The 72,089-nt window shown below is 38.6% G+C and overlaps 6 protein-coding genes across 7 annotated transcripts in view; 2 read left to right on the forward strand and 4 right to left on the reverse strand.

The window, feature by feature from the left end:
- Positions 1–1,323, forward strand: part of LOC137737243 (phospholipase A2-alpha) — a 4,683-nt gene extending 3,360 nt beyond the window's left edge. For both annotated transcript variants that reach the window (XM_068476671.2, XM_068476672.2), the window contains exon 4: positions 904–1,323. In XM_068476671.2, the coding sequence (XP_068332772.1) occupies positions 904–1,079 (176 nt within the window). In that variant the 3' untranslated portion in view covers positions 1,080–1,323. The remainder of the gene's footprint in view (positions 1–903) is intronic.
- A 34-nt stretch (positions 1,324–1,357) lies between these two features.
- Positions 1,358–4,385, reverse strand: LOC137737242 (F-box protein At5g07610-like). The gene is made up of 2 exons (XM_088683347.1): positions 3,416–4,385; positions 1,358–1,694 (listed from the first exon to the last, which is right to left on the reverse strand). The coding sequence occupies exons 1-2, from the start codon at positions 4,325–4,327 to the stop codon at positions 1,689–1,691; spliced, it is 918 nt and encodes a 305-aa protein (XP_088539473.1). The 5' UTR covers positions 4,328–4,385; the 3' UTR covers positions 1,358–1,688.
- An 11,039-nt stretch (positions 4,386–15,424) lies between these two features.
- On the forward strand, positions 15,425–16,937 carry LOC137736673 (F-box family protein). The gene has a single exon (XM_068475909.2). The coding sequence runs from the start codon at positions 15,680–15,682 to the stop codon at positions 16,835–16,837; it is 1,158 nt and encodes a 385-aa protein (XP_068332010.2). The 5' UTR covers positions 15,425–15,679; the 3' UTR covers positions 16,838–16,937.
- A 6,869-nt stretch (positions 16,938–23,806) lies between these two features.
- On the reverse strand, positions 23,807–24,605 carry LOC148691818 (F-box protein At5g07610-like). Its single transcript, XM_088683423.1, has 2 exons — positions 24,159–24,605; positions 23,807–24,067 (listed from the first exon to the last, which is right to left on the reverse strand). The coding sequence occupies exons 1-2, from the start codon at positions 24,603–24,605 to the stop codon at positions 23,807–23,809; spliced, it is 708 nt and encodes a 235-aa protein (XP_088539549.1).
- Positions 24,606–60,251: 35,646 nt separating this feature from the next.
- Positions 60,252–61,801, reverse strand: LOC137737701 (F-box protein At5g07610). Its single transcript, XM_068477246.2, has one exon. The coding sequence runs from the start codon at positions 61,686–61,688 to the stop codon at positions 60,477–60,479; it is 1,212 nt and encodes a 403-aa protein (XP_068333347.2). The 5' UTR covers positions 61,689–61,801; the 3' UTR covers positions 60,252–60,476.
- An 8,254-nt stretch (positions 61,802–70,055) lies between these two features.
- On the reverse strand, positions 70,056–71,894 carry LOC137737539 (uncharacterized). Its single transcript, XM_068477054.2, has 2 exons — positions 71,617–71,894; positions 70,056–70,314 (listed from the first exon to the last, which is right to left on the reverse strand). The coding sequence occupies exons 1-2, from the start codon at positions 71,782–71,784 to the stop codon at positions 70,267–70,269; spliced, it is 216 nt and encodes a 71-aa protein (XP_068333155.1). The 5' UTR covers positions 71,785–71,894; the 3' UTR covers positions 70,056–70,266.
- Positions 71,895–72,089: the final 195 nt, after the last annotated feature.

The raw sequence follows: 72,089 nt of genomic DNA on the forward strand, positions 1-72,089 counted from the left end.
GTTTTATTGTTCTTCACTCTCAATTTTAGACTCTTGACTACAAACGTTTAGTATATTTGTGTCTAAAGAAGTGAATCGTGTAATGTTTAAATAATGTTTGTATATTTATCTTCTTTTGATATTAATTTTTAATGACATTTGATGTGAAAATAAAACTTTTTATGTATTTAGCGAATTCTTTTTTATATAAATCAATATACAAAGAACTGGAGATAAGAGAATTTTAGAGCCCCACTTCGAAGGCTCGCCTAGGGCCCCCAAATTCTCAAGGCCGGCCCTGGTCATATAGATTATAAATTGGGGAAAGAGACAGTTTGATGAGCTTTTTCAAGTGTCGGGGGTGTAAGCGTAATATTTAAATATTTTTTGTCAAACGATAGATTTATTAGACTAGGAAGCAAACGAGATTTGAACTCACAACGTCATACAAGAGTAACACTCCTCTACACCACTGTAATGAAAGACCACTTGTTAAGCCTAATATTTTATTAGGTGTTTCATGTTTGACAGAACCTAAATGGGGTGTTTGTGCACGTGATCTATACTGAAATCTAGCTTATGTCTTTTAGTACTAAAGCCAGGAATCCGAACACGTGACCTCATATGCACTAAATTATTTGAGTTACAAATTCATTACTCCTATGTATATTCATTTTCATCGGGTTGTCTATGAGAACAACTTGAATGCAACAAGTTCACAGTCACGTGGTATCTCGGTCGAATTAATAATGCAATATTGTATGATGAAAAAATTTTACATGGTATAATATTATTGAACTGAGACGCTATGTTACCGATAAACCCTTTCCGTGTAAGTCTGTCTTTCTCCGAGAGATTAGATTTGCAAGTGCAAATAGAAGGAAAAGTAAATAATGGTGGCATGTTGTTATGTTTGTGGTGCAGATGACTATCTAAGCTCAGAGTGCAGCCAAACGTTCCTAAATTGCATGGCAGAGTTCAAAAACAAAAGAGGGAAAACGTTTAAGGGGAACAAATGCCATGTCGAGGATGTTGTCGAAGTTATAACCCTTGTCATGGAGGCTGCTTTAGTTGCTGGAAGATATCTCCATAAGCCCTAACACCACAGCAGCTAGCCTCTATCCTCTAGTCATTTCTAATTGTTTCACAATTTCGTTTTCCTTTTTCTTTCTTTTTCTCGTGTTATTTCTTCTCGCGTTTAATAAAAAGAAAAAACAAATTTCATTCAGAATTCTGTCTTCGTCACGGACGAGGAAAAATAGAAAGAAGTGAAAATTGTAAATTACATATTTATACTTTAAATTAAATTTTGTAGATGTCCATGTTGACATGGTGTTTTATCAATTTCTCTAAAATTCCACACCATGAAAGACACTGATTCCAACAAATAATCAAGTCCCATAATTATAACTCAAAAGTGCGTACTGCATATATATGTATTACCAAATAAGGAATAAAAGTATATTTAGGAAAACCTCTCTAATTACCTGAGCTACTAGGCTTAGATCCGCTCTTCGCCTTTGCAGCTCTTCCTGAAGAAGCATCTGGGCCATCTCTATTAGCTAGTGAACTAGCCGCTCTTGCCGCAACTAATTCAAGCATCTGGGCCATCTCTATCAGCTAGTGAACTAGCCGCTCTTGCCGCAACTAATTCATCTAGGGCAGCTCTCTCAGTTGGTTAGCTAGTGTCAATGGCCATCTGCTATCTTTTAAGTCTACGAATGACATAATTGAAACACTGAACTCACGATCTCATCTTTATTTTGGACATCAAATTCAATAAATAAAATGGAAACAACCAACAAGATAAACAGGTTGTGTAGGGGAGACAAAAATGGTGTGTGGTTGCCATAACCCCGGCACAAATTTTTTAAGGCAGCATACAATTCAAAATACTAGACATTAAGCAACTGTAAATTCATAAGTAGCACGATATAAAGTCAGTAATAAGTTGCGTCAACTGTTTATGATACACAATCTCTGAATAAGAAGATTTCAGTTCTTAGACACCATATAGATCTTGAAACTTTTCAGGAATGCTATTAATTCACACGAAGTTCGTACAGATCCCCACACAAGTAGAGTACACAGACCACATACAACATAACTCAAGTTCCTCTAGAAATAGTATCTACAAAATTTAATGATAACTGTTATAGGGACTCCAGTGCAATTTCTCCCTTGTACGTTAAAAACCAAGAGTGCACAATGACATTTTTGGAGTGCTAGTGACAGCTCCTATTTGGAATATGGAGTTACCTAGATGACCAAGCAAACCTTGACCACGAATGAAAGACGTTGTAACTTTCATGCCCAATATAATCCCAAAGTGGATCATTATACCTCAATTCAAACCAGAACAATACCTACAGCACTAATAAGACCGTGTATTAGTAGCAAAAATCTATCAAATTTTTAATACTCAAATCAACAACTAAGATCAAAACATCAGCAAACATTAAATGTATAAAAAAGAATCTAGCAGTTCCAAATTGTAACGAACACTGTATCTCAGTGCCATATGACGACAAATCAGACCAGGAGATCTGGAAAGTGTATACCTACGATGTAAGGTATGACATTGCCAGTTATTTTTAATAACATGACTTCATTTTCCCTTCGTGGTACGCAAATGAATAAATGAAGTGAACTGGGCAAACTAGCCAGGGTTGATATCCAATCAGAAGCAGGCATATTGGAGGCAGGAGATTTAAGCAAAATGGAGCATAATCTCTAGTGGATTGTGAGCAGCTCACGTGCAAGGTAACACATCGAGAACATGAAGGATTATTAAAGATACTGGAATTTCCCTAACAAGAGGAAGTAGATATAGTGACGAATGTACATTGACTTACACGAGCAAAGTTTACGCTTTACGACAAACATTCATGCAAAACACGAAGTGCATTCATTCAAAGTAACCACAGCCAGAATCTCAACTTGGACCGCTGATTATAAATGGAAATCTGAACAAACTAAAGCTAAAGGTATCTAATCGCCAGTAACCAGGCAAAACCTGAGTGAGTCTATGATTGTAATAACCACAAGTAACAGATCCATTAATAGTTCTTACATCCATAAGTTCAAGGCAGTAATGAAACAGAAGTATCACTAGAATGCTATAAAGTACATAGTTACACAGAATTTGGTAATACAAAACATTCTTGATTCTACAACCAAAACCAAAAAACAGAACAACAGCAGGATAGAAATACCATCAGACACAAGCCAAAGTGTCCATATGTGCATAAGCAGATTGCCATCGAACTATTAGAGACCTCTTGGTGTAAATGTTTTTGGGAGTTAAGTCACAAACTTTCTTTTCCCTAAGATTATAAGAGATGACCTTACAAGGAATGTGCAGCAAAATAGACGAATCATGCTCATCAACGAAAACAACAACAAATGAGTAGTAGGGTTCAAGAGGGTTGCAAACCATCTCCGGAAATGCAGAGCTTATGGCATTAAGGTCGACATTGTACTTGACAAACCAACCAGAGTAGTCCTTCTCCATCTCGAGCACCTCAAATTGCGAAAGTTGCGGCCTAGAAATTTCGATAAGATGCAAATGGCCACAAGACTCCCCAAAATATCTATGCCATCGGTAGCCGCCGTGACCCGGCGGACTTGGCACAGTCCTGAAACGATGTTCATCTGTGTCATAGAGCAAAACTTTACTTGCATCGCCAATCCAACTAATTAGTCCATTGCAGTGCACTCCACGGCTGAAGTTCATGTCGAATTTCGCAGGGAAATTAGCCCGAAAAACCTTCCAACTTCGGGTCTCAGACAAAAAGACCTTAAATTGGTAACCTCCAACTGACTCAGAAATGGTACTAACGACGACAACCTTGTAATGAATCGATTTCGCAGGATCGAAAGCCAAAGCGACACCCGAAACGGTTGTCGATTTAGTAGCAGCTGGAAAAAAGAACGTTGAGAACTTACTGGTTGTGGGATTGACAACGTAGTACCTGCCGGTCGTGCTGAGGGAGGAGCAACACAGGAGCAAGCCGTTGCAGGACTGCAGAATCTCGACGCCCCGTGGGTCGCCGACGAAATTGAGAGGTTTGGAGCGAAACCCAGATGCATTTTCGTCGTTGCCGAGAGAGGTGAAGAAGATTTCTTGAGATATTATGGTCCGGGCGAAGAAGGCAGAGACCTTGGAATTTGGGTTTTGGAGGGCATGGCGGTTGCAGAAGTTGGGGCAGGAGATAAGAGCGAGCCAGTGCTTGGAGACGGATTTGAAGCGGAGCAGAGATTTAGGGGGCATGCAAAGAAGGATATGTGCAAGGAGGTCTTCGTTGCTGGCTATGGTTTCAGCTGCTTCGGGACAAAGACTCTCCATTTTCCTAAGGTCTTTTTCTTGTTCTATGGGTGAAACGAGGAGAGTCTGGGGTCTACATCCGACCGTAAGCGATGCGTTGCGGTTTAGTTTTGATTTTCATGCGATATGGATTAAAGGATTGTAAAGTTAAAAAAACAGACTGCTTATCTGTAAGTAAAAAAATATATATAACGAAATATCATTAAATTTGGTACATCTTACTTACAAATAAATAAAGAGAGTATATGATGGCCCATTAACATAATAATGTATTTCTATGTAATTATTATATTTTTAAAATAAAAATTAAAGTTTGTAGTTATATTTGTTTATATTAATAAGATTTTGAATAAAATTCATAATTTATGAAATTAAAAATATTAAAGGAAAATTATAATAGTTAATATATTATATAGTAGTAATGGTATCGAATACCACTACCACAACAACAACAACAACAACAAAGCATTTTTCCACTAAGTAATGTCGGCTATATGAATCCTAGAACGTCATTGCGCTCAATTCTGTGTCACGTATTCCGTTAGATTCAAGTACTCTAGGTCTTTTCTTAGAGTCTCTTCTAAAGTCTTTCTAGGTCTTCATTTACCCCTTCGGCCCTAAACATCTATCCCGTAATCGGATATTCTAACTGGAGCGACAATAGGCCTTCGTTTCACATGTCCAAACCACTGTAACCGTTTTCCTCTCATCTTTCCTTCAATTTCGGCTACTCCTACTTTACCTCAGATATCCTCATTCCTAATCTTATCCTTTCTCGTGTGCCCATACATCTAACAAAGCATTCTCTTCTCCGCTACACCCATTTATGTACGTGTTGATGCTTCACCACCCAACTTTCTGTGCCATAAAGCATTGTCGTCTTATAAAAGTTTCCCTTGAGCTTCAGTGGCATACGATAGTCACGCAACAAGTCGGATGCACTCTACCATTTCATCCATCCAGCTTGTATTATATGGTTGAGGTCTCCATCCAACACTCCATTCTTTTGCAAGATAGATCCTAGGTAGGGAAAACGGTCGCTCTTTGGTACTTTCTGATCTCCAATCCTCATCCCTAACTCATTTGAGCCTCTGTTTGCACTGAACTTGCATTCCATATACTCTGTCTTTGACTGACTTAGGCGAAGACCTTTAGATTCCAACACTTCTCCGACTTAGGCGAAGACCTTTAGATTCCAACACTTCTCTCCAAAGTTTAAGCTTTGCATTTACTCCTTCCTGAATTTCATCTATCAACACTATATTGTCTAGGAAAAGCATACACCAAGGAATATCATCTTGAATATGTCATGTTAACTCATCCATTACCAATGCAAAAAAGTAAGGAGTTAAGGATAAGCCTTGATGTAACTCTACAGTTATGGGGCAGCTTTCGGTTTGTCCTTTATGAGTTCTTACGGTAGTCCTTACTCCATCATACATATCCTTTATAGCTTGGATATATGCAACTCGTACTCTTTACTTCTCTAAAATCCTCCAAAGAATGTCTCTTGGGACCCTATCATACACTTTTTCTAAATCTATAAAGACCATGTGCAAATCCTTTTTCATATCTTTATATCTTTCCATCGATCTTTGTATGAGATAGATTGCCTCCATGGTTGAGCGCTCTGGCATGAACTCGAATTGGTTGTCTGAGAGCCGTGTCTCTTGCCTCAGTCTATGCTCAATTACTCTCTCCCAGAGCTTCATTGTATGACTCATTAACTTAATACCCCTATAATTCATGCAATTTTGCACGTTGCCCTTATTCTTGTAGATATGCACCAAAGTGCTCTTTCGCCACTCATTTGGCATCTTCTTTGTTTTCAAAATCCTATTGAAAAGGTTTGTGAGCCATGTTATACCCGTCTCTCTCAAGACTTTCCACACCATAGCAGAAAATTTTGATTTTGTACATTACCATGTCATTACTGACTTGCACAAAATCCATATTGCACGGTTGGCACGGTAATTTGGCAAAAAGTTACACCCCTTGTAACATATGCAGTCTATTTATGAAACTAGGATTTTCAATTTGATTGAGGAAGAGCCTAGTGACGGTATATTGTGACACAACATTGGTGCAGGCTTTGCTCGGAGTTCAGGTGAGTTGATTTTAATATTATGTGACAAATATTTTGCATATGAAATTCCTTTGTTATATACTTTGTGTGTGTAACATGAAGATACAAATGGTTATTATTCCTTTGTTATATACTTTGTGTGTAACATAAATTTACAAATGGTTATTACCAGTTAATAATATGCTTTATGAAATGTATGTGTATGTATGAATATTTGAAATGATTGCGAACTGAGAGGGCTAGTAGACAACTGTTGTTGTTCTGTACTTTCTTTCTGGTTCCATGAGAGTGTTTGGAACCCTAGATGTCTATCTTTCTTTATGGTTTCATGAGTTGGTCTCACGTGAATGCCTTCATTCTAGGTATGCCATGACAAAGTCTAGGGCAGAAATTCCACTCGGAGTGACTGTGAGACATTCCAAAATCCAATGTTTGTATCTTTCTGTTATCGGATTGCAATGAGAAATTTCGAAATCCAGTGTTTGTATATGATTCCATGAGTGTGTTTGGAAGGGTATTTATCAAATATAGCCAAATATAAGCCCCTAATTTCAAAAGTGTCATTTTTTATAAAAACTTTCAAATATATCCAAAATATCACTTAAATACACACAGACACCCTTAAGCTTTAAACCAAATAAATTAAAAAACCAAAACCCTATTAGATGAAGAGTTCTCACGGCTAAACCTAAAAAATGGTGAAGACCCAGTGAAGGCATCGACTATTGGTGGAGACTTGTGCTTCCCTAAACGAAGGTGAGTGTAGATGGTTTAATGTTTTGCATTTTTCCTCGTCTACGTTTTCTCTTTGCGTTTGTAGTTTCTTCCTTTGATTGAATATTTATGGAATAATGAACTATCAATTTTTGCACACCTTTGCATTATTAAGGGTGTCGTTTGTGTCTAGATTCTGTTTGAAGGTTATCACTGACAGTGGTAATGAATCGAGAGATCTGTTATGTCCTTAGAAAGTGCAAAAAACATATTTTGAAGGTTTAGAGAATAGAAATTCTTATGGTGCATATTAGAAAAATTAGGTTTCTTTTGTCAATAGAAGATTGACAAACCTAATACCATTTGTCGATCTATTTGAGGAAAGCTAATTGAAATTCATTTAGTTCATATTAGAAAAATTAGGGTTTACGATATAGAAAATTTTTTTCTTTGTGTTTTTGTTCTTCTTATTTTGGTCTACAAATTGTCAATTAATTGTACTAATAAAAAAATGAGAAAAATATTAGGGAAAGTACAACTTGATTAGCGCACAAGAATCTTTTAATCAACAATTAGTTATTTGTATGAATTAAGGGTATTTGTGTCTATTTAAATGAAATTTTGAATATATTTGAAAGTTTTTATAAAAACTAACATTTTTCAAATTAAGGGCTAATATTTGGCTATATTTGATAAAACTCTCTTTGGAATGCATAATGTCATGATTGTTAACCTACCAGCCATATGATTTTATTATCTATGGAACAAGGGGTAGGCAAACAAGTCTTGAATCTACAAGTCGGGGTGGGTTCATGTGGTTCGGGGCATCTAAAGACAAAATGGGATAGGTTGACAAAATTAGCTGGGTGGGCAGGTCCAAAAATATGTGGAAACGGGGGCTCGCCCCAGACCGTCTCTGTCACTTCCAAGTCAGAAAGCTGAGCTCCTTTCAATGTTGCAAGGCCATGGTCCATGAAAAACAAGTATCACGGTAGCAAAAGCCTAACTATAGTCACCAACAGAATTGCCGAACTAAATTAGCAGCTAATCGATTTCAAGGAGGAATGGGATTAGACCTGATAATTTCTTACACGACCTGTTAACACGACACGTAAACGACACGAAAATAACGAGTGGTCACACGATAAGAACCTGTTAATAACGGGTCCTTAACAGGTTTACATGAGAGTGACACGCGGATAATCTATTTCGACACGATAAAAAAAGAAGGTTATTTTTTATTATTTTGATTATTTTAATTTTTTAAACTACTAGAAAAACTTACCATAAAATACAATATATAGTGGATATGTATTTATTGTTTATTAATTATTATTGTATTATTTTTCTATATAAATTTCAAAAATTTAAGTGTTATTTATTTATTTATTTTTATAGTATACTATAGGCAAAGAGTGAGATTTAAAAATTTATAAAACACATTAAAAATAAAAATAAGTAATTTAAAAATATCAAACACATTAAAAAAATTATAATAATTAATTTACAAGTGTGAAAAATGTGAAAAAAAATATGCAAATGCTCATAATCGCATCCTCTACACTTTGAGGATAGGTATATCGTCGTTTGAATTTTTTAAAATCATGCAAACCCTCATGAATAATACTTTTTCGGGAGTTCAAAATGAATAAAATTCATAACATTAATGTAAGTCTAAAAAATGTGAGAAATGTTCATGATTGCATCTTCTACGCTTAAGCGATGGTTATATGGTAGTTTAGATTTTTAAAACCCTCCAAATCTCATGAATAATGTTTTTTATTTGAGTGCAAAATTAATAATAATTAGTGTAGAAGTGTGAAAAATGTAAAAAAAAAAAAATATATATACAATCACTCTTAATGACAAGTTTTACAACTTTCGTGAAGGGGTCAACTCCGAAATCTGACACCATAATCCATAAACCTTAGATTTGAATTTAACCATCCATTGTTGTTTACACTTTATTCTACTCACCGAATTTCATTTTTTAGATTTTCTTGTTGTAAAGTGATCTTTTAGCAGATGTAGAAAAATGAACGGTTTGGATCGTTGATATAATATTCCGATATTTACAGTTAACTAAAATATGAGTTGATGTTACATAGTTTCTAGAGACTTTATAAACTTCGAGCTATATTTTCACTAATGGTAAAACTCTGAACATAATATCAACGATCCGAACCGTTCATCTTCCTGCATCCTTTAAGAGATCATGTTTTCAAAAGAGAAAAAAAAAAAAAAATTGGTGAGAAAAATGAAGCGTAAATATAAATGACAATCAACAGGTAAATTTAGATCTATAGTTTATGGATTATGGAAAACCTTAGTGAAAACATTGTCAATATAACTCTTGAAGACAATGTATCAAGCCAAAATTCCAATACCATTTCCCTTGGTGATGAATGAAAATTGAAAGGTTTTATTTTTATTGTAAAAAGCAAGCAAGGTTCCATAACTTTGAAACACAACTCTCTTCATTTTGCATATCTTTTGAACATTTGTATTTTGTAGTATGCACTAGACCTGTAAAGAGGTCAAGTTTATTGGGTTTAGGTCGGGTTCAACCTGATCTATTAATTTAATAGGTCATCCGAACTCAACCCGTTAAGCTAACAGGTCACCCGAACTCAACCAGTTAAACTAATGGGTTACCCGTTAACAATTTTCTTTGTTCTTTTTTTTTCACATTTCATCTAATCTGCAGAAAGACTCCACTGCCTACTCCGAGACAACGCACATATAGCATTTTAATCACCATAACCATCTCTCTCTCCCCTCATTATATCTCTACCCACTTGCCCAATTTGCCCACATTTGCTAACTACACTCATTTCTCTCTCTCCCTCTCTAGCTTTTCTCTCTTACCCAATTTCAGTTCTAAAATCCACCGTTCTTCCCAAGACTAATCAAATTACTGGGTTTTTGCTTAATTTAACTCTAACACTTTGTCTGAGTTGAAAATTTTGGGAATTTGCCACAAAATTGAGCTTTGTTTCAGTTCAATTTGTCGCCTAATTCAATGGAACCAACTAGAGCAACCGTACTCGAATCCACTTTATCAGGACTCGAGCTCGAGTCCCTCCAATTCCGAGAAGAAATCCATCGACTCATGACAGTGTCGGAGAATGCCAGCTCCTTCACCATGCTTCTAGAACTCGCGTCGACCCAAGCCATGGAGCTCCTCCACCTTTCAACAGAACCCGACTCTGCTTCACCGCCGACCGCTATCTTAATGGGTGTTAACAAGTAGTTAACGGGTTTCACGGGTTCACCCTAAATGACCCATTATTTAACGGGTTGACCCGTTAACCACCCGACCAATTTATCACTCACCCGAATACCAATTTTAACGGGTCAGGTCGAGTCGGGTTAAAAATGCCAAGTCTAGTATGCACTAATGTTTTTTTCATTAGGCTCTTATCTTGGGGTATGTAAACTTGAAAGACAAATATATATACAAATATATATATATATATATATTTGTTTTTTTATTTTTTAATATTTATTGATTTAAATATATTTTTCTTAATGGGTAACTGGTTAGGTCATATTACCCATTTATTTTAATAGGTGTTACATGACATGACCTGTTAAGCTATCAAGTATGACACGAAAACGACATGAACACGAGAAACACGACACGAATGCCAAGTCTAACCGGGATCCCTAGTCAAGCGGCCTCGCGTGGTTAACACTATTATCCAAAAGTTATAGAGATGCATGAGCAACACAACCCGCGCAGTCATGAGCCTCAACGACGAAAAAGACGATGTAGTGGTAACTACTGGCGGAGGCATACTAGGACTAGAGTAGTCCTGGGCCTACCCTCACTTGTAAAAATAAGATTAGTATTTTTTTTTTGTTGAACAATCGATATTAGCTACACTAAGGGGGAAGAGGGGGATTTAGCCTCATAATGGGTTAGCAATAATGTGGTTCAAATTCACCTTTGACGAGAGTTGAACCTAAGACCTCTCACTTATAAGTAAAAAGGAATACTACTAGACCGTAGTACCAAGTGACAAAAATAAGATTAATATTACACTTTGCTTTGCAACCCTTCTCAACACTTTAAACAAATCCAATCATTGTCTAATTTTAATCCAACAAATTCCATCCTAAAATTAAGTATAATATTTTAAACCGTCATTTATCACAAATCAATAGCATTTAAATTAAGCCCATCATTCACTTTTAAATAATAAAAAAAAATTGTCTTTCACTTATGCATTAGCAGAGTTATTCCCCTATTCTTCTTGAATTTCATATATTAACCTTTCCAAATCTCAAATTTATTGAATAAAGAACAATAAGGTTTGTAATTGTGACAGCCCGTCCCAGACTTTTCGTACCGTAGGGGTGAAATGATGATTTTGCCCCTAATGGATAATTGTTGTTTGTGTGGTTGTTTTGGGTTATTGGTTGGTTGCATCCTAGTCATACATCCATCATCATCCTCATCCCCCTCCTCTGTTCACCCTACTTGTCCCGAGACCTCTCTCTCTCTCCCATTCCTATCTTCTTGTACGGACAACACCATAACCCTTGAAATCGTCACGGATCGAGGAAACAAACTACATATTTGTGCTCATGAGGTCCTTAGGAGTTCAACCATACCCATTTCAGGTAAGGATACCTTCGTTTTCACGTCAAACTCGGGATCCCTCGATTTGGTCTCTGTTCATGCACATGTTAATTCTTGTGTTTTTGGGAATTTCAAGCTTGTAGGAAGCTTGCTGAGGTCCTTAGGAGGCTCGGGGTGGTTCGTTTGAAGGTTTTGGACGTCGGGATCGTGAGTTGTAGGTTTGGCCGGAGTTTGTGGTGTTTTCCTGACGATATTCTGATGGTTTTAGTGCTTGAAAGTGGTATGGATTTGTTCCTCTTGTTGTAAGCTTCATTTTGGTACCAATTTTGTGAAATTTGGTTGAAAAATGAAGGAGATATCAAGTTTTGAATTTTTTCCGGTTTTCCGTTGCCGGCGATGACGCCGGAGGTTGGCCAGAGAAGACGACGGAATATTTTGTCAGTTTGGACGGAATATTCCTAACGGCGTTAATGGAATCCATCAGAGTTAACGGAATATTCCTGACGGCGTTAATTGACGCCGTCAGTCTGCCAGGCATGTGCTTGCGCGTGGGCGGTGCGTGTGGCCGTGCCTTGGCGGCCGCGTGGGGGCGTGTGCGGTGTCGGAATTTTTTTAAAAAAATATGGGGATGTTCGTGAGGTTGAGTAGATCACGTTGGTGTATTCATACACCCCATTTGAGCATTGTATGAGAAGTTATTTCGTAATGTTGGTTATGTGCTTTAAAATTAATGTATTTATAGTTGTTTCGCATATAGGTGAGACCTATCCCGAGGATGAGCGCGGTCACTCAAGGCAAGGGGGTTACGACCCTTCTACATACCAGTGAGTGGGCTTTTGGTTTTCCGTATATACCTATATACTTATATTTTTCCCAGAAAGTGAAATGAAACGTTTATACGTTTATATGCCATGCATTATGTTTGCCGATTCATTACGTTTTATTAGTTGCACATATATATATGTTTGGTGCTGCGGACGTATAGGTAAGTGCCAGGTAAGTTATGGTTTATGTTTATGTTCACTAGTGATTTGGGATGCATAGAGAGCTCATAACCTACACCCCCGGTGTTAGTGCTCCTGCCCAGAGTTGGGCACAGTCCTTCACGTGATGTTCACCTCCCGCACCACACGCTTATCTTAGATCCAAGTTAGGTGCACAGTCCTGTCGTACAGACCACTTTAGGCGGTTCCGACTGGTAGGTGACTCGCGATTATTCGCCCAGTCTTCACGCGATCGTAGCACTTGAGCGAACTTATTATATACCCAGTCCTATCGTACAAACCACTTTAGGTGGTTCCGACTTGTGTGCAGGTATAGTTAGTAAGTTGGAGATTTGAGCTCTAAATTTAGCCGTACAGGTCTCGTTAGGTGACTCCGGCTGACATATTACATGACATTGTTTGACATTACCTGAGTACTTGCATTTTATTTCGAGGCATTTGGCATGGCATACTTCTGAGCATGATTTATATATATATTTGTATATATTCTATTTTTCTGGGAAGTATATAGGTTTACGGTGAGGGGTTAGAACTTTGTTTATGAAATGGTTTTTGAAAAGCTTTGTTTTTGTCCACTCACGCTTTCTGTTTTGCGCCCCTCCGGGTTCTAGTTTGGCTAGCGCTTTTGGTGGCTCCCCAGAGGATTTTCCCGGCTTATCTGACAGATTATCACCAGTGTAGGACCATCTTTGGGTGTGTTTATTTAGTGTTGTTTCTCCTGGACTGCATTAGGTCTTCCATGCTCTGAATTTTGTTTTTTCACACTTACGCTTGCACATGTATGTTATTTACTTTGTGTATAGGTGGGTTTTTATTCATTCGTACTTTTATTATTATTTTTTAGCTTCCGCACTGTGCACATGGTTACGTCACTTCCACGTGACGACCAGCATGCCCTGATCTCGATCGGAGTGTGTCAGTAAAACTCTATTATCCTCTATAAAACATTTGTTTATATTCTATCCTACCTCTTACTTGAGTTTTAGGGTTCACAAATTTTTAATAATTCTCTCTATTGAGTTTAATAATTCTTTTAATAGTATTGATGACATCATGCGGTCTCAAAATATGAAATTTGTCGTGCATAAGTATGATTGCTATGAATAGATAAAATTATCTATGAATATGTTAATTTGACTATTTCATTATTTGAATGTAATATTATGATATTTTGCATTTGTAATTTTATAACCACTATTCATTTTTTCTTCTTTTATACTTGTGTGAGACCCCTCCTCACAAGAAATCCCAACTCCACCACTGGTGGTAACTTTATCGGGGACTGAAGCCATTGGTGAGCATAAGATTGAGTACCTGGTGTACGGATCCCAGTGTTAAAGAAAGATGTAATCACTGAGTATCAGGTGAGAATGCATGGTGAGTTTTGATCATGTGGCTGAAAAGAAAGATGGAATCGTTGACGGTGGATATTAAGGCGTAGGATTGGAGGAGGGCGTTGTGGACGCGGAGGTCGAGTTTTGTTGCGGAGACGATGGAGGTGAAGATCCTCTTGGCGCCGGAGATATGCGGGTAGGTGAAGGGATTGCGGAAGGCGGTGGGTTCTGGGTTTTCACGGAACCACTCAGTCTCAGTCTTCAACCCCATAATCTATTAAAAAAAAAACCAAACCGTGGACCCGTCAGAACCGGCCGTTTGAAACTGACCCGATTAGGTCTGGTTTCATTTCTAAAATAACAAGAATCGCCCTTCTCGTCCTATTTTATTTACAAACAGTCCAGTCCGGTCCTTTAAATTACATATGTTGTAAGCGAGGCGTTTGATTTTTCTCAAATAAATTTGAATCACATTATTGTTAGCTCATTATGAGACTTAGCTCATTTAGGATTCCTAATATCTTTGTTAAAAAAAAAAAAATTACATATGATTTATTATTGTTACCCACACAAGCTTCGCAACTTATCTAGGTTTGCTTTGGTCAGTGCGCCATTCCTGTGGCGCAGGGTTGTTTTGCAAATTTACAAGTAGCTGTTAGAGAAGATGCTTTGATGGGGTGTAGCGGTGCACTTGAAAGTAGGTTTGTTCTCCTTTTCCTTGTAATTTTATTTTTGTCGATCATCTGATGTATTATCTAAGAGTTTGAGTTGATTCCATGTATTATTATATCGTTATTTTCAGCCGCCACATGTTAATTCTTGACGTATTTCGAGAACGAAGCGTTACAGCTTTCATATACATTAGGTTGTGAGTTGTGACATTATTGGTGATGAATAATGCGGTTAGAGAAACAACAAAAACAAATGATTATAAAAGCAAAATGAAAATAAAAGATAGCTAATAATGTAATCACATGTAGTTTGGGATCCAAGTAGGGATTGCCATTTTGCAATAATTTGATTTAAATATTAAAAGAGAAAAGGAAAATTTACACTTAACATATTTCTCAATCTTCGTAACATGTTTCATGTGGTTGCCTAGTGGTCTTTGCTTCTGTTTATTTTAGGCAAATTTTTATATTCATACACTATTCTTTATATTTTTGTCATCGAATTAAATAAATTAAACGAAAACAATGATTAGAATTTAATAAGAATATGTGAGACTAAAAAATGTACATGTTTATCATTTTCTTTTTTTATTCACTCCACCATCCTTCTACTCTAATTAAAAAATATAGTCAATGTCAGTTACAAGTTGGAATAATTTATGCACAAAATAATTGAAATTCCATTAAAACTAAAGTTTTCCCAGATCACAAATTGAAGAGGAGGAAGACAATTCTTCAAGGGAGAGACAGTAAGATGGAAGGTATCACGCACATGTCAGTAAAGAATTCTGAATTTTTAGTGAGTTTGAATAAAAAACTTGCATCTTAAGCCAATTCTTGCGCAACTGGCCATTGTCAAGTGCAAATACTTTTTCAACGATGGTTATTATGCTTATCTGTTGCATATATAATTATATCCCTATGCCAATTAATGGTCTCTTCACAACTGCTGATGTGATCTGAAAGCACTGAAAAAATGGTGGCTGCAGCTGAGGTAGTAGCTAGCAACGAAGACCTCATCACATTGATCCTCCTACGCTTGCCGGTGAAATCGCTTCTCCGGTTCAAATGTGTCTCCAAGAAGTGGCTCTGTCTGATCTCCACCCCAAATTTCTCTAGCCGCCACCGCAGACTTGCCTCTGCATCCATCCTCTTGTCTCAAATTCCCGGCCTCATCAGCCACCTATCTCTCAATTGCAGCAGTTCAGAGAAACCCTTTTCGTCTCTTGACTTCATTGATGATTCAGCTGGTGTTAAGTTATTGCAGTCCATCAATGGCCTGGCCTTGGGGTGTAGCTTTCACAAGTTGGGAAAACCTCGTAGCTATTATGTCTGCAACCCTTCAACAAGGCAATTCTTGACGCTTCCTCCACCTAATGCTGAGGGTCATGATTCGCTCGCAACTGTTTTAGGTGTTTATTTAGCTTTTGATCCGTCCAAATCACCTCACTACCAAGTCGTCTGCGTTCGAAATTGCTCTTTATCAGCAGCACACGATCGGTACCAAATTCAGATATACCCGTCCGAGACTCGAACTTGGAGGCTTTGTGGTTCTCCTTTTGCGTCCCCATCCGACATCATGTTTGAAACTGGGGTGCTTTGGAATGGTGCAATACATTGGATTAGCCCAACGGGAGCTACATTATGTTTTAATATCAATCAAGAGCACCTTGGATCAATGCCTAGTCCTCCATCAGACGAGCACTGGAGCAAAAGAAGGTTCAGATATTTTGGTGAATCCGGTGGCCATTTGCACCTTGTTGAAATTTATGGTCCAAGCACCACTCAATTCCAAGTCTTTGAATTGGAGAGGGATTACTCAAGGTGGATTTGCAAGTACCAAATCGATATTTCTCCTATCGTCGATGCATTTCCGGAGATGGTTAGAGACTACCTTCACCCCCATCACCATGATTCTCTGTTTTACGCGTTTGTTTTACTTTTTGTCCAAGAAACTGAAGAGGGCTCATCGCTGTTGCTGCACATTCCTGGCAAGCTTATATCTTATAATCTTAGAAATAAGAGCTTCAAGGAGATTTGTGATTCCGGTCCAAAATCCACCAAAACAAATACAGCATTACATATTGGATGCTTTCATGCTCATCAGTTTATAGAGACTCTTGCTAGTGTTTAAACATTAAAAGATGTCAATTTGCCTCCACTTATTGTTTGTATCGTTGAGATTAATACCATTGGAATGTTCAATAATTGTTATGCCATTTGAGTAATGGAAATTCAGAATGTAATGATTTGCCTATTAGTTTGAGATTCATAAGTAAATTTCCACCCCTTAAATCACCTTACATTGGATAGTTGCAAATTTGAGACATAAAATACTACCTTTATGCCCTATTTGGGAAATATATACTTTAGATTGTAAGTTTGTATATTTTGAATTCTATTTGAGATATGATGGGAGTTCCGCTTAATTGGGAAACCCACTGCGACAATAAAAAATGCTTCAAGAATTTTGTTCTAAGAATACAAAGAAAACTGTGTTTCTCTAATCTCTACAAGGGTGTCATGATATGTAAGAAAATAGGACTTAGAAAAACAGTGCCTAAAGGTATACGAGATTAAAACTGTGTTCTTGAATCATAGAGAAAAATGTCCTTAAAGGTGAAATATGACCACCATAGTACCAACGCCATGAATGCATTACAATCCAATACTTAGAATGTCAATACTATCTTAGCTAATATATAGTCAAGAAGTACGTAATTGGTGCACCAATAATCTTCGCCCATTCTATACCCGCAATGCTAGATTGTTTTGGTGAAGCCACCAACTTGTCCCCATTAAAAAAGAAAAAGAAAAAGAGAGAAGTTAACATTGGTCCAAGTTGAATAAGTTCAATTAAAAGAAGTGGAATAAGTACTTTGTTGTATCATAGATTGTGTCTCAATATTTGAAGAGAGAGAAACCTTGTTCCATGAAAATGATCGTTCACCCTCGCTTTAAGAGGATGGTAACCTCTAACCTCTCTAGTAACGTTATTTGAATATTCTTACGATTGTGTTGACAAAAAACATCACTCTTTAAGCATGCCACACATGAATCGGCATTTACATGTATTTTATAGTCACATATTATGTTTTTAGTATGGCACATATCACATCTTCATGCTTTAATTTCTGTTTTCATATCCGAATTGAAACTATGTTTCGTCGTTATATTTATCTATATGACCTGTGGACGCACTGCACAAGCTACCACACATGCATATATGTACAGTCGCACACTTATTCATGTTATTATGGATAGAACGTGTATATAATCTTGTTGATGTACATTAGAAATTGATGGACATTGGGTTCACACTGCTTTGAACTCTTTGGTTGCTTTGGCTTTGAAAGCCAAATACTTTCCTAACTCGTCATTCCTTGAGGCCTCTGTCAAGAACACTGCTTCTTTTTGTTGGAAGAGTATCTGTGCTGCGAGACCTGTTTTGATCCGTGGCTCCCGATGGCAAATGGGTTCTGGGGCCCGAATCAAGATTAGGGAGGATCGCTAGATTCCCCAACCCCTCTCCTTCCGTGTGTTTTCTCCGAAATCCCTATAACGCGATCTTCTATTTGTTCAGGAATTACTTATGGCACTCCCTGTCATTGGAACATCCATCCTCTTCAATCCTTGTTCACTGAGGTGGAAGTGAAACTAATTCGTTCCTTGCCGATTAGCATCCGTTTGCTGGAGGACTGTTTGATTTGGCACTTCGGGAAGAGGGGAAGGTTCTCCGTCAAAAGTGGTTACCACGTCGCTCTGGAGTGGATTGATGTGTAGATTTTATATTATATATTTATCCATATTCTTAGTATTTTGATTAATATTTTGAAAGAATTTTAATACTTTGAATTATATTTTCAATATAAAAATTTTAACTTCCTCTAAAGCAAAACACGATCAAATGAACGAATTTTGGAGTAATTCCATTTGAAGGATGTTTGTGAGTCACTTGGCTTGATTGTATCACAATTTGCAATTTTTCTATCTAGCGATGATTTTCTGGCAATAAAATAAAGGAGCGATGTGCAATGCTGGAATAGTGATGTTTTAGGCTTGAATTGCATTTTTGGAGCCCAAGATGACATCGGATGGGTTTATGGCCTTCTGGAAATGTGTTCAGAACGTCATGATCTTCAAAACAAGCTCTCATGGGCCAGATTTGAAGGATATTTGAGGCTAAAACGTGGCTGGACAGTTTCTGTGCAGGTTCTCCTAGCTTAATTAAGACTCTATTTTCTAAATTATTTTATTGTTATTTAGTTTCCTAGTTGGAACAAAAGACTACACTTTAGGGTTTGTGGATGGTATAGCAGGATATATTGCTTTGCCGTTCTTAGTCTTTTCTATGTTTTCTTTTATGAAATTTTGGAGACGAAGAGTAATTGCTAGGGTTCTTGGAGATTTTCTACTTTAAGGTGTTTTCAATCTTTTTCTTCATAATAACATTTTCTATTATTTTAATCACGAATATGCGTAACTAATTCGTTTTGCTAGGGGCGAAGCCTTGAGCCTTAGCATGAATATGTAATTTTTATTTAATTATGCATACTTTTGAATTATTGATTATTGTTTTAAACTATCCAATTGTCTTAATGCTTGATCATCATTAGGATCTTTAGAAAAGTAATTTGATGCAATTTTGGTCGGAAGGTTTCTTGAAATTGGCGATGGCTTCTTGTGATTAATAATTGTAATTTCACTTAAGATGAAAACCACGTCTTAGGGATTGCATGGTTTTTCAAAGGGTTTTCATAAAACATAATGAGTCTTTCATGTTCAGATTTGATCCGAACGTCCAGACGGGTTACATGTTAGATATACGTTCTATGTTAGAGGTTCCAAGTAGAATATATATTAAGAAAACATGACCTTCAAACTGGCATGTGTAGATCATAAGTAATTGGTAAGAATTCATAGGATTGCTAGGTGATGGTGGAACCCTACTGTTTTTATAAATTGGTATTTAAAACTTTTTTTTTTAATCATATTAGTTGTGGGCAAATTTATTATTTGTTTTTAATTAAAATTCGTTTTTAATATTACCCAAAATCAAAATCTCTTTTTTCAATTTTTAATTTTAAGTAGTTGATTAGGAATTGTTTTTACATAAATTAGTAAAATAGTCCTTGAGAAGATAGCATCTATACTATAATATCCTGTATTCTTGCAAGTATTTCATATGATTTTGACCCGATTTGCATAGACGGTAAAAATCCTATCATGGATCCCGGATCAGATTGGTGCTACGTCTTTTTCATTTGGAACTAATCATCTGAGTAAGCTTTGGTCTAAGCTCTGGGCTGCTCGGGTCCCTCCCAAGGTAAAAATCTACGTGTGGCGAATTGTTCATAACATTCTTCCCACTCAACTCAACCTCGCTCATCGCCATCTGGAGGTTGAGGTTGATTGTTTCCTTTGTGGTGCCTTGTGCGAATCTAATCTCCATCTGCTCAGGGACTGCCCTTTCGCCATCTGTGTGTGGTTGGCCCCGGTTTCTTCGTCCCTTCGGTGGACCTTGCCTCCGCCGCGGTTCATCAAGGTTGAAGTGGATGGTGCTTGGCTTGACGGGCTGAAGTTGGGTGGTGTTGGAATCATTGCTCGGAATGATAACGGAGAATTTTTGGCAGCTCGTGTGACTCGCTTTGATGATGTTTTCTCTCTGCAACAGGTTGAAGCTTTGGCGGCTCGGGAGGGCCTGGCGATGTTGGTTGAAAAGGGCTTTCAAAATGTCATTTTTGAAACTGATTCTCTCCACGGCAGATTTGCTGGAGCGTCCGGTCAATAGGTCCCTCATTGGGCCGTCGAAGATGCAAAGGCGTTTCTGTCAAGAGTCACAGGAGTTGTGCCTGCCCATGTTCGTCGTCAGGGCAACGAAATGGCTCATCGTCTTGCTAAGTTTGCCCTACGTCAAGTGGGTTTCCGTTCATGGCTGGAGGAAGCCCCTGACTTCCTGGCTGACTTATTTGTGGTGGAATGTAATGCGTAAGTGTTAGTTTTTATTGGTTGATTTCATTTCGGGAGGGCTCTTTGTCTCTCTCTCAGTGTTTTCATTGTACCACAGATTGTGCCTCAATATTTGGGCCTCACAGATTGTGCCTCAATATTTGGACCTCACTACTTAACTCATAATGTATATAATTAGGGAGGGAAATCCTTGTTCTATAAGAGGGATGCTTCACCCTCACCCAAGGACTCATTTTACAAAGTGGAAGCCAAATTTGTACCAATGTAGACGTAGTCCCAACTTGAGATAAACCACGATATATTGCGTTCTTACTTCATTTAGGTAATTATAGAACTTGACAGTTTTGTTACATATAGAATTCAAGTACTAAATATTCATGATGTACGTATGCTGATATATGTAGTATACCTACATAGTCTATATAGTAGGCACCGCCTTTTTGATGGAAATTCAGATTATGCCGTAGGGTAAGAGGCTTCCATGGTAATGCCAAAAAGACAATTTGCCTCAATGTCTCTTTGCGTTCTTATGTTCCTTGGTCACCCCATTCTGTCCCCACTAGTTCTTCACCAACAAATATTTGGTATCATCATCACTGGTACAAAACTGTAGTTTTGGTTGCAATTAAACTGTGGTGAGATTAGTAGACAAATATGTTCTCAATAATGAAATGATAGCAGTTAGATTCGTTCAACAATTTGATTAATTTGAACTGATATGTAAATAAAAATTAATTACCACATTGGCTTTGATCTTTGATAGGTGTTACAGCTCCTTTCGTTCTCCAATCTACAATAGGTGGTGCTGTAACATTCTCATATTCTTTTCTTTTTTAACAAAAAATTTGTTAGATTAGCCACCGATAAGATTTAAATATGCGCCGTCATGCAAAGGTTTAACTCATTTCCATCACTACGGGAAAATGCTGTTTACAACATATTTACTTTAGTGGGTTTCAGTATTGGGCCTAGTCTGAGCCCAATGACATTTTTTTAGTGTAAACAGGTCTATGCTTCCAGTTCAATTTCCTTTCAAATCATTAAGACAACGCGCACACAAAATTAATTACTATTGATTAGTAACTTAGTAATTTAGAGGTTAAAATAGCGCATATATATAAGACCAATGAACTCATCCTCAAATCCTGTTCAGGAGTAGGGATGTAAATCAAGTCGAACCATTTCAAACTCGACTCATGTTGGACTAGTTTGATCCCGGTTTTGTAAAATAATGAACTGAAAACAAACAAATTGGTTTGTAAGAAAAATGAGTTGAGCTTGAGCTTTGATATCTTCAACTCATAAAGCTCAGAATCAACCTGTTATAGGACTTGTTTGGAAGTACTTTCAAAATAGCTGAAAGCGCTTTTAGTGAAAATATTTTTGAAATTAATTATTAGTTAAAATGCAAGTAAATTCTAAAAAAGAACTTAAATTATTTCCTACAAGAAGTACATAACTAGGGTTTCTCGTAGGAAGCACTTCAAGTGCATTGGAATCCAAAAATATTATTATTATTATTATTATTTCCTAAAAACACTTTCAGTCATGTTTAAAACACTTCCAAACAAGCCCATATTTTCATGAGATAACAAGAGTTTAGTTCAAGTTCGCCTCATTCATCAAAGCTTAGTTTGAAAGGGTTACACATTTTCATCCAATATGACAAAAAATCAACTTATTATTATAATAAATACAATAAAATTAATTAATAATCCATATAAATTTTTAGGGTTGTTTTATTAACAAATCAATATACAAATTTAATATTAAATGACCCATATGTCCTACTATAAAATGACTATTGTGGCCTAAATGGTTTTTAGTTTTATTTAAAAAAAAATAAAAAAATAAAAATAAAAAAAACAATTTCTAAATGCACTCTAAGTCATTTTTAACTTTAGATACTTTATATCCTAAGATTCTTTTTCTTAAAGCTCTCAAACCATTCTCACCCTCCATTGTTGAACAAAATCTAACCGCAGAAAGTACAAATATGTTGATGAAACAAATTATTTTTAACAAATGGAACATGCATGAAATCATCTATTTTGAGGCTCCACACACACGCCACCCTAATAAAACAAGATAGAAAAGGATAATACTTGCATCCCCATGGGTGGAATGTACATCTCATCCTTGTGAATATTGTATCTTCATTGTATAATTAGAACTGTTCAATTTCTTAATTTTTATTTGAAGATCATCCTTACAAAAAAATCATTCAAATCGAAGATTGTTTTGGCATCCAAATGTGTACAACAAATCAACAGGGTGAGTGTGTACAACAAATCAATAGGGTAAGTACCAAGTACTATATTCATGATGAACAATCCAATTATTTGCCTGATCTTCAATCAAATTATTTTAGAATGATTGTCAAATAAAGATTAATAAATTGAACAATTATGATTATGAAATTTATAGGTACAAATAATTATTCGCAAGAAATGAGATGTACATTTCTTTTGTATGGGGATGGAATTATCATCCAAAATAAATACTCAGACAGACATTGTGAGGCTATGCAGCCTATTCTAGTTCTCATAAATCTATATAATCTAAGGAAGATTTAAACTTAAATGCATATATAACAGAAGTATAATAATTTAGCTAATTTTGTTACGTCAAGGTTTGCATTTTATGGTAATTACATGTGTGAATAACCATTTACAGTAACTACATAAATGCATATTAAACGCTTATAATAAATGTATACGTTAACTATGGTTAGCGCAAAGCATGATACATCCATCTTGTAGATAAGAACAAACCGGAGGCCTCAGGGACATTGAGCGCTTCACTCAGTATCACATGTTGCGTGTTCCTCGGCATCAATTTTGATAGGAAAAAAAAAAAAAGGGTGGATCGGCGTTTGTGTGTACAGCTTCAAGTTAACTCGTAATTGACAAGAATGAGTTACTGTGTTGTGTTAATTAGGAAGAATTTGTAGCAGTCTCAGACCCAAAAAAAGAATAATGACAGAAAGACTTAAAAAAAAAAAAAAAAAAAAAAAAAAAAAAAAAAAAAAAAAAAAAAGAGAGAGAGAGAGAACTGCTATTTGTAGATTTGATAATCATACAAAAAGTCAGAAAGTAAAATTAAATATTTGATAAAAAAAAAACCACATCTTTCAAATGGAGGCTTTAGCCCTCATGTAACCCCATGTCCAAAAATTGCAAGGGCAACCTTGTGGCAGATCCCGGAGCTTCCTTGAGGTCTTCTTCTTAACATTATACAGGATCACACTCCTTGGTACTTTCAGCACAATACTGAAGTCCTCTTCCCTTTCGCCATCAACAACCTTCACAACAGAAAACTGACAAACCCTTGTCCTCCCAATCAGAGTACTGAAATTACTCTCGTACTTCAAAAACCACCCGGACCTGTCTTGCTGCAGTTCAAAGACCTTGAAGGGAGTGTTTAACTGCCTGCAGACTCCTACAAAAAGCAAGCTTCCCACCGGACTGTCCAAAATAATCAACCTGCGTTCGAGCCCTACCGGTTGCAAGCTGGGGCATTTCTAATCTTTCAAGTGTAGTACCAACCTCGATATCAAAATAGGACGATGAGTTCCTTTGCTGATTGTACCAATAAATAGCACCATCCCAATAAACCCCATTTTTAAAGCCTGCATTGCTAGACACAGAGACCAGCACTTGTCTCCGAGATTGAGTCTCGGAAGAGTAGATGTCGATCCTGATCATCTTCTGCGACCCTAAGGACCGTGATTCTTCAGTAACAAAAATCAGATTGTAAAAGGCTGATTTCAGTGGATCAAAAGCCAAGTTCACAGCTATTAATTTCGAGTTGGCTTGAGGTTCTAAAATTCGAGCTGTTCTGGTTTGGCCAGAAGCAGGATTACAAACAAAATAAGTAGGCCCAGAGCCATCCTTGTGAGGCTCAGCATAGCACAACAACCCATTACACATATTTTGAATTTTGATTTCGCGGTTTCAAAGCAAGGTTTGATAACTAGGAGGCCTGATTTCACCTTGAAGGGGAACAAAGAAAAATTCAGGGTGTGGGTCTGTGCGACCATTCATGATCAAACCCAACGGAGGGTTCGAGTTTCTTTTGCATATTCTACAACGAAAAGAGGATCACAGATTAAAGAGTACCAATGTTTGGAAGCTGTCTTGCATTGGAGAATGCGCTTTGCCGGAAGCCGCATTAGCATATCTTTCACGAAGTCCACGGAGTCGATCAGTGCGGTTGCGCTGGCTTCGCACCTTCTTTTCTTTCCTGAGCCTCTCGTCAATGACGCCATTCTCGCACAAACACCGCCGAGTTGATCAGACTCGCAAGTGCTTTTTGTTGCCTTGAGAATTGGCTGTTGATACTCACCAACTCTCACACTGGCGGAACTTTCATGAAAAATTCACTTACCTGCATAGTCTACTGGTGGAAGAATAGTGACTTAAACCCACTACTTACAGTATTTATACTCATGTTAACCATGGTTAATCCATTATGGTAGTTCCTATGAACTACGGTTAAGCATCTATGGTAAACACAATGCATAATTATTGTTTATGATAATTACAGATGCATGCATCAAGCATAATTAATGTACGTTACAGCATGACACGTCTTACAAATAAGAATAAACTGGAGATTTCAAAGACCAAAATGATAGGCTGATAGCACCAAGGAAAAAGCAATAATAATTTAATGCAGTGTCATGTTTTTGACATATTGGAAACGCTTTAGAAAACAGTTTTTATTTATTTATTTAATTTTTTTTTCAAGTGCTACTTATCTTTTTTTTTCTTTCTATTGTTGTCTCAATGAACAATTATTGCCTTAGCGAATAGTAATTGCCCGATTGCATCTCCACCTGTAAAATTGCCCAGGCAAATAAAAAATAATATAATTTTATATTGATTTTCTCTCTTTTTTTCTTTTTTCTTTCTTTGTTACTATCTCTAAAAACTTCTTCCTGAAATTGGAAACCTCTCCCCCGTTCTTCTCTTTTAATGATCTCACCCTAGCCAACATCAGATGATCCTACAATTTAAAATTCCACAGATCAGGCACAAAAAGTCCTTATGCCGCAACCAAACAGTCTTTAGAGAGAGACCCTGGGAAATTGGGCTTGGGAAAAGATGATGTTGGGGACCTTTTGATCAAGTTGGAATTGGGCTTCAGTGGAAACCTTTTTGCTTTCCCTGATTCGTTCCAACACCAAGTCCTAAGATACCTCAAAACAATTGATGTGTCTTAGGAAGTATCTCGGTTGGATTAATGACTCAAATATTGCGTGATTAAGGTAAATTATGGCTTGCCTAAGTGAGGTGTAGTGTGGAAGTTAAAAGGTTATCAATTTAGCATGAGAGAGAACTTGTACATGGTTGCACGGTTTTAAAAGATGAATAATTTGGGTTTTCTAAGGGTCTAAGGGTGTTTATAACGGCTAAGAAAACTCAAGGGAAACCTAAAGAAATCCCTAAAACTCAAGGAAAGTGTTTTACTTAGGATTCATGACTTTCTGCACTTAGAGAAGGTTTTCCCTGCTTGGTGCAATATAATCTTGAATCCCTTCCTTCTCTACATAGTCTCTTCTCCACATGATATGTCTTATGTATTGAATCAATCCTTCCCCTTTTATAGGCGCAGGGTCTTTTTCTAGCTTTCCCTAAGAAATCCCTTGATTTCCCATTCTGACCAAGCCTTCCTCTCTCTTCCCCTCAACGTAGTTATGACTTTCCTTTTAGTGTAACATTGATAGACATCACTGCTCCTGTGAAGACTAGGTCACGCACTCTGCCAAGAGCGCCTTCTTCCCTGGTCAATTTTCATAGGCATTAGTTTTGGCAATGCTCATCCCTATTTTCTTGCCTTGTTTTTCTGTGTGAGTTTGGAAGGGAAAGATCCCTTCTCTCTTCATTAATGAACATTTTGCACTATGCCTACACGTGATTTTGAAGCTCTGAGTTGTGGTTTCTTCCTAAGTGGGTTGGTTGGCTTGCAAAGAGAAAGGGAAACTTGGTTTGTTATGTCTCAGACCCTGGAACTTAGGAATCATGGGCTTGGACTTTTGGTGCATGGTTTGGGCTCATAAAGCTTGACATGATAAATATGCATGGGTTTGGCATGATTATACAAACGTCCAACTCATAAATTATTATATCATAAGTGTGGCATGATCATAAATTCGCTTTCTTCTTGATTTCACACTTTTGCATGTATTTAGGCTTGGCTCAATGTATTTTTACCACAATTGGACTTTGTGATGTGATTGTGCTTGTGCATGAGATTTTTGGGCCCAATAGGCAGTAACTCCTTGAGGAAATTAGCGGGCTTATGGCGATGTGCCATAACTCCCCCACCATTGGTCGACCTCCGGGTTGGTGGAGTCATCGCCGATGTAGAGCAATTCCAGGTTATGGCAGATTTGTGTTTTGATTGTGGCTGATCGATTCGAGCCCCCACACGGGCAATCCTCACCAGATTGCTCAATCTGGTTGTGTTGGGCTCACGTGCAGCCTGACTAATTAGACTGAAATGTTGAAGGTTTTGTAAGTTTTAGGGGATTCAATTGCCTAACCAATTGGGATGGGGTTGAAATGCTCTTATAGTGACTTAGTATGAATCATGTCTAATCACCTAAAAGCAAGAACAAAGATTGACAAAAATCATAATCATATGGAAGACAATAAACATTACTAATTTACTAACCAATATCATATTACCAAGGCCAAAAATCTATTACAGTTGAACATTTATGGTGCAAAATATTACATAAAATAAAACACTTTACCAAACCAAAAAACTTCGTCGGCTAAAATGAGAATTCGTTGCCGTAACGAACAATTTTAATACAAAAAAAGTAAAAAAAGAAATTGTAAACAACTATGCTGGGGGGGGGGGTCTAGTGACTGTTGGGGTAATTCTTGGGCCTGACTTCCCGAACCCGAATCGCTCCTAGGCTGCTGACTTCCTTACCTTTCTTTCACCTAACTCCGTCCATTAGCATCTAGGAGACACCTCTGGCACAAGTGTTAACTTCTCCATAGGCATGTCAAGATGCTGTTGGAAGAGGTTGTCAAGGTACTCATCCTTCTTTTGTACCATAGAAGACTAAAAAAACAAAAACAAGGGATGCAAAGTTAGATTATCAATTATAATTTAGACCATAATTATTGTTAAAAAAAATAAGAATAAATACTTGCCTAAACTGTCCGCAACCTTGTTCCCATAATTGGCTCGCGTCTCCCCCCAAACTGCCACCTTCAGGAACTTTTCCTCAGCCTTTCACCATTCCTCGACCTGGTAAGATAGAGGTTGAGAACCGAAGTGGTGAACGTACGACTTATTCTCTCGGTTTCCTTTATTTGCCGTCGATTTTTCTGTCTATTAGAAAATATTGATTTAATATAAGCAAAAAATAATTAAAATATAAATATAAATAAATTAAAATTACCTGATACTTTTCAATCTCAAAATGAGTGCAAAGCCACTCCCATTCAGCCACCGGGTCTTCACAAACTCCAGGGTGGTTCTGCAAGCAATGCCTCATGTGTCGGCCAACTCTCATAATACTTGTGCAACTCTTACTTCTACTCCTTAAACATAAGTGTCCACATATCTGGTTGATGTACTCGACACAACCTTTGTCCTACTCATTCCAGCCGAAGTTGGACAACAATTTTGCAAAAAAAAAAAAAAAAAAAAAGAAGAAGAAGAATCAAATAGTTAGTTTAAACCACAGAAAATAAGTTGAGAAAAATATAATATAAATTATTCAAGTAATTGTATATTTACTAAAAGCTGGCGGTTCATCTCTGCACGAACCAGGGCCCTGTGTGTAATCCATGAATTGGTGTCCATGGGGCACTTGGTGTGGATAATGGCACCATAATAGTGAGTAACAAACTGTTGTCACTAGCATTTGCATGACGGTGGCTGAGGAGGTATACAATTTGGATCCACTGCTACGTGGTCTGAGAGATCCAGTTGGTCTTCAGGCCCCTACGAAGGTCCATCGGGCAAGGGTTGTGTTAGTAGATTTTTAGAACCCGTGGTTGGATAGTTGTGACACTTTGAAAATTTGAGCTGGGCTTTTGACTTATATGGGTTTACCCGAGGGAGGTCAATCAAGCAAGGGTTGTGTCAGTGGATTTTCGGGACTCGTGTATGGATACTTATGACACTTCAAAATTTGGAATTGGACCGTGTTTAACTGATGGGCATCCGTCGGGCAAGGGTTGTATCACTGGAAATTTAGTGGCCATGTGTGGATAGGTGTGAGACTAGAAACTTGGATTTGGACTTTTCACTTATATGGGTTTAATTGTCAGGCAAGGGTCATGTCAGTGAATTTTTCAAGCTCGTGGGTGTATAGCTGTGACACTTCGAAAATTAGAATTGGACTTTGACCGCCCAATATTGGATTGTGCGATGGTTGTCCATCGAGCAAGGGAAAGAATAAATTTTTGTAATTTGCAACATATGAAAAAAATTAATAAATTTTACTTATAGACTTATAGAATTTTGTATACAATATCAAAATAAAAAGTGATTTAAATTTTACCATTATCATATTATTATATATATTCCGTACTCCAATCCAATTGGACACCATAATAAAATTATTATTGGACTTTTCAGTTAGAATTGGACTTTCGAATTTTTACCACTAATATCAACCTTTAAGTATATGCAACATGTTAACAATTGCATAGTGGAAACTAATATTTTTTCTATACATTTATTAAGTAAATGTAAACTTTCGTGATAAAAGACTTAGCCATAGGGTTTACAGCTTTAGAATCCATTCCAAAACACTGAGAGTAAAAAAGAAATTTACATGATAGTAGCCAATGATGTGATACAAGACAAACCTGATTTTGCAATGCTTATGCATTTGTTGGGAATACAAAACATTTATTAAAAAAAAAAGCCCAGCCGTGAACTCACAAAGAAACACTTTTAAATCTAACGTTGCCTGAAACAAGACTGATTCTTTTTTCTTGAACGGCCCAGTCTTAGGATTTAGGGCTTTTAACCCATTACGGTGGTATCCTTTCCATGTTCTTTCACATGCAAGAAGTCCAAGGAAGTTTTGTTCACCATCTTCTTTGACATTACAGTCGTATACTCACCATATTCTTGCACATTACGGTAGTATCCTCTCCATGCACTCACTAGACCTCCAGCCACAGTAGCCATGCCTTTGTTGCTAGTGTTTTTCATGATCTTGCACAAAGTGGTGAAAAGGTAAAGTTTGAGTAGTGGGAACAGTGGGTCTTAACCAAAGAAGAATGGTAAAAGGGAGAAAGATGGATAGGAAGACACAGAGTAGAAAAAGGAAAATCGTATTGAGGATAAAAAGGAAGAAGAAGGCACAAACTTATAAACTGATGACTATGGGCTTGTCCGACAAACAACTCCGTGGGGCAAGTACTAGATAAACGTTGACCAAAACTCGTGGCAGTGGATATTTATTACACGTCACTAGTGGACTGTTGAACACCGACAATACACTTAACCAACGAACCAAATTTCTCAGGCAAATGTTTCCTAAACGACGAACACCTTCTTCATTAAGCAAATCTTTATCATCTTGATGCCAAAAGTTTGCCTGACGGCTTACTTCAAGCCCTATGAATCCCTTCTGTCATGTAAAGGTTTTTAGTAAACCTAATATGTTGACCGTTTTTGCCATACCAACTGAAATATCCATCGAATAAAGGTTTTTTAACCAACATAATTTCTTCCGTTGTGCAAAGTGTTGTAGGACAAGCCATATTTTCTAATAGTGTATCAATATTTCTTAGCCAATACTTTTAAGCATCAAAATACATCGAGAAGTAAGTAGTGAATTGTCAATGTTTGCCTTTTTCATGCTTACCACATGTAATGTAGCTATTAAAAGAAGCGGTACCAAATTATTATTAGCTCATTGTTTAGTTTAGTCCAACTCTCACCCTTAATATCGTTATATCATACTATTTGGGCCCAAAATAGTATTTTGGGATGAGCTAAGAGTCATTTTCGACCCAGTAGCATTCATCTAGAATTGTCATGGGTTGTCCAGTCAAGGTCGGCTGAATCCTGTTATGAGAAAGATTGGTTTAGATAAAGCAGAGGTAGTCGAACCCTAGTACAACAAGAAGTCTTAAGGTAGAAGGTGCTTAGAATTAGGAATGAATCTGGTATGTTAAAGAGTGTGGTTCAAAGTCCTATAGGAGTTAAGATTGGTCGAAACCTAATCAGATTAGGATGAGGAGTTCTAATTTGAGTACATCTGTAGTTCAGCCATGAGGGGGTTCGCTGCTATAAATAGAGAAAGGAGTGCATCATTCAAACCCCTTCAAATCAACACACAAATTGCCCTGCGTAAAGCTTTTCAACAACCCTTGAGATTTTATCCTCTTCCCCTTTCTTCCCGCCAACACATCTTCAATTTGGATAAACAACACTCTGAAGGCAACCGGCAACATCTTCAGTTTGGATAGATAACACTGGAGCCGTAGACTTAGCCGATCGATGAGCATCTTCAGTTTGGATAGACAGCACTACTTCAAGGCTGATTGGTAATTTATCTAAGTCTCGGTCGACATAGATTTTCGAGTCCTTGTTGGTAGAGGTCATCTCATCAGCCTTATTGGCAAAGTAAAGTGTTACAGGTTATTAGACTCGGCACATTGAATGCCGAGTTTTGCTTTATGATTGGATATTCACAGGTACATTTTAGAGTTCGGCATTTTGACGACTGAACCACATTTACCATCAAGACATTTATCTCTTTTAAGTATTTGTGTCCGTCTAGTCTGATACCGGTTCGGCGTATTTATACTCTCATGAACATAATTATCGAGACCGAGCCTGGCGTCGACGATTTGTGAACTTCGCAGAACTACCAACCTTGTCTTCAGGCTCTAGAACCCGAAGGCCGAGACGTGTTCATTCCTCACGCGTAACCGCAAGATTAAAAAGCCAACAGCGTGCCTAATGCACATCAACATATTTTACTCACTGGCCGAGCTCAGCCGACGAGTTGGCTTGCCCTGCACACAATCAAAAGACGTAGTTATCTTATTAGTTACTTGGCCTGTGTGCCACGTAGGTTTGGTAATTTTTAGGGTCAACATTTTGGCATGCTCGGTAGGACCCAGTGCTAAAACTACAAAGTTTATGACCATTGAAACACAATCAGTAAAAAAGAAAACAATCATGGGTAAGTCAATGACTAATCTTCCACCTACAGTTCAAAGTGCAGGACAAGATGGCTTGCCATATGCACAGAATCCTTCCGCTACCATGACAACTGAAGCCATAAGTACAACGCACCGAGAAAGGGAAGTTAATCTCGACGGTCAGACCCATGATGCAGAAATCCCCATCAAAATGACAAAAGGCATTTTTGTTAAAAGATTAGTAGAGGATTGTGACAAGGACTATGATGAGGTCTCTGATCCACCATCTAGATATTTTCTCCACGATTTAAAGAACAATCCCTGTAATTTAAGCAAATGTTCAGCCGAGAGGTAAAAAGCATACTTGAAGAAATGCGCGATAATAGCATTGTGCACAACAAATTGCTCGAATTTCTGGTCAGTAAAGTCCACAGCATTGGACCAGCTGATCGATCCAGGCAACCTCTTATTCTAAAGAATAATCCCTGCTCAGTTTAAAATGATTGACTTAGAGAAAAGTGGTGGATCAAGCAGCAGATTGGACAAATTTGACCAAGGAGCAGAAATGGCATATGTTGACATGGTCGAAGTCCAGAGGATGATTGATTCCACCTTAAAAAAGGGGCCAAAGTTTCTAAAGTTCATTCACCCATACCAAGCCTTTTTAGAAAGGTTCGAGTATCCTAAGGGGTTCAAGATTCCAGAGTTTAGCATTTTCGTTGGAGAATCATCCTTATCCTCATTAGAACATGTGGCTCGATTCACCGCTCAATATGGAGATGTTAACAGTGACTTTTATAAACTACGGCTATTCAATTTCTCATTGACCAGCTCAACATTCGCATGGTACACCTCCAACCCAACTCCATCCAAAGCTGGGAAGAATTAGCCAAGAAATTTCATGAGCAATTTTATCGGCCAGGGATGGAAATGTCAGTCTCTTCTTTGGTCAGGATAGCTTAATAATCTGACGAGTTACCAATGGACTATCTAACGAGGTTTAAATCGGCCAAAAATTGGTGCCAAGTACCAGTCCCTGAAGTCGAGTTCGTTAGGATTGCCTTGAATGGCCTAGATGTGGAGTACAAAAAGAAATTATTGGGGGCAAACTTCCGAGATATGTACGAACTGGCTCAACATTTCGAGCAATACGATTATTTTCTCCAAAAAGAAAAGATCTCGAAATCCTTATCCCGAGGAACGACCTACAAGAACCCTACGGTCAGCTATGCATCGGCTGAAGGGGAGGAGTCCCAACATGCCAATATAGATGCTGTTGAGATTATCATTGACAAACCATATGTCTCCAAAATCTACACCTTTGACATCACCAAGTCTGATGCCATCTTTCACCAGTTATTGCTCATAAAAATTGTCAAGCTTCAGCCATGGCATAATATTCCCAAGGCCGAAGATTTAAAAGGAAAGTCATATTGCAAATACCACAACTCGAACAAGCATACGACAAATAATTATGTTGTATTTTGCGATGCCATTCAAAGATGGATTGACAATGGTAAGCTCAAGTTTCCTAAGAAACAAATGGTCGTTAACACTGATCTTTTCCCTACAATGACGGTAAGCATAGTAGATGCTCATCTACCCAACGACAAAGGAAAAGGAAAGGCTGAGTTCATTCCAATGCAGTTCATCCTTAAGTGGAACTCTCGGCCACGTTTGAAAATTTACAAGCCATCCAAATACTTTTCAAACCCAGCTTATGTCCAGTCAATGTCAGACTCCAGCATAGAAGAAACTGACAGGCCCATAGTTTTATGTAGTCAATGCAAATCAAACGTCATCTTAACTGAGCCGAAAGAACAGCCACTTTGGCCTAAAGCACCGCAACTGACGCTTGCACCTATAGCAACATCTCAGAAAGTGCTCAGTATAAGCCAACGATAGAGAGTTTTCGATAGACTTGGCCCTCAAACACAGAATGGTAAGCCGCTCTCAGCCAGACGGTGACTTGATTTAGACATGCCTTTTTACAATGAAGATTATTAAGTGTGCAACTCTAGCAACTCAGGTTCATATGTGAACTAACGAACCTTCAAGCCACCTGACCCACGCGACCAACGTTGGTATAGCTATAACTCCCCTACCTGTGTATATACCGCGTTGTCTAAGTTGCAAAAATGTCGCTGCCAGATAATAGATTGTATGGATCGCCGACGAGGGGCCCAGGCTACCTCGGCTACCAAATGGCAGTCGAAAGAAACGGTGGATAACGAAGATGAATGACAACATCTGGCAATTATGGTCGGGCTGCTTCAAGGAAAGGACGTGATCGATCATGATTTTGAAACCATAATCGAAGAATTCGATAAGCGAATGAAGCTCATTCTTTGGCCTGGGGAGATAAAAGCATGTCTCAAACACTTCCGGAAGGAAGCCCAAAGCAAACTTCCTCCATTACCCCCGCAAAAGCCATTAATTAAAGTTTGACGAAATCTCCACCTGTCGTTTCTCGGTGAAGCTCTATAATACATACGGGAATTTCAGAAGAAGCATTTGGTTAATGACTTATACAACCTACCAAAAGCATGCCAAGAAGGTCTTGATCTGGCGTTAACCCGGCTCGATGCCGAATATATCATCCAAAAGACCACGGATCTAGGAATGAAGGCTAGGTTCCAACATAAACGCGAGGCCCGAGTTCTTGGCTTTGATGTATACCCATATACTGATATTGATGCTACTGATCTCCCTTTCTCTCTCGATGATCTCTAATATTTGCGGTACCATTTTAAAGTTTTCTTTACCGTTTCAATTTTCAGCCTTATGACCAACGAAAAAGAATGTGTGGTGCGTTTAGATATTTATCTAGACATAAGAGACACCTGCATTGCATATCAAGAGCAAACTTGTAAGGCTTTACAAGCGCAAGAACAATTCCTACCGCTGAGCAAGGTAGAGATCAACATTCAAAACGAAACATCTCTGACAGACATGCCGCATGAACGTATTCTCGTAGCAACCAAAGATGACTAAGCAGGTAATATCCGTAAGCAAGATATATTGCCCAAAGATGCAAAGGACAAGGATCCTGACTTGATGGGCCCTTTGGTTCTCGACAACATGGAAATTAGCATGGTCCATGTCTTGTAAAATTCCGACCAACCACATCCTAACCAAATTTCCTAGATGGCGACGTGAATGTCGAGGAGGCCACGCAGGTTGATTTTGTGGCCACCGAAAAGATTGAGCAAGTAAGCAAGGAAGATAAACTTAAAGAAGCTCTCGTCGAACTGTTTCCCCATTCTTTATTCGTTAATCTTCATCATTTAAAGCCGTTGTATGTCATGGTCAACATCATGCCTGTTTCTACCATGAAAACACTACATCGCTCCAACGACGAACTCATTCCATCAAGGGTAACCATGAGCAGCTTTGTCGGTGACAAGTCTCAAACTAAGGGAGTGCTTCCTTTAGAGGTGAATATTGCAGGTCGAAATCACATGACCACGTTTTTTATAGTCAATTCAAAGACCAAGTATAATGTATTGCTCAGTTGTGACTGGATCCACCAGACTAGCTTTATCACTTTGTCATTATATCAAGTCCTCATCTTATGGGATGGTAAATCAGTCGTAGTTCATCCGACCAACAATCATACATTTGAAGCTAATATGATTTAGGCTCGCTATTACGATGATCACGTTGGCTAGATCACCTTGCAAGGTATTAATGAAGAAGGACGGCCGACTCGGATTTCAGTTCAGAAAACCATCGAGGTTGGACCCAAGATTGATTACCAGGATTCGGCAAGACTCGGGTTGGCCAACATAATTGACGATCCTGATGTCTGATACCAAATAGAATAGACGTTGGGCTGCAGTTTCATATATCATGGAACGCATGTTGGCTCATTGGTATACTATTTCCAAGTAACCGAATTCTGGCATGAACTTAGTCGAGTTCCTTGCCGAAGGAGACAACATTCCAGTCTTGTCACTTGATAAAGTCCAACCTACCCCAGCTGAGCTACAAGACAGTTGGCCCTAAGTCAAAGATCCATTGGATGAAATAAATGGTGGAACGACCGATGACCCTCGGCCTTTGTTTGTTAGTTCTTTGTTGCTCCAACCTATGAAAATCAAGCTTTGTAAATTACTCGAAGAATTTAAAGATTATTTTGCTTGGAGTTACCATGAGATACCTGGCTTGGACCGAATACTTGTCGAACACGAATAACGCATCAAGGCTAGTTGTAAACCTTTTTGCCAACCCCCCCAACGAATAATTCTCAACCAAAGTTCAGCTCAGCATAACAGGCGAATTCATTTAACTTTTCAAAGCTAGTTTTATTCGGACAGCTCAATACATCGAATGGTTGGCGAATATTATCTCAGTTTTAAAGAAAAGCGATGTTTTACGTATTTGCACTGATTTTCTTAATTTGAACTTGGCAACCCCTAAAGACAAATATACATTGCCAATTTCAAACTTGTTAATCGACGCTGTAGCAAACTACGAGATGTTATCTTTCATGGACGATCATGATGGTTACAACCAGATTTTCATTGTTGAAGTCAATGTCCAGAAAACCACTTTTCATTGCCCTGGGGCACTCGGGACATATGAATAGGTCGTCATGCCTTTTAGACTTAAGAACTCCGGTGCCACATATCAACGCGCTATGAATATTATTTTTCATGACCTAATTGGCACAGTTGTTGAGCTATATAGCGATGATGTTGTGATAAAATCAAAGCACCGCCGATCACATTTAGATGGCCTTCGGCAAGCTTTCCTTCGTATGCGCCATCATAACCTTAAAATGAATCTTGCTAAATGCACCTTTGGTGTATCGGCATACAATTTCTTAGGTTTCTTTATACATCATCGTGGCATCGAGGTGGATGTGAATAAAGCTTGAGCAATCATTGATGCTCCACTCCCGACAACCAAGAAGCAATTACAATCCTTACTCGGCAAAATCAATTTCCTCCATCGTTTCATTTCTAATTCGACAGGGAAAATGAAGGCTTTCTCCACGCTCTTGAAACTTAAGGATTTTGACAAATTCAAATGGTGCGAAGAGCATCAGGACACTTTCACAAAAATCAAGGTCTTCTTCACCACCCTATCTGTCCTCGTGCCACCTCAACATAGTAAACCCCTTAAGTTATATATCTCAGCAGCCAAAGAATCTATTGGCTGTCTCATTGTGCAAGATGACGACACTAGGCGAGAGCGGGCCATTTTTTATCTTAGCTAGAATCTTAACTCAGCTAAGATAAATTATTCCGCCGTCGAGACACTCTATTTGGATTTTTTTCTTAACTACATCTAAGCTTAGGCATTACATGCTCCCTTTTGTTACTCAAGTCATCGCCCAAACAAATGTTATTTGTTATATGCTTACTCGGCCAATAATAAAAGGCCAAATTGGAGAATGGACAATGATGTTGTCTGAATTTAGTTTGCAATACATGCCCCAAAAAGCTGTCAAAGCATAAGTGTTGGCTGACTTCCTCGCTCAACATCCCTCCCCATATGGTTTTGGGGACAACGACGTCGAAATTGGCATGGTGGAAACATGTGATAACTATTGGACAATGTATTTTGATGGTTCTAGTACCTCGACCTCGGCCGGTGTTGGAATCGTCATCCAGTCCCTTGATCACCACCGATGGTATTTTTCTCTTAAGTTGGATTTCGATTGCACAAATAATTAGGCTGAATATAAAGTACTCTAATTAGGCTGAATATAAAGCACTCATCATCGGCCTTAATGTCCTTCATGACTTGAGGACAGCCCGCGTGCTCATCCTTGGTGATTCAAAACTTGTGATTAACCAACTTAATAGGACTTTTCGTTGCATGAGTTGTACTCTGGCACCCTATCATATGGTCACCAGCTATTTAGCCGAATCGTTCGTAGGCATTACATTCAAGCACATCTCACGAGTTCGAAATACTGACACAGATGAGTTGGCACAAATAGCCTCTAAAGCACAACTCTTGGGGCGCAAACTGGGCTGGGTCATACTAGTGGTGCGACGCCCACACCAGGCCTTAGTTAATCAACAATTTCTCTAGCATGGCTATGTAATCCATACATGAGTTATGTCCCTACCTTCGTTGTTGGAACGAGATGATCCTATAGATATCTGCGCGGTCGAGACATTACCAGATGACCGGAGACGATTAATTATGCAGTATCTCGATAATGCTAATCGTAAACATGACCGCAAGACGAGGGTACATGCGACAAATTACATAATGGTGAAGACAATCTGTTGTTATTGTGCCTCGGTTCGAAAGAGGTCACCCAAGCTATTACAAAAGTACACGAAGGAATATGCAGGGCTCATTAATCTGGATGCAAAACACAATGGTTGCTCTGTCGACACGTCTATTTTTGGCCAAGCATGTTAAAAGATTGCGTTGAATATGCACGATGTTGTGTATAATGTCAAATCCGTGAAGCCATACAAAGGGTCCCAACCAACTTACTTCACTCAGTTACCAAGCCACGGCCGTTCAGAGGATGGGCCATAGATGTAATCGGCAAGATTACACCGCCTTTTGGAGCAGCAAAGCATACATGGATACTCGTAGCAACTGACTACTTCACCAAGTTGGTCGAAGCGAAATCATATGCTGAGTTAACATCTAAAGAAGTTTGCAATTTTGTAGAAGAAAACATCATGACAAGATTTAGTGTACCAGAAACAATTATAATGGACAACGGCACAATTTTTACAGCTAACAGGTTTAAAGAATACGCGGCGAGTTTCAAAATTTGGCTCGATCAATCCACGCCGTATTATCCATAAGTAAATGGACAGGCCAAAGCAAGTAGTAAAGTTTAATTGGTATCCTTGAGAAAATGATAAAAAGAAAAGCTTGGTATGTGGCATTTGAAGTTAAATGAGGCATTATGGGCATATCAAACTTCACTCCGATCAGTAACAGGGACGACCCCATATACGCTAACTTATGAACACGATGTGATGCTACCGGTCGAGCTAAGCATAAACTTGTTAAGAGTTATCGAACAAAGCAGTTTGTTCAATGCCGAGTATAGTTAGACCATAAGGCAAGACTTGAAGGATTTGGAGAAAGCTCGGCTCGATCTTATAACTTACTAGTGGCGCAAAAATTATTGCCGAACGAGCTTATAATTGACGAGTTAGGCAAAAGATGTTCGGCAAAGGTGAATTAGTATGGCAAACCGCGTTGTCAATAGGGATTAAAGATCCTAGATTCGGGAAATGGTCGCCGAATTGGGAAAAACCAATCATTGTCCACAAAGTTCTCAGCAAGGGAGCATATTACCTTAAAGATTGAACTAGCTTAGTTCATAAATTACCGATCAATGGGAAATTCTTAAAGAAATGCTATCCGATCACTTGGGAAATACAAGAATAAAAATTATATTTTGTTGATTTTCAAAGGGCGTACAAGCAAAATTACAAAAGTCGACCAACCTATAAATAAAGACAAAATCCTAGGGAGATGAGGGAAGAAAAGTTTCAAGAGCAGCTTTTAGTTCTAACCACTTCACCTCTCCCACTGTAACCTTGGCCTTTAATTACTGTATCCGCTTCATCCCAGCCATGTACTCTGTCGGTCGAGGTTTGTTCGACTCGAAATCCTTTTCAAGCTTAGAAGTAACGGCCGACCTCTGATGTTGAACATCAGCGATTTGACGATCAAGGTCGGCCAATCTTTCATTCTTCACCTTTATTGCTTCAAGTTCTGGTTGGAGGACATCGAGCTCAACCATTGCAGCCTTGAAGTAGTTCTCTACCCGAAGAGCCTTCTTGAAAATAATGAAATATTGTCGTGTCCTCTCCAGGATAGATGACAAATGAACAACATAGTCATTGCTCAGCAGGCCGTTGGATGCAAGGTCGTTCAAACACTCTTCCACAGAGTCGAGAGCTTTGAATTATAGGATTTATGAGGCCAAGAGGGATAGAAGCTTCTGCAGCTTGGCGAATGCGATAGACTCAGCTATGGTTGCAGAAGGCCCAACTCTCCTACAAGTGCTGGAAAAGAAGGCGTTGAGCTTGACCTCCCATGAAGGCTGCACAAAAAGAGTTGTTAAAGAAGAGAAATCAAAAGGATGGCAAATAAGGAAGTTATGTTAGACCTACAGAGAAGAGACTTCGGCTGTGTCTACTGATAAGCTCATATTTATATAAATTTTACATCAAATTCACTTGTCTTTTCTTAGTTAGTTATATTTTTGAGCTATTTACTTTGTTTTTATGTTTTGTAGGATTTGTCAAGGGAAGAAAAGAAAAATAGCAAAAGTGGAATTTTAAGTAACAAATTCGTCAAAACTGTCTATGCAGGTCAGCTGAATTTGGAAGCAAGTTGCGGATAGCTCAGAATGAATTAGAGAATGAGCCTTATATTATTGGAAAGCTACGGATGTCTATTTTTTGGAGTATTTGGCGGATTGTTAATATCATTTTCCTAGAAGAAGTTATGGCCGTTTCAACACTGAAAGGTTCCCAAGAGGCTGAGCAGTTTGTAACTGACGAGAAAGCATTGAAAGCAGTAAATCCAATAAAACTAACAGCCAAAACTGATGCAGCCAAGAACAAGGCAGCTAACACCTATTCAAATATCAGAGGAAATGGAAAATTAAGTGAGAGTAATGGGCATAAATGCTGCCCAAAGAGTTACAATTGTTTTAGCATTTCCTCTCAATTATTGTCATCACTAAATGACTGTTAGTGGGGTGAGTTATGGGGAAAAAACTGTGGCAGCAGAAAAGAAGAAAAGGGCTGCAGGTTGCAGCGGAAAAGGGTGGAAAAAAGGCAAGGCTGCTGCGTTGGGGAAGAAAGGAAAGGAAGGAGGAAATCTTGGCATTCTCTTCTTTCGGTTTTATCTTCTCAAACTCATGTCTTTCTTTTGGTTTAATTTGAGAATTATGTGTAACTAATTTTTAGTAGTTAGGGGCCGTTTTGAAGCTCCAAATATGATTGTAAGTTTGTTATGACATTTCATTTGAATTACTTTTATGAATGGATGAAAATTGGTTCACTACTTGTCTCATTGATGAATTCTTTATGTGTTTTCTACGGATGCATAGTTAGTAAGCATATCTAGGATTCTAATACTATGAATATGTGTGTGTCTGCCCTTGTCGAATGAAGACCTACATATGTTCTAGAGTAGTACTTGTTAATTGCGATTAACATGTGAATCAATTTCTAGGATAAGTAAGACAACACTAGTATTTACGATGCCTTGTGATGACTCAAACTCTTTTCGTTCTTAATGATTTCTACTTGTTAAATCTATGAACACACCATTCTAAATTGCATGTTAGGGACTAAGTTAAGTTGAAAATGCCATTCTCTTAACATACTACATAAGAAAGAGTAATAGGTTGAGTTCTAACATTGAGCCAACTTGAGCATCTTCATCCGAAAATGAAAGGAATTTGAATGAAACATAACATGTTTGCATGATTATTTGGTGGTGGATAGCAATTCCCCTAACTCGTTTTTCTTAATTTGTGAACTACTTAAAAATCTGTTTCTATTCTGTTTTTGTTCGATTTAATTGAAATAGAAAATCAACTCCAAAAATCCCAAAAATTTGTGTGAGTGTAGCTCTATCTAGTGTCTTCATATAAAATTTCGTAGACTTTAGATAAGTGTAAGTTGGTCTAATAATTATTTTTCGGTGACTGGTCAGTAGGGACATCAACACAGTTTTTGTGACATTTTAAGTAGTTAGATAAAACAATCTTCTGTGGGAAAGACGCTTATTTTCATATGCTCCAATTGACAAATCTTAGTGTTAATAAGGAAAATCAATAGGACATTTGTGTGCTACTTTGTGGTGTGCTTTTAATCCTATCATCTACTGGTTCGTTGCTTGAACCCAGAGAGTTTAATGCCTGAGCCCAGTGTTTAAGGCAGCCTTTTAATTCATGCGACCGATGAAGGTTATCTAGTTTAATGGCCATTAGGGTGGCCAAGAAATATAAATAACGCCCTTCGGCGTATAGAATTTTCAGTAAAATGAGCGATTGGGCACCTGATATTTAATGTTTTTTTCTTGGTTTGGAGTTCTATGATCTTTAAATTAATAAAAGAAAATGATGATGGGTCTTACAAAGGTTGAAGTAACTTCCTAAGGAGGAATGCCTAGATTCTGGTCCTGGGGATGAACCCGCGTCTCTGCCTTCGCTTCTGGCTCGACAGGAGACACCGATTCATGTCCTGTACCTACTTCAGCTGCAGGAGGGTTGACTTAGCTAGCTGCTTCAACCACTGGTTGAGGACTGATGGTTGGTAGTTCAGCTTATTGAGGGCACCTCACCAGCAAGGGTACTTCGCTCTCGTTCTCCTGGATATAAAAGAGGATTAATCATTAGTCTGGAGATACAGTTAAAATGAAAGAATATTAAAGGAAATTGTCATACCTTTTCTTCCAAGATGATCACTGAAGTCTTCTTTGGATTAGAGGGAAGGTTTCTTTCAACCATGGTTGTTGTCTTCTCTAAAGTAGCAATTACGGGGCTAACATCAGCAGGAGTAACGGTCGGCTCTGGAGTTGCAAATTCCTATATAATTGGAACGATGACCTGTTCGACCACGACAGCAGCTTGCGTGTTGGGTTGGACCATGGTCGCCTAGCTTATGGTTAAGATCGAAGGGTCTAGCGGTACCATTGTCGAGACCTAGACAATAAGAGAAGAGAGAGAGAGACACTAGAAGTGGTTGCTCATGTGCTTTAACTTGAAATAACATGAATTTGTCGTTCTCCCTTCTTTGCCCTTGTCATGACGTGCTTTTGGGGCTGGGCGACGTTATCAGTTGTTTCGGCCTCTAGGCAAGGCCACTTGCTCAGTGTGGTTAGCGCAGTAAGGGCCGCTACTAGAGTTGGTTCGGCTGCGGGAGGCGTGATGGTCGTAGTCTTCTTTAGAGAAGGAGCGAGTTTATTTTTAGCCATAACCATCACAACCATTTCAGCCCTTTTTATTGCACGACCACCTGGAAAAGCTAAACCAGAGTCAGAACGAAGTTCGAATTGAATAAATAAACAAGAGAAGTAAAAGATATATACCTTGAGCCGTTTCTTTGGATTTTGAAGCAAAAGTCTTCTTCAATCGATCCCCAGAAAGTTTCTTTGAAGCTTCCCTGGACGAAGTATCGAAGAAGTCCTTGATGTAGGCATCCCACCAATCGACGAAGGTACTAGTACAAGGGGTTTCTGGGGCATTCGGCCGAAGACGGAACTTGGTGCACTGCTCCTGGAATTCCCGCTTGGCGTTATCATATTCCCTCTTCGAGCAGTCGGAGAGGGGTTCTCGACTCAAGAATGAGCGAGAGATGAAGAGTGGCATAAGATAGCCCTGGAGATAGCCCAATTGATGGGCCAAGAAGTGAGCAGAGTAAACCTCCCAACTGGCCCGTCGAGCATTGCAACTGAAAGGAAGGTCACGAGCTAAGATAGACTACCCCCAAGATTGTCGAAGGTTAGCATCTTCTACTTCTTCCTACGTCGATGTAGTGAGCTTGATGGAAGACTAACATTTCTGGCGGCGGTAGATTAGAAACTCGTCATCCGATAAGTCTTTAAGGCCGAAGAAGTACTTGAAGACGACTTCAACCGAATAAGCAGGAACAGGGTACGAGGCCAATTGAAAGCCCATCGCTTTAAAAGAGTTGAAGCTTGGGATTTTCAGCCTTAGTGTGTAGAAGTAGACCTGCAACCTAGTTGAAAGACCCAAATTGGGCCATTCTAGTGCAGATCAATTCTCCCAACGGAAGCCTCGGCCAATCACTGAGAAAGGTTGGTGAGGATGTCTAGACTGAAGGCCAGGACGTGGCCACTAACTAGAGCTTCGGCCACTGGCATGTTCTCAGCCATGCATTTGTTTGACTTGGTACAAAAAATGAATTTATTGTACCAATAGAACAAGAGAGCCTCGTGTTCGCCCTTGTTGAGAGCTTCCCCCTCCGAGCCAATGAAGTAGGTAATTAGGGAGCTATAGTTGAAGAAGCTTTTGTAGAGGTTGTGCATATCTTCTTTAGACGGCTCTTGACCATCCTTCGTCAAAGCTTCAATGACCCACTCATCGAAGACAACTATAAGATTTAGGTCAAATTGATACCGAGAAAAGAGCTGTATCACTTGGAAGATCTGAGGGAGAGGTGCTGAGTATGGCTGTGATATCCAGCACGGTCGAACCAATGGGGCCGAGAGGGAGAACCATGATGTTGGTGGCTGAACATTAGAAACTTAAGGCGGCCATTAGGAGTTCTCAGTCCATGTTAATCTCAATGGTCGAGAGTTTAATGGCGTTGATGATGCCAAGAGTCTTCCACTAGCCTCCAAAGTGCGGCTCCATTCGAGTGACCCAAGCGGCCTAGGTTGCGGGGGTCGAGGGCCAAGCTCTTCGGGGTTTTGCCGATTCCTACTTCCACCAATCATACCCTTGGAATAAGGGTTCTAGGTAGTGGGCCTTCAAGATTTTGGTGATGGATTATGGGACGTCGTCCTTGAAGAGTGGCCTCAGAATCTGGTGGGAGGTGCTCTAATCACCCTCAAATTGAAGGGTTTTGATGGCGTTCCAATCAATAAAGTCTTGGCATTTGTCGCATTCCTCGACGAGCTTGGTAATGAAGGTATTGGCAGCCATTGATGAAGGTTTGAAGGTTTCTGGGTTTCGAAGTTTGGTTTCTTTTCTGGGCTGAGAGCAAATGACAAAATTTTCTAGAAATTTGAAAGCATGAAGGTTTAAATAAAGCTAGGCAAAGTATTTATAGGCGATTAAGGAAGAAGATCAAATGTTTGGGTTTAAAGTTATGAAGGGTAAATCCGACCGAAAGAATTTCATAATCATGACAGATCTTTTGAAATCTAAGTGAAGGGGTCGAAAAGCACGGAAATTAAGGTTGCACGATTATGTGTAATGGCAGAATTTATAACGAAAAGAATTTTCAGCATCTACATGCCTCGAACGTAAGGGTACACATGATTGAAGATTTATAGTCGCGTCGAGGAGCTGCCATATGTCAAGTTGTGCAGCGTTTTCAGAAAACTAACAAAAGTGGGAAATCATGGGAGCTGCTATGTGTCAAGTTGTGGAACGTTTTTAGGAACTTGACAGAACTGGAAGGTCGTGCTTAATAAATGCACCTGCGCGGTTGGAGTGTTCGAGGCTTGTAATGTTCTTTGGAGAAATATGATAAGGGTTTGTTCTTTGGTAATAAATCACTTCTTTAAGGTTGAGGCTCGGCTAGGAATTATGAGCCGAAGACCTCTAGAATTGAGGGGGCAACATTTGGGCCCAAAATAATATTTTGGGCTGAGCTAAGAGTCATTCTTAGCCCAGTAACATTCATCTAGAATTATCGTGGACTGTCCAGTCAAGGTCGGTTGAATCCTGTTGCGAGAAGGATTGGTTTAGATAAAGGAAAGGTAGTCGAACCCTGGTATAATAAGGAGTCTTAAAGCTGAAGGTGCTTAGAATTAGAAAAGAATTTGGTATGTGAAAGAGCGTGGTTCAAAGTCCTATAGAAGTTAGGATTGGTTGAAACCTGATCAGATTGGGATAAAGAGTTCTAATCCGGGTACATCTTTAGGTTGGCTATGAGGAGGGGTTTGCTGTTATAAATAGAGAAGGGAGTGCATCATCCAAACCCCTTCAAATCAACACACAAATTGCCCTGAGCAAAGCTTCTCAACAACCTTTGAGATTTTATCCTCTTCCACTTTCTTCCTGCCAACACATCTTCAGTTTGGATAAATAACACTGTGAAGACAATCGGTGACATCTTCAGTTTAGATAGAAAACAATGGATTTGTAAAATCAGCCGACCGAGGAACACCTTCAGTTTGGATAGGCAACACTGCTTCGAGGCTGACTAGTTATTTATCTAAGTCATGGTTGACAAGGATTTTCAAGTCCTTGTTGGTAAAAGTCATCTCATCAGCCTTCTCGGCGAAGTGAGGTGTTACAAGTTATTAGACTTAGCACATTGAACACCGAGTTTTTCTTAATGATTGGATATTCACAGGTACATTTTAGAGTTCGACACTCTGATGGTCGAACCATATTTACTATCAAGACATTTATCTCTTTCGAGCATTTGTGTCCCTATAGTCTGATACTGGTTCGGCATACTTATACTCTCATGAACATAATTATCGAGACCGAGCTCGGTGCAGAAGATTTGTGAACTTTGCAGAACTAGGAGCCTTGTCTTCAAGCTCTAGAACCCAAAGGCCAAGACATGTTCCTTCCTCAGCCGCAATCTCAAGATTAAGAAGCCAGCAGCGCGCCTAACGCACATCAACATATTTTACTCCCCGGCAAAGCTCAGCCGACTAGTTGGCACACCCCGCACACAACCGAAGGACGTAAACTAGACCTCTAAGGGACAACTACCGTTGAGTTTATATAATGGTTCACACTAAGTATCACAGGCTATTTTTTATTTTTTTTTGTCAAATGATAGATTTGTTAGCTTAGGAAGTTGACAAATTTCGAACTCATGCCGTGGTGCAAGGGCAACACTCCTTTCTACCACTGTGGTAGAGGGCACAAAGAACGAAAGGAAAAGAGAGAGAGAAATGTGATTTGTAAATTTGATAAGCATACAAGGCTCTAAATCCATCCAAAACAAGCTGTGCCTAGTTCTACAAAGTTAGAAAGCAGGGATACAAGAAAAAAGGAAAAACAAAAATGCATAGCTTTTAAATGGTAGCAAGGGTCTCTGTCCATTTGTAGGCTTTAACACTCATGCTACCCCATGTCAATGAATTATAAGGGCAACCCTGTGGCAGATCCCGGAGCATCCTTAAGGTTTTTTCCCTAACATTATAAAGGACCACGCTCCCAGTTATTTTCAGAACAATGCCGAAATCATCTTGCGCCTTCAAGCACTAACACAATAGAAAACTGAAAAAGTCTACTTCTCTCAATAGCAGCTTCCAAAGCACCGAAATCGCTATGATACTTCAAAACCCACCCGGAGCTTTCTTGCTTAAGTTCAAAGACCTTGAAGAGAGTGGTGATCGGTCTGTAGACTCCTACAACATGCAAACCGCCCCTAGCCTCTCCAACATAGTCAAGGTGCATTAGGATGGCTCCAGTGGCAGTTGGGGCATTTCCGATTCTTGAGGAGTAATACCAGTCTCAAAATCAGAATAATACAATGAGTTCCTCTGCCGATACCATTGCAGTGAGCCCCATTTTCGTAATGAGCCCCATTTTCAAAGCCTACACTGTAAGGCACAATGACCAGCGCTGCTCTCCAAGACTGAGTCTTGGAAAAGTCGATGTTGATCCTGATTTTCTGCTGCGATGATGACCACGATTCTTCAGTAACAAAAATGAGATTGTAAAAGGCTGATTAGACACAACCGAGTTGATCAGACTCGCAAGTCCTTTTTGTTGCTCTCACACTCGGGTGTTGAGACTCACCAACTCTCAAATAACTCAATTTGTATGAAATTTCACTAACCCAACACAATCTACTGGTGGAAGAATACTACTTATAGCATTTCTACTATTGTACACCATGGTTAATCCAGTATGGTAACAATGAACTACTATTAAGCGTCTACAGTAAACATATGCAATGCATATTATCGTTTATAGTAATTACATATACGCGTATTAACCACAGTTAATATAAAGCATGAATGCACCTTACAGATATGAACACATTGGAGATGTCACATGATTAATGAAAAACATGACGTTTCAGATAAGAACAAATTGGAGACTTAAAAGGAAAATAGTTGTTAGTTTCTGGCCCATTGCATATGTTTTACAAAATAATTTTTGAAAACTAGATCATGAGTCTCTACATTTAAGATTTGCGCATCTACGTTCATTTCACTTAATCTCCACCAATATAATAATTCAACAATCTAGGACAATGACACATCACCTATAACTCCATTTGATTATAATTACAATTAGATTTTTCTTAAAAGAAAATAAGTTTCCACACCAACGTTAAAGCTGTCAATTTGCGCATCATGAACATTACTCAATCGGTGAATTTTTGCTCACCACCTAACTATGGTGTATGCTCACCATACACCTAATCATTTGTCATGTGTCATTTTACCTAACTCTAGTTAACTTTCACATTAAATGTTACTTTTTCAATTTTTTAAAAAAGTAATCAATGTTAAGTGAAAGGACATGTGGCAGGTGATTAAGTATATGGTGAGTATGCACCAAAATTTAGGGTGGTGAGTATACATCAAAGTCTTGAATGTGTTTCATTTTTCTATAGACTTTTTTTTTTTTTTTTGTTTACCTGCATGTTTTGAAGAGAAAGGGAAATGGGTTCGATGTCTGCATATATCATTGCTATTTCAGTAATGGGAATGAAGTTAACTAAGTTGGGTCAACTCAGCTCTAAACATTGAAAAGCAGCTAATATTTGAAAACCCTAATAATTGGTACCAATCTTATATATACAAATTAGAAATCTCATTTTCCTCATCGTCATCATCATCATATGTTAACATAGAAAATCATCAGTGGAAATATTATAGAAAGTGCTTCCGTGATGAAACTGAAGTGGGGTTAGTCGTTGACGTCGAATCAATATTTCCATTGAGCCACCAACAAGAATCATGGTTAACACTGGTGGTCGCTGATCCTTTGCTTCCGCTCATCGGTTGTTCCTTTGGTAGCAGTCGTCACCGTCGTTTTGGCTGAAGTTGTTGATGTTCGTCTTCAAATTCTAGGGTTTGGTTGTAACTATTCATCGATCTTCAAAGGTGATATCTTTTGTCTTATTGTTTCACCGATCTGTTCTTGGAGTCTTTGTTGTGAATTCTTGGAGATTTTGTTGTCAATTCTTGGAGTTTTTGTTGTGAATTATTGGTGCGTTTTTAGTGAAGTCTTGGCAATTGTGTGATTGTGGAGTTTTTCCTATACCTGGAGTATTTAATTTGTCGTTGAACTGGTAAAAAAGGTGACCCCTTCTCAATTAGCATTAACGCAGTCACCTATTTCTTCCTTGATTCCAAGTGTGGGAAACATTGTCATGGTGAAACTTGATGATTCTAACTTTGTAACTTGGAACTTTCGACTTGAATTGGTACTAGATGGAAATGGAATTCTAGGGTTGATTGATGGATCTATACCTTGTCCTGTCAACTCTGAGCCTGACATTGGAACTGTGGTGAATGAAGTTGCTATGTCTAATGCATATAAGATTTGAAAAATTCATGATAAAGCCTTGATGATCCTCATTACTGCTACATTGTCTACTACTGCTTTATCGTGTGTCATTGGGTGTACAGGCTTCAAACAAATGTGGATAAATCTGTGTGAGAGGTTTGCTAATATGACAAGAACCAACATTGTGCAACTTAAGATTGATCTTCAAAACATAAAGAAAGGTTTTGAGTCCATTGATGATTATCTCCAACATATTAAATATGCTAGAGACCAATTGGCTACTATTGGTGTTATAATTTCTGATGAAGATATTATCGTTGTTGCATTGTGTGGGTTTCCCTCCGAATATAATACCATCAAGTCTGTCATTCGTGGCAGAGAGAATCTTGTATCTCTTCAAGAACTAAGGTCTCAACTAAAAGCTGAAGACACAATTTTGGATGAAGTTCTGAAACAAGTACCTTTAATGTCAGCCATGCTTACTTCTAGTTCTGTGTATGATGCTGGAGGTACCTCTGGTACTAAGTCTCTCTACATAATCTCCCTTTGGTGGTTCTTCCAATTCTCTAGTGGTATATTTACTAATTCTGCATCCATATCAACAGATACGACAACTTCAGCAAATGCCATTTCCTTAAATGACAATGCCTCAGTTGCCTATACCTGGTCCATATATGTTTGTCTCAAACTGGCTCGAGAAGCTATAATAATTTCAAGGGGAACAATTCTAAGTCTAAGGATAAACGAAAGAAATTTCACTTTGGTGGCAATCACTCTCAGCAACAGTATTTGTACAGGGGCAATATCTTCATAGTATACAGTCATCCATGCCAGCACCATAAACCTTGCTCGTGGTAGAATAATGACTACTAGATAAGCATAAAAACATTGAACATAGTCTTTCTAAACATAGGTACATATATCTCAAAAACATCTTCATAGTATAAAGTCATTCATCATCTATACTATACAGAAGTATTTAAAAACATGTTCTAAATAGTATATCGCCATCCATCAGATACCCAACAAAGAACATGGGTTCGATAGAAAATATGGTATTCCAAAATATTCTAAGTAAGCATAATATCTTATAAAACGTAATCATTAAATCATAATTTTCATGTATGCATTTCTATTATTAAAACATGCATTTTAGAAGGGGTCCACTCACAGATACTCCGCCGTCCTAGAGCCGTACAAAATAGGAATGACGTAATCGCAACTAGTAATTGCACCTAAGCACATAAAGGGTACAATTAATAAAACTATATTCAAACGATTAAATTTGGGAAAAAAAACGTCATAAATGGGTCCATGATGTTGAAATTAGCCTAGGAGGGGTCCCAAACGAATACCTAAAAAAGTTAACAAAAAGTCAATGTTGACCGTTGACCGGTCAAAGTCAATACTGACTGTTGACCGGTCAAAGTCAATACTGACCGTTGACCGGGTCAAAGTCAACGAGTTCGGGTCAAACCGGGTCTAGGTTTGGTTCGAGTTAGGCCTTGGGTTTAGTGGGTCAAAAGGGTTTTAGGCTTAAGGCCAGAAGGGTTTAAGGTGTAGGATGAACAGGCCGAAGGCCCTGGGCTACACAAATAAGGGCTTGGGCTTGAATGCCCAGCCCAATTCCTTTGGGTTTCAAAAAGAAAATAATTAAATTAAAAATTAAAACTAACTGGTTGGGCTTTAAGGGTAACGGGCCTATGGCCCGGGTTTGGCACTGCCCAAAGGGCCTAGTTCAAATAGTTTGGGCTTGGGAGCCTATTTCTCGCCGAGGAAGAAGGCCGAAGCCTTCTGAGCTCCAGTCGACAACAACATGCCACCCTAGTTGTCGATCTAGTTACCAAAATGAAAGATAGGAAAAGATTAATACTTGTGATTCGCTGTGAAACAGCAGGGGATGGCCAAATCTTTGTTCAACAACCACTGAGCTCGCTGGAGTCTAGGTTCAAGACTTCGCACAAGTTCCACAGAGACTAAGAAGGGTGGGAGAAAGTCCATGAGAATGGTGGTGACACTGTGCCGTCGTCGGGGTGCCCTTATAGGTGTGTACATGGGTTCGATCGGAACATGGGAAAAAAAGAGGGTCTGAGAGAGATGAGAGTAAGTGAAAGGGATAAAGAGCTGAGAGGGAGAGATTGGGGGAAAGAGAAAGAGTAAGTGGGTTGATGGGCTGCCAAGTGGCAGCATAGGGGAGAGAGGAAATCCAGATAGAGGGTTCGAATTAGATTAGGATAAGGGACCAATTTGTACATTTGAAAAACTTTTAGAGATAAAGTGAAATTACAATTGAAAATTGGGGGTGGGGTTTCACAAAATGGCTTGGCAGAGAGAAAAAATAAACATATTGTTGGAACAACCATTACTCTTCTTCAACAAGCTTTTTTACCTTCCAAGTTTTGGTATCATGCATGTGCCATTACCGCCTACCTTATAAATAAGATGCCTACATCTATTCTTGGTATGCAATCTCCTTTTGAGGTTTTATATCACATCCCACCAAGACTTGATCATTTAAAAGTCTTTGGTTGCTTATGTTATCCTTCCATGAAACCTTATAGATGTGATAATAAACTATGAAGTGTATTTTCTTGGGGTATGTTGCTAAGTATAAGGGGTATATATGCTATGATGTGCACAAAAACAAGTTCATTGTCTCTAGACATGTGTCATTTGATGAAACACAATTTTCTTCTTTGTTCCATACCACACCTCATCTGTCTAAATCATCTGGTACTAAGTCCTTGGGGTTAACTTCTACTTCTATGGTTCATAATAATTCTTTTCAACACACTCCAGTTATTCCAATTCTTTTCCCACATGTTTTTGTTCCATTCTCGAATGCTGATGCACCATCTATTACTCAGTCATTTCCTCTCAATAATGGTGATCTTATCTCTGACTCTTCTCTTCCAACATCTAGTTCCACTTCAGCCTCTTCAAGATCTTATGGGTTACATATAGATATCAATGAGTTATATCTAGATACAACTATTTCTCAAGCTCCAGACTTACAGTGTGTGACTATTCCGTCAACCAATAGTCATCTCATGCAAACAATATCTAAGTTTGGAATTGTCAAAAAGAAATAGGTCTTCCATACTATGTTACATTCAGATCTAGATATTGAACCAACTTTATTCATTGCAAAATCAAAGTCAATTCAGTGGAAGAAGGCTATGGTTGAAGAAATGGATGCATTTCTTCAACAACATACATGGTCCTTGGTTTCCTTGCCTCCCAATAAGAATCTGGTGGGATGCAAGTGGATATACAAGAGCAAAAGAATTCCCAATGGTACCATTCTAAGGCATAAGGCTAGGTCAGTAGCTAAAGGTTTCTCTCAAGAGGCTGGTTTAAATTATCATGAAACTTTTAGTTCGGTAGTTAAGCCAACCACAATGAGATTAATATTGTCTCTTGCTGTAACTAAAGGGTGGAAACTCAAGCACCTTGATGTCAAGAATGCATTCTTACATGGACTTCTTGATGAAAAGGTCTATATGTCATAACCACAGGGTTTCATTGACAAAGAACATAATGAGTATGTCTACAAATTGGAAAGATCTCTTTATGGACTCAAACAAACTCCTCAAGCTTGGAATGATAGGTTCACTACTTTCCTATTGTCATCAGGGTTTAAATCATCTTTTGCTGATCCTTCTTTGTTTGTTAAATATGATGGCAAGTCTATTATTATGTTGCTGTTATATGTATATTATTCTTACTAGTGATAATGATGGGTGTATACAAACTGTGGTAACTCAATTGACAAGGGAGTTTGACATAAAAGATCTAGGACTCCTCCACTATTTTTTGGGATTGCAAATTAACTATTAGTCTCAAGGAATGTTTGTTCACCAAACAAAGTATGTTCAAGATCTTCTCACCAAGACAAATATGTTACATTGCAATCCCTGTGTTACCCCTTGTCATCCAAATCAAAATCTTTTGAATCATGGCAGTTTATCCTTCTCCAATCCAACTTTATATAGAAACATTGTTGGTGCATTACAATATTTGACTTTTACTCATCCAGATATTGCATATTCTGTCAACTATGTCTGTCAATTTATGCACTCTTTTTTGGAATCTCCTTTAATTGTTGTCAAGTGGATACTGCAATATCTCAGAGGTACCATAGGTTGGGGAGTTTGCTTGTGCCCTAGTTCTTTGGATTTTAAGGCTTACACGGACACTGACTAAGCTGGGGATCCTAATGATAGGCGTTCTACAATAGGTTTTAGGGTCTTTCTTAGCTCCAATCCTATTTCCTGGAGTTCTAAAAAGCAACACACTGTCAGTCGATCTTCCACTGAAGCCGATCAAGCAATAGCCACTACAACTGCTGAAATTGTTTGGATTCAATTGCTCAAAGATCCACATGTTAACAATTCATTCCCTTTTCTCATTCACTGTGACAAAATCTCTGCCATGGCTTTGGCTACAAATCCAATTCTGCATTCTAAAGCTAAACGCATAGAAGTTGATTGTCACTTTCTCAGGGAACGTGTACAACAAGGATCATTTCCCTTCAGTTTGTTGCATCTGTAGATCAGTATGCAGGCATTCTGACAACCAGTCCCTATATTTTAATCGAGGGAATTGATGAAAATGCCCCTAAAGGCATGGACTTTGACTTCCGTGAAGTATCGTCTAAAGAAATGTATGACTTATTCTTTTAGCACATTTGTGTAATACTCATTGGTACAAACGCATAGGCGAAAGCCTTTTGCGAGTCCGGATTATAACGGTATAGTTACAGACATTTGAAATTGGTTATTTATATTTTAGATTATAAAATGTTAAACTCCCACCTTGTGGGAAGACTGACCAATTAGATTAAAAGGTAAGGACCAATCAGAAAAAAGGGAGAATAGAAGCAACCAATCAGAAAATAGATAGAGAGAAACATCCTTCCTATTTCTTCAACCCATGCACACCACAACCCGCCAGTGACCTGAGTTATTTCTGGCCAATCTCCACCATCTTTTCAGGCCAACTACAGCCATCCATTACTTGGAACCTCTTCCACAACCTCTCATCTACCATTTCCACCAAAAATCAAGGGTTTTTAAGGCCTAAACTGAGTAAAACTTCACCGGAGAAGCCAGAGGTTCTTGACAGCTGATCTGTCGTTCCGGCAAGTTTCACCACCCACCACTACCCTTAATTAACTCCCATTAGAGCCAGGAACAAGACCCAACTAGTGATAGGGGCGTTGGAACACCGGAGAAGTCGAATCAAAGCACACTCTTTATAGGGTTTCTGGCGGTTCGAGGATGAGTTGGGGCATTTCCCTGCCAAATTGGACTTAGCCATAGGCGACGATTGTTCGTGATGGCTTGATATTCGTGCTAGGGCGTTGTAGCACGGACCTCAGGTGAATGGGTCTTTTTCCTTTTTATAGTGTGTGTGTGTGTATATATATACACCTTACGGTTTTCTAGTAATGTTTTAAATTGATTATGCATAGCATGCCGTGATTTAAATGTATTCTATTTAAATATTGCATTGTTACACTTGTGAATTGTATTGTGTGATGCTAAGGAGACTCAGGTAAGCTTCTGGTTAGTATTATGTGATTGAATGGGTTGTATTGCATTGGTGTGCATACATTTATTTAGAGCTCATCATGGCTGCACCTCGGTATTAGTGCCCGAGGCCAGGGCCAACGTTCACGTGATTGTTCACCCCCCGCACCGCACTCTCACCTTAGATCCAAGTCTGGTGTTAGCTTGTTATATAGACCACAATAGGTTGTTCTGACTCGTAGTTGACCCGCAATTTATTGCATAGCCTTCACATGATCGTAACACTTAAGCGTACATATTTATACCTAGCTGACTCGTGTGCTAGCCTAGATTGATGAGTTATAGATCCAATTGTACAGGTCACGCAAGGTGGCTCCAATTGGCATTCTATTTTATATTAGTTGCATATCTAGTTGACATCTTTTAGTGCTGAAATATTATGAAATGGCATATCTCAATTTTCGCTGGTCTTGTGCATTGGTTTTCGTACCTACGTAGTATTATTTTCTAGAAACTATACGGGTTTTACGGCGAGGGCTTATAACGCTTTCAAAAGGTTTTTATTAAAACTTCATTTTCAGGCCCACTCATCTTTATTTTTCGCCCCTCCAGGTTTTAGCTGTTGAACGGTTGTATCGTCAAGGGTTCTTAGTGAATCTCAGCATTGGTGGCTACTTCTGAGGGTATAATCCTTATCCGCTCTACTTTACTTTACTTATATATGACGTCACGTGTGAAATGGGTTCATTCCTGCTCACCAACGCACTCTATTATTTAGGAACTTTTAAGTTTAAATTTATTCACATTTTCCACATCACTACACTTTATGGCTTCGTCACCTTCCAGGTGTCAGCCAGCACAGCTCGATTCGGAGTCCTAGCAGACATATCGGGTCGGGGTGTGTTAGACATTCTCGCCGACGGGTTATGTTCTCCTTTATTTACTCATCATTATTCCAATCTTATGCTTGGGGATTCCCAACATAAGATTGAGAGGGAATGTTAGAAAATAAAGATTGTAGGTTGCTTGTAATATGACATTTATCAAAATGTTAGTGATGGATATGTTATGAGGTGGTTATACTAGATGTAACTATAAATAGTGAGAAGCCTTGTAATTATTACACATGGAAATAGAAAAGAAGTTGTTATACATCTCTCTTTCTCTCTCTCTCTCTCTATATATATATATTCTCTCGTGAACTTTCTCTCTCTAGTTTCTCTGGTTTCTTGATTATGCATCTCAGTTGGGTTGATAGTAGTGACAATTGTGGGAAAGGGTGTTAAGGCAACGAAGGTTGGCATGGTGGGTAATAGGGTGATGGTGGAGGTTGTGATGGCAATAGTAACAATGATGGAACCTGTGGCGGTGATGGGGTGGGGATGGATTCATATATAAATCAAAACTAATCTGATTCAACATAGTGTAACATATTGTTTGTTTATTTTTATTGTTTTGAAAATATTATTATTTGTGTGTAACAATAATTAAGTTTTTTATTCATTCACAAATCATAATACACTTATACTGTTGGAAGTATGATTATAAAGTCACTCATTTGATGTAATAGCCTTTCGAATGCTCATCATATTAAACTCTTATTTATTTAATGAAGGGGCAAAGCTTATTAATCACTACTTATTGTATCATGTGTTTAAGCAATAACAGAATCCGAAGAACGTATTCAACCTAAGAGAGACGTGATCTAAGTAAGTTAGATTGACGAGGCCTTTCTTTTATGTTCATTCCTAAAATGCTCCCAGCCATATGATTGTCCGTTGGGCATTGACAATCGGCTAAGGCAATATGTTTTATGTTAACTCAAGCGAGAGTATGACTAGTCTCAAGTCATTAAGTGTTAGACACTAAGACTAACACATAGGTGCTTGAAAGGGTATTAAGTAAACTGAACAACGGTGAACACAGAGTTCTAACATACATGTCGTGTAAGAACTCATAAGTTGCAATAATGCAGAGTAGTCTTTTGACCTGAGATCAAGGTTCTAAAATACGCTAGGCGTTAGTCAAACGTCAGGCTAGGGCCTAGCGCCTAAGCACCTAGGCGGGCCCCTAGGCGAAGTAAGTGGATTTAAGTAATTAAATCTATTATATTTCGTGTAAATAAGTGTCTGTTTATAAAGTTTATATAATTTCATCATAAACTACAAAATAGAATGACATATATATTATGAAGTATTGGAACATAATAAAAACATGGGGAACAAGCATATAATGTGTGTTCATTTAAGTATGGAATAGGTTTCTTACAATTTATTGAAAAAAAATGCAAAATGAAAGTAATCTATTTTCTGTCTAAGTGAGTCACAACCTAGAAGAGTGCCTAGGCGGTCTAGACGGACGCCTCAGCAGGTCTAGGTGCCCCTTCTTAATTTTCAAACGCCCATGCATTAATAAGGACGGTGGTCAACCGTCTAGTGCCGATTGTTAAAACAGCACTTGAGATACATAGTTGTATAGTGGTTAGGTCCTTGATCTTTGACTATGTTAAAGGCATTCCATTGAGAATGGCCATGACATTGTTGTGGTTAAGCTGCCTGGTCATGTAGACAAGTGAATGTAAAACAATGGATCTCTAACCTTCGATAGTGGAAGGAGAATACTCTGAAATATGATTTAGGGGTCTTTGGCAAAGCATATGAATGAGATTTAAGAAGTACATTCTGAATCATATCCAAAATAATCATATAGAGAAGTATCACATTAGATAGTAGACATGAAATAAACATTAGTTAAACAATGTGTTCAAGAGTATTGAATTAGAGAACGACTGTATTGTAAAGTCTAATTTTAAATGTTTAGCTTTCTTTGTCAAATATTTTATTTGTGTACCACATGCTCAATTTAGTTTTAGACTACATTATCTGATTATGGGATCCTACTACTGGGATTAAACGTTCAAGGACGTGGCTCCCCTGACTTCAATGGTTTGTTCATGCATGTGCATCTTATATCTTTAATTGTGCGAGCTAACTTCCAGCTGTCTAGGCACACAAATTAAGGTAGCCTACATGGGCTAACTAATACCTTTCTTCTAGTAATCAGTTTTCGACCATTGATCTACCTAGATCTCTTTTGCAGGCGACAAGTGTCCTTGGGACAAGTTGGCTGATGCTGATTTACTTGGGTATATTTGTTCTCTAGGGTTTCAGTTTGAACTTGGGGGTTTAGAATTTATTTTTAGAGAGAGAGAGTTGCTTTTAAGGCTTTGAGCTTGCATCTTCTCCATTTATGAAACCCTAACTACTAAACCTTCCTCATGCATTAAACATCCAATCATTATGTATTAGGGTTGCATTGCTTTAAGTTTTTGCATTTATATCTTGCTCTGGTTTTAAGCTTTGAATCTAGTTTTAGACCAAGATTTTGGGTTCAAGTTAGCTTTTTCCTTCAACCGTTTGACTGGAGAATCTAATTGGTCATTTGAATCCATATTTCATATGCATATCATAAAATCATATCACATCATTGATCGTGTTGATCTCGGTGACATAAGGTGATGAGCTCAGGAAGAGCTGCCACTTTGTGAAGACCGAAGGAGTCCATCGTGTAAGGCAAGGTTGCACAAAGGTAAAGCTACTCCATAGATATGGATTTAGAAATTGAGCATGTGTGGTCTTTGTATGAACCTTTATTTACACTAGTGGATTGGACTCAGTGGAGAGTCCTCGGTTTTTTTAACCCAGATGTGGGTTTTTCCGACCAAAATTATCTTGTGTTCAAGTTATTTTTATTGTGTCACACATCTCACATACACATATATGATACATATATCTATCGAACATTTAAATGGTATGTGCTCACAATCTTGCCTACTCAACACATTAATAACTTCCAACGAACTATTGCCTTGCTGACTAGGATAGTTTTTGGGAATTGAAATTGGTAATTGAATCTCTGATTTATTGACTAATAAATTTATCTTAGTTGACTAGCTAGCTTGACTAGTCAGTCCAATAGATTATAATATTTATGTACATGATATTCTACCTATTACCAATTTCAATTGGTATCAGTTTAATGCATGCCTATTTTAAAATGTTACATGTGTGTTTGCACGCTCAAATGTTCTTGTATGTTCTTAGTTATGACACGACTTTCCTTCATATACCCTGTTTTCCTATTGTGCATCATGAAATATTTAATTAAAAATGAAAACTAACAAAAAGTTTAGAAAAACTTCCCTTTTAATGAAAAACCCTTTATGAAGGTATAGTGAATAGTACCAGGAAAATGTATAAATGTGGTTTTTCATTAAAAGTGAACAGTACCGAAAGTATTTTGTTAAACCTACCTAATTAAAATAGAATAATATATAAAAATAAATAAAGTTACTAATGATGTTTTAATTTTTTTTACATCTTAAATGAGATCCAATAAAGATCTGATCTGAACCGAAGTTTATCGATTATGGATTAAGATTCAGATCATAAATGGATATGGACATGAATAAAGGCGGATACGATTCGAATTTGATCCATTTACAAGTGTACGACTCGAAAACATAACCGAAAAAGGAAACATGCTTTGGTGGGTCTACCATTACCCGTGTGAAATTTAGATTCATGAACTTTTTTTTTGAGGTAGAATAAGTTCTTAAACTCGTTAAAAGTTGTCAATTTCATCCATATTAAAAGATTCAGTTATTCTATTCAATTTTTCGTCAGTTTAGTTACATACTTTGAACGTGACACACTCTAGGTACTACTTCAACAGAGAATTGAATGGAATAGCTTCGAATCTACTAGTAAGAATAGAATTTGCAGTTTTTAATGCCTTTAAGAACTTATTTTTCTGTAAAAAAAAATATAAAAATAAAACTTAATTTTCGCTTGGGTAATAATTTAGTGACTAAATCAGCATATTACTCAAATAATTATGGAATTTTGAGTTGGAAAACTTTGTGATTTCTTTGACGGTTTCAATAAACCGGAAATTAAATTAAGAATAAAGTTTTCATAAGAAGGTCCGCTCGTAATCAAAAATGGCAAAAAGAACCCTCACAACAAAGCCTCTCAAAAACACTCTTTTGCTGTCTATGATCGGAATGAAATGGATAATTCAGTTAACTCAGTGTAGTGGATGCCAACTTCCAAAGTTTGTCCAAGTTGAAGATAAAAGATGCATTAGAACGAAGGAAACTTGACCCTCGATTCTTACCAGTTTTGCTAGAATTGGAAATGATAAGTTTCTTCGAAACTAATCCATCTTCTACTTTCAACTTACAGACAATTTCTACCAAAATATCTAAGTTCTGGGATCTCCACTGATTTAGCAACACCAGTTCCAACTTGTGATCTAGAAATCAAACCTCCAGTCTATCCCTCACAATGTAAAACAAGCTTATTTTGTTAACCCAATTCCTGCTTCTTTATAGCAGTAGCAGCAACACCTGAAAGAACTGCATTTATGATATTCTCTATCGTACGAGGATCCAAATTTTGAATCAACAAACCTAGTGAGCATCTGCTAGAAATTAACAACAAATTGAGAGATCAAGATATTGAACTTGAACGAAAGTTCCTAGTGAATCCGCAGGACAGAGCAGCTGCGGTGATAGACTCATTCAATAGACGAAAAGTGTTGAACTTCTAAGAAACAAATCTTATGCATCTATTATTATAAGGAACACGCGATCATGAGTCGACATCAGAAGTATATTGAGTTTTCCCCAATAACCAAATACTTTGGTCGATAAATACTGCATATTTACTTCCATTCATAAATCTATTTTACAGGTGTTGGGAAATAGCAGTGAGCCTCGGTCAAATAGTTATTAAACATTTCAACATGGTCACAAATATGCTCAAGCTTTTAAGGCTTTAAATTAGACGCAACAAGCATAGTTAATCTCAGTTCATTAGAAAGCAATATACTTCAACTAAACTTCTTTGCAACAGTTTTGATTTTCCAATTTACAACCCGGTCAAGGTGGAAAGAGGAGATACCAGAGAAGCACAGCTTTCAGATGGAATCAAGGGTCTCGATGTATTGATGCGCCTTAACCCTCCTCTGTATAGCCGTAAAGTCATTGAACATACAGCCTTTTGGAAGATCACAGAGCTTCCTTGATGTCTTATGCTTGACATCATATCTGACCACACTCCCAGGTATCGTTAGCACAATACTCAGCTCCTCTTCTTCTTCTTCTCTAATAAGGCTCACTGCAGAAAACACATAAGGGTTACTGGGTTTAAGGGTAACCATCTTCGGGAAAGCAGCTGCTACGGCATCCAAATCACCATTACACTTCACAAACCAACCGGACCTATCCTGCTGCATTTCAAACACAGTGAACAGAGTAGTCCTTGGACTGCAGATCCCAACAAGATGCAGATGGCCACCTGATTCTCCAAAATGGTCGAAAACCATGGGATACGATCCCAGAGAAAGCAGTGGCATTCGTAATCTTTCAAGGCAACCGGTATCCAAATCAAAATATGCCAAAGAGTTTTTCCTTTGATGATACCAATAAATTGCCCCATTCCAGTAAACCCCATTGTCAAAATCCACATCATAAGGCACAATGTACAGCCCCTTGCTGCTGGGTCTCCAAGCCTCGGTCTCGGATGAGTATATATCAATTTTGATCAGATGGTTCAGTTCCGACCCGGATTCTTCACTAACAAAAACGACATTGTAGAAGGGTGACTTTGAAGGATCAAAAGCCACATTAACAGCCATCAATCTCTTTCTGGTCGAGCTCTCAAGAACCCGAATTCTTTTCGAGTGCCCGGAAGCAGAATTACAAACATAATAAGAAGTAAACTGAGGTGAATCCATGTGAGGCTTGGAAAAACACATCAACCCATTACAGAAATGATGAATTTTGAGATTGGGGGTGCTTAAAAATTTTGGGTCTTTAACAATTTGGCCACAGCCTCTAAGGGAAATGAACGAAAATTCAGAGTATGGACCTTGAATAATCAGCAGCAAACCCAAAAGATCATTAGGGTTCTTTTGGACGTAATCGATTCTAAATTGGGGGTCAGAGATGAGAGAGTACCATTGTTTAGATACGCATTTGAATCGGTGAAGGGGTCTTGCCGGGAGGCGCATCAGGATCTCTAGCAGGAGGTCAACTGCGCTGGCCACGGCAGCTGCTGCACCAGAATCTGTGGCTTTGCCGCTTCTTCCACCTCCCCCTCTTGCTCTGCTTTTGCCCTCCGGTGCCATTTCTCACGCGCGTGGACTGGTTCGGCTTCGTCAAAGTCTTTTTGTTGGGTTGACACCTGTCAAATGTGACTTGCCAACTCCTGTAAGTGCACAATTTGCATGACAAGTCACTGCTCAACACACTCTACTGATGACAATAGTGACTTTGCAGCCCTCCATTTATCGCATATCTACTCAAGTTAACCATGGTTAATCCATGCATGATGCTAACTATGAACTGCAGTTAAGCGTCTATAGTAAATCCAGATATGCATATTATCGTGTACGGTAATTGTAGATACGCGCATTTGTCATGGTTAATATAAGGTATGACACGCCTTACAGACAAGAACAAATTGAAGATATAATGTTTTACGGATAAGAATAAATTAGAGAAGTAGAAACATTACGTCTTACGGATGAAAACAAAATAGAGACATTGCGTCTTACAGATAAGAACAAACTAGAGACTTCAATGACCAAATGGGAATAATAATAATTTGGTGCATTGTTATAGCATTTCTACTTATGTTAACCATGAAAAAAATCCATTATGGTAACTATGAATTGCGGTTAAGCGTCTATAGTAAATTCGGATATGCATATTATCATGTATGGTAACTATAGATACACGCATTAGCCATGGACAACGTAAAGCTTGACGCCTTATAGATACGATCAAATTGGAGACTAAAAAAGACAACAGTAAAAAATAAGTTTATGTTATAAACATTATATTTAAGTGTGATTGTGTAAATTCTATATTAGATTTGATACTAGCTATTCTTCACTATTAGGGCTTGTATTCCTTGGAGGAGAATGATTTTTCCCTCCCTTATTATATTATAAACAAAGGTACTACATAGGGGGAATAACACATCCTCTACACAACCCTGCAAATACATATCTCTCTATCGTGCCTCTCTCCCCCTTGTCAGATTAAAATAAGTCACAACACACTTCTACTGTTGCGCTTAGGAATCTGACGTGGAAGTTTTCTGCATCAAACTAGTTCATCAATTTCATCACGCAATCAGGTTTTTCCAAAACAACGGTTTTTATCTCAATATTTTTGCAGCCTTGATAGCATAAACATTCACCATAATGCATGACCCAACTTTACGTTTTTCGAATTTTAGATTCTACATAAATTGTGTATGCATGATATCCATAATTGTCGAATTATGTGAATTGATATTACCATGAATTGCAGTAAATACATGTCCATGCATTGAATTATATGATAAATATACATGAAATTTAATTAACTTTATAATCTGGAATTGAATTAAAAATTACAAAAAAAATAAATAAATTTTAAAGGTTTCGTTGGAAACCCAACCATGTTGCTGGGCTCCCTTCCCTGAGCTGAGAAACCCAACCCTGGAGCTACGACTCCAGGACCAAACCCAAAACCTAACACCTAAATGGTGTCACCTCTCTTGAACCATCGTGTAGCATGGCCTGTAACCATGCCCAGCCACCACAGCTACTCCCCGACGACCTCAAGTCGTCACTGACAAGTCCTTAACTGAAATTCGATGTTTTTTCGTTGAAATTCCAATCGAAAATTTCTAAGATTTTACAAAATTATGGGTTGCCGTTGAACCAACAGCTTTCATCGTGATTTTGGTACCACAATATGACCGGCTGAAGCAGTGGCACCAATTTTCTTCTCCAGCGATTTCATCTAGCTTGCGGTGGGGTGTCTAGATCAAAAACCTAAGCCCACTTGGGCTTGGCTTGTTCTCGACTAGCACCAGCCTTTTGGGTTTTTAGAGCTACACTTGGCCCAACACCGACCTATTGGCCATGGTGTTCCCACTGCACTGGATCCCAGCCTATGTGCTGGTGCATCCGTGTATGCGTTGCACAAGATTGGCGCCCTTATTTGGGCCATGGAATCAAGGCCTACGTGTGCAACCCACTTTTGTGCACATGGGCTTCTTGCCCAAGCCTAGCCCATGACTGACACAAGCCCAAGTGGGCTTTGGTGTCCCCCCTATGCTCGCGTTGCACAGGATCCCAACCCCGCACTAGTGTATCCGTGTCCTTGTAGGCACTCGATCCTAGCCTGCTATTGGAGTATCGATGAATTGCACCGCACCGCACCTGATTAGTGCCCCTTCTGGGCTTATGTTTTTTGGCCCAGCTTTTTTGCAACCTGTTTACTGCTATTGGGCCTGCAACCCCTTGGCCTAGTCAACCCATTATAGCCTTTTTTTTGGGCCTGGGTCGCACAGTCTCAGTTCACTTAGCCCACCCATGGGCTTTGGTCCAAATAATTAATTCAATTATAATTCTAGACCTGAAGATCTATTTGTATATTTTCTTATTGCATAGTTTTGTATATATATTTGTGTTTGTTTGCAAGAACATAAGAACATGAAGTTCATAATTCTTTCGAAACCCAAAGTTTCTAGAAATATGCCTTGTTTGAAAACCTAAAGTTTTCATTGAAAACATCACCCATGAAAGCCCGAAGTTTTTCCATGAAACTTTAAACAAATAAATGTTTATTAGAACCTGAATATTCTACTCCTATGTGAATGGATTGATTTTTTCTCCATTACACTAACCACATTCTTGCCTATTTATTTTGTGATAGGGACATATCGAATTTGAACAAACTGACTTCACTGCTTTAAAGGTCTATGGCAGAAACTACCTCAAGTGGGTCCAAGATGTGAAACTCCACCGCACTGCAAAGAATTTGCCTCCCGCCATTGAAGATGAGATGGACAACCCAGTTGGCAAAGCTGAGAAAGCCACTGCCATGATCTTCATCCGAAGACACATTCATGATGCACTGCAAACTAAGTACCTTGTTAAGGAAGATCCACGAGCACTTTGGCTCGCTTTGGTTGATCGTTTTGATCACCAAAAGGACATCTTCTTGCCTGACGCAATACATGACTGGAAGCATCTGTACTTCCAAGACTCTAAGTTTGTGAATAAATATAATTATGAAGTTTGTCTAATCCGATCACTTCTCAAGCTCTGTAATAAGAACTTGATCAAAGAAGATCTCCTAAAGAATATATATTTGACCTTCTCTGCTACTAATATTGTCCTGCAGCAACAATATAGGACTCATAAGTTCACTAGGTTTTCGAATTTGATCTCTGTTTTACTTCTCACTGAAAATTAGAGTCAGTTGTTAATGAAAAATCATCAAGCTCGACCTACTAGGGCGATTCTTGTGCCTGAAGCACACTATAGCACAAACCAACACCTAAGACGCTAACACAGGCGTGGTAAAAGTAGCCAAAAGCCGTCCCGTCAAGGTCAACATAACTAAGGCCCATGTAAAGGAGGAAACCAAGCCCAGAAGCCCCCTAACCTCGCTCATAAGGCCTCAAACTTCAAGAATAAGGGAAAAGCACCTGACACCATGGATGCGGACATGTGTTACCACTATGGTTCAAATGACTAATGGTCATTTGTTTGCCATGGTCCCCAGAAGGTTGTAGCTGAATATCATTCTCGTCGTATGAAGTTTGAATCAAACTTTGTGCAAGTGGATAAACCGGAGAGTACCAAGATTGAGGTTTCTGACTTTCAAGAGGCTATTACCCCTATGAAAGATTAGACTCTTAGATATGAACTATTTTTAGTTGCATTTTAGAATAATGGGGCCGAATTCCACTTAGCGGCAGAACGCCCCCTTGTTTTTTGGTTTAAATTTGAATAATTTTCCTTTATGTTTAGATTATTTGTTGGTGATTTGTTTTTGGATATTAAGTTCTTTTAATTAACATCCTTGGATACTTAAATTATTTTGAATGGATATTTGTTTTTAGAACTTTTATGCATGTGACCTATTCAAATTAATTTTTATTTCTAAGTATGACTAGTGGAAAAGTTAGTTGTTTGGCAAATAGTGCAACCACGCACACTGTTTTACGTGAATGCATCTATTTTACTAACTTTGTTCCTGAGATTGCAACTCTAACAACCCTCTCAGGCCCATCTAACTTGATCGAAGGATACGGTAAGACATGTATAATGTTGTCCATTGGTACAATTCTTGACCATTGACGACGTACTTTTTTCTCCACGTTCCAGAAGAATGTTGTTGAGTTTCAATGACATCAGAGATAATAATTACCACGCTGAAACTTATGTAGAAAATGGAGTTGAATTTTTATGTATCACTTCCTACGAATATGGCCAAAAGCGTATTCTAGAGAAGGTGAAGCGTATACTATGTGGCCGGCTCTACCTTTGGGACCGCGCATGAAATTATACTTGGCATGATCATTTAGAACACCTCAGATGAACAGCGATGCGCCGTATCCTCAAATCTTCATATTGGCATCCACTAACCTAAAGTTTAGGTTCGATTCAAGGAATTGCATGTCAAACCTGCTCCATGAGAAAGTTTATTAATAAGTCTTCTTATGACAAGATTCATTTGGATCCTCCTATTTTTCTACAAAGGTTCAGGGGGACATTTGTGGACCGATTCACCTTCCTTGCAGACCATTTAAATATTTTATGATTTTGGTTGACGCTTCTACACATTGGTCACATGTGTGCTTATTGTCCACAAGGAACGCTACATTCTTCAAACTGTTGGCTCAGGTTATTGAGCTCAAGGCTCACAACCCTGATTATCTGATCAAATCTATTCGATTGGATAATGCTGAAGAAGTCACGTCTAAAACTTTTGAGGACTATTACATGTCGGTTAGGTTTGAATTTGAACATCATGTACCCCATGTTCACATCTAAAATGGCCTGGCAAAGGCATTTATTAAGTGCTTACAAATGATTGCTCGATCGTTAGTCATACGTACTAAGTTCCCGATCGCTGCTTCGGGCCATCCAATATTGCACGCATCCATGTTGGTCCGCCTGAGGCCTGTTACGACCTAACCATATAGCACCCTTTAATTGGTTACTGGATACGAACACGACATATCGCATCTCCACGTTTTTGGTTGTGCAGTCTATGTGCAGATTTCGCCGCCCTTACGTACAAAAATGAGGTCTCAGCGAATGATGGAAATCTATATCGGATATGATTCTCCTTCAATTATTCGATACTTAGAACCTTTGACAAGTGATTTGTTTATCGCTTGTTTCACGGATGGTCATTTCTATGAGACGGTCTTCCCGTCGTTATGGGAGATAAAACGTCACCGATCCTAAGGAACGATGTAAATTATCATGGACGATTCCCACTTTGTCTCATTTAGATCCCCGCACCGCTCAGTCTGAAACTAAAGTGTAACGCATATTAGAACTTCAGAGTGTAGCTCAGAGCATGCCATATGCTTTCACAAATCTAGCGCAAGTGACAAGATCACATATTCCAGCTGCAAATGTGCCTACAAAGATGGATGTACCAAATATACAACGGACTTCCCTCAGGGGGAGTATCCTGAAGTATACTTTCTTGATCTTAATGTACTCTTTTTCCCTATGATTAGGAGCATTTTTCCTTTTGGTTTTTTGCTACCTAACGAGGTTTTGATGAGGCACCCACCTTGGGTTGATCACATCCCTAATGACGTCTCGTAGACATTTCATTTGACTTTGCATTTCTCACGCATTTTTCCTTAGACAATGGATTTTGTCCCTACTTGGGTTTTACCATAGCCATTGGGTTTATTGTGAGACTTGGTTCCATATGCAAGTTCCTACTTTACTTTGAGACTAGCTTGTTCCTAGACTCAGTGGGAGTGTTATAAACATTGTATTTATGTGTGATTGTGTAAATCGTAGATTAGATGTGATACTAGTTATTCTTTCCTATTAGGACTTGTATTCCTTGGAGGAGAAGGATTTTTCCCTCTCTTATTACTATAAATAAGAGCATTGCATAGGGAGAATAACACACAACCCTGCAAACACATCTCTCTCTACTCTGTCTCTCTATCGTGCCCGCTCTCTCCCTTATCAAATTAAAATAAGCCACAACAAATTAATAATAATAATTTGGTGTGGTGTGGTGTGTTTTGAAACCAATGAAAACGTTCCACGAAACAATTTTTAAAGAACTGTTTTGGTTTTTTTTTTCATTACTGTCTCGTTTACTAATCCATAATCAAAATGAAGGGAAAGGAATTGAGGAAGAATTGGAATAATATGGAATCAGAATCAGATTCTTATTGAAGTTGTTTGTATGAAAGATATTTATTGATCCATTGTGTACTCATTCACATGAATTGAAATGAAAACTAATGTGATTACTAAAATATCCTTGTGCCAAGTAATCTGTTTTTATATTAATTTTTTTGTCCCAAATGGATTGGATTAAAACACCTCCAAAAGGGGCCAGAGAACAAAGAGGTCATTCGTTTCTCTCTCGGTCGATAATAACATTATGGTTCTTCGTATCTCCACCAGCTTTTCTAACCGAAGCACCTCTTCCCCTAATACCAACCAGTAGCCTACTTCTCGTCGAAATCCATCGCTGTAGTCCTGACGCCCATTCCTTATTCCACAAAATTTGACTGTTAGAGCAGTTTTTGGACAACCACGGTGGTTCCAACCTGCACAGATTAAAGACAAGCAAGGAACTTTAAGCCGAGCGTCCGAGTTTGGTGGTTCCCGGCGTAGGCACTCCGATGGTCAAGTCAGATTGTGTCTTAAGTATGGGTAGAAATAGTGTTTTAGGGCTTAGAGTGTCTAACCCCTTGAGAGGAGTCGGTTTGTCTATTTATAGGCTGAGAAGAGTCAATCTAAACTCCATGATGTTGCTCTGAGCAGATAGCTTGAGTGGGAGTTGGCCGCAGAACCCGTCCATTCAGACATGTTGTTAGTTAGAATAGTAAGGCCTGTCCTCTGCGTGGCCTGGGTAGACATAGCTGCCATGCCAGTCAGCCTGAACGAACATCCCATGTTGCCGAGTAGGTAATGCATCGATCGGACATGACAGTCTCCTGTTTGCGTGGGAGAAGTTGGTATAACTAACAGCCGTCGGTCCACTCCGCCTAGAGTGACATCATTCCCTTAGCTGAGCGAATAAGTAAGATCATGGCGGGAACCACTGATTAGGTCGTCTCCCCGTAAGAGATGTATGATTCTATCCCCACACCAAGTTAGTACTTGCGAAGTGGCTCGATTGTTCACTGTTCTGGTAAGGTGAAAATTACGGTCTTACATTCACCTTCATCTTCAAAAGCATCCTAAAACTTCAAGTTCAATCCGAGATAGTTCGGTGCAACAAAAGCACCCTAGAGCTTCAAGCATAAGGGACAGTATCCTGAACCTCAACCATTCTACATCCTGGAATAGATCATTGGCTATGCACCTGTTTGTGCCTCTACTAATCATGTTGAGTAGTACTATCCCCATAGTCAATTTGTGAGACTAATTTTGGCTTAATTTTATCTATTGCGTAACGCCAAACCCTACAAAAATTACACCTTCATTAATTTGTATAAAAGATGTTTCTCTCCCCCACCACCAAGCAGTTCAAGACCGTTTCTCTCCCCGACCAGATTCGTGAAATCTGCGGCCTACTAGCTATACATTGGGCTTTTGATCCGTCGCATTCACCACACTTAAAAATATTTTTGTGTATTGAAGAAGAAGCAACAGGATCAGGATGTACTTTCGAGTCCCAAATCAACACTTGGAACCCATCTCCAATACTTTACCACCCGAAACCACATGTCAGCATCCACTGTCACGGTCATACCGCAATTCCCTTTACTTCGATATGGACACAAACCTTCCCGGAGTTTGACGAGTCTGTGTTATTATCGGGAGCCTCGAGGCCATCTGCATTTTGTAATCGCAAGCCAAATAACCGCCCCCGCTGCAGAGCTTGATGGGCTGGAATTGGTTCAAAATTACTCTGCATGGTCTGTAAAGTACCGTGCCAACCTTGCTGTTTTAACGAAAAGTATGGGGATTCAAGCGTCTGGTTTCAGCCTTCGGTTATGAGTGTCATTCGCAGAAAGGAAAGAGGAATCGGAATAGGCACCGTTTGTGTTTGGCACGGTTATGTCCTACAATTCTTACGCGATGGCAAGCTGAAGAAGTTCATGCGTTTACTTCCATGCCAGGAAGCTATTAATCAGGATTTGAACTACACATCGAAGAGTGTCTTACTATTTGCTTTTGATAAAGTGGGGACTTTTCTAAGTTGTTCTTTCAATCGACGCCATGGTTGTAACGTAACAGTGCTACCACAAGCTTGGCGGTGTTATGGTCACAGAGAAAAAAATTCCGCCTTATATTCACAGATTGAATTGAACCATACATTCAGAAACTACATGATCAATCGTCTAAGTTTGTACAGTCAAATGTATATACTTCGACATGACAGAGGGTGTCAATCCAATGCCTATGCCTCCGTTTCTCAAGGAACATGATCGCATCTCTTATTCAGGTAAACCGAATAAATGAGAGGAAACGAATTGGAGGAAATATTACAAAAGGCAGAAGTTTACCATTTGATTGTGCAGCATTCTTAAGAGACAAATACAATCCAAACACAATGTATACCTCTTAACATTACGTTCCATAGATCAACAAAGAAAAGGAAACACTTCCCTCCACCAGGAGAGGGATACTTGCGGTTCAGTAGGGTACATTCTATGACTAGTCCCACAATTATTGTCAAACATTCTCTGATTACTCATAGAAACTTCCTGTATGGTCTGCCTGCATCCTCATCTTGCATGTGCTGTCATCATAGAAAACTCAAATGTTAGCCAATCAGTTGAAAGCAAAGACTGGAATGTCGAAATTGTTTCTGCGGTGATAGTGTGGGCACTCACTCAAACAAGTAATCAACCAAAAGATTGAGATGCATTATAAATGTCATAGCAACCACAAAATGCTAGGATAAATATACTGACTAGTACGTAATCAAAGTTTTTGTAGTGGTATAAAAGAACAAGGGTAAAAGTACTTGATTCTTAATATTAAACCTATCTTTCAAAACAATAAGCCTTTCAATATTACTATTAACTTTCAGTATCCGAAGTTTTTGAAAAATCCGACTACTTTGAAGCCTTTACCCTTACAAGTGTTCATCTCTGAAATAAGTACAACTGAAAACTGTGAACATGGAAATACAGAAGTGTCCAACAATGAATATACAGTGAGATATTGTATGCAACGAGAATATAAATCACTAGGCTGGGGGAGGAACAAAATTCGACAAAGGAAAGGACTTTACAACAAAAAAGATATCCCTTTCCCCCCTAAAAGAAAAAACTAATAAGGAAGAAGAAGATTTCAGGCAGGTAACATTAGATTTGATTAAGGCCCCTAAACCCTTGTTCCTACAAAAAGATTTCCGCTCAAAGCGACACCTCTTCTACTATCTATGTTAATCATTTACAAAGTCTCAGAGAAAAATCCCCTTAATTTCTCCAACAGAATTCACAACCCAACAAATGCTCTAAAACCCCCATAGTAATGCAGCTCTCCAAATATGGATAAGCGACCGAGGGACATTTCAGACCCATTTTCCCATCTAACCTAGCATTTTCTTACGATTTCAAAACGAAAGAAAGGCTTCCCAGTCTGCATTTAACTCTTGCAACAGAAGGTTATTCATGCAGAACTCAATTTCATAAAAAAGATGGAATTTGATAAAACCCCTAAAAATGCCAGAGGTTGTTAGCTCAAACACTTCACAAATGATGATTCTACACCAATTTTACGACTCCCAAGCCAGACGAAAAATAAAGAAGAAACATCTGTTCTTTCCCCAAAACACAATTTGGGTCAAAACCCAAATGTTTCAACTTATGAGAAAATTGATATCTTAAAAGTCAAAAAAATTCTGAAAGTTATAAAATCAAATAGAAAACAGTCTAAACCGAGCTACTGAGGAATCAAAAACCAACATATTTCGAACCCTATTGCGATCGATTAGGCAAAATCCAAACGGATCCACGGGATTAATTTCCAAAATTAAACAAATAAATAAATAAACACAAATAACTGAGAGAGAGAAGGAGAGAGAGGGGGTTACAAAGTCTCTGACGATGCCCTTGTAAACCAAGATAGGGAGGGCGATGCCGAAGATGCCAACGAGGGCGAAGTTGCGGCGAGTCCAGCGGAAGTTGTACTCGAGATTTTCTCTCACGGATCCCCACTCCTCTATGAACTTGTTCTTGTTTGCTTCCATTCCTCCCCCCATTTTCTTCTCCTCACTGCTCTCTCTCCTCTCTCTCTCCAACACTCTGTCTATCCGCTCTTTCTAGAGTTGTATCGAATTTACCTCAATTGAATACTCGGGCAAGTCCAGCGCGGGCAACAGCCCCGGACTGGAAACAATTGCAACCTAATCCTATGCCAAAGTGGCGCCAACCCATCCGGACAATTGGGCTAAGGGGAGCCCGTGGGAGATATCAGGCGCAAATCCAAGCCTCGAGTGTTTGAGGGAGAAGTGATGCAAGGCTGGCATCAGTCATATTATAAAAAAAAAAGTTTGCGACAAATCCA

The sequence above is a fragment of the Pyrus communis genome, chromosome 13 (genome assembly GCF_041283825.1).
Source record: "Pyrus communis isolate YQ-2024b chromosome 13, ASM4128382v1, whole genome shotgun sequence".
Taxonomy (NCBI): domain Eukaryota; kingdom Viridiplantae; phylum Streptophyta; class Magnoliopsida; order Rosales; family Rosaceae; genus Pyrus; species Pyrus communis.

Bases quoted from the DNA above. Each gene is read 5' to 3' on its own strand.
- LOC137737242 (XM_088683347.1), bottom strand. From the start codon at position 4,327: ATGGAGAGTCTTTGTCCCGAAGCAGCTGAAACCATAGCCAGCAACGAA.
- LOC137736673 (XM_068475909.2), top strand. From the start codon at position 15,680: ATGGTGGCTGCAGCTGAGGTAGTAGCTAGCAACGAAGACCTCATCACA.
- LOC148691818 (XM_088683423.1), bottom strand. From the start codon at position 24,605: ATGTGTAATGGGTTGTTGTGCTATGCTGAGCCTCACAAGGATGGCTCT. The intron at 24,068-24,158 runs GTTGATTATTTT...TTTGAACTGCAG, and splicing joins CCGGTAGGGCTCGAACGCAG to CAAGACAGGTCCGGGTGGTT.
- LOC137737701 (XM_068477246.2), bottom strand. From the start codon at position 61,688: ATGGCACCGGAGGGCAAAAGCAGAGCAAGAGGGGGAGGTGGAAGAAGC.
- LOC137737539 (XM_068477054.2), bottom strand. From the start codon at position 71,784: ATGGGGGGAGGAATGGAAGCAAACAAGAACAAGTTCATAGAGGAGTGG. The intron at 70,315-71,616 runs GTAACCCCCTCT...CTATGATGACAG, and splicing joins AGGGCATCGTCAGAGACTTT to CACATGCAAGATGAGGATGC.